The 69,015-nt window shown below is 47.8% G+C and overlaps 5 protein-coding genes and 1 long non-coding RNA gene across 12 annotated transcripts in view; 2 read left to right on the top strand and 4 right to left on the bottom strand.

The window, feature by feature from the left end:
- Positions 1-1,234, bottom strand: part of LOC120655064 (death-inducer obliterator 1-like) — a 6,135-nt gene extending 4,901 nt beyond the window's left edge. The window contains exon 1 of one of the 2 annotated variants that reach the window (XM_039932790.1): positions 971-1,234. The gene's annotated coding sequence lies outside the window, so the exon portion shown is untranslated. Of the gene's footprint in view, positions 1-965 lie in introns of both variants that reach the window. The other variant, XM_039932789.1, reaches the window with a different exon arrangement.
- A 20,105-nt stretch (positions 1,235-21,339) lies between these two features.
- LOC120655062 (palmitoyl-acyl carrier protein thioesterase, chloroplastic-like) lies at positions 21,340-23,960 on the top strand. Of its 2 annotated transcripts, XR_005667288.1 has the most exons (7): positions 21,341-21,608; positions 21,710-21,843; positions 22,731-22,844; positions 23,046-23,188; positions 23,397-23,437; positions 23,513-23,640; positions 23,730-23,960. XR_005667288.1 is itself a non-coding variant. In XM_039932788.1 (6 exons), exons 1-6 carry the CDS (start codon positions 21,489-21,491, stop codon positions 23,582-23,584), a joined length of 624 nt encoding a protein of 207 aa, XP_039788722.1. In that variant the 5' UTR covers positions 21,340-21,488; the 3' UTR covers positions 23,585-23,960. The 2 variants fall into 2 exon arrangements, 1 of the variants encoding a protein (XP_039788722.1); XM_039932788.1 differs by having other exon boundaries at positions 21,340-21,608; positions 23,513-23,960.
- Positions 23,961-38,171: 14,211 nt separating this feature from the next.
- On the bottom strand, positions 38,172-45,992 carry LOC120655060 (ABC transporter G family member 39-like). 3 transcript variants are annotated; one of them, XM_039932786.1, is made up of 23 exons: positions 45,342-45,992; positions 45,062-45,182; positions 44,851-44,939; positions 44,653-44,737; positions 44,360-44,519; positions 44,199-44,275; positions 44,058-44,108; positions 43,890-43,980; positions 43,494-43,795; positions 43,128-43,409; positions 42,578-43,055; positions 42,397-42,500; positions 42,148-42,310; positions 41,940-42,059; positions 41,745-41,854; positions 40,521-40,853; positions 40,120-40,410; positions 39,945-40,028; positions 39,731-39,864; positions 39,416-39,643; positions 39,141-39,312; positions 38,776-39,030; positions 38,172-38,683 (listed from the first exon to the last, which is right to left on the bottom strand). In XM_039932786.1, exons 1-23 carry the CDS (start codon positions 45,677-45,679, stop codon positions 38,420-38,422), a joined length of 4,332 nt encoding a protein of 1,443 aa, XP_039788720.1. In that variant the 5' UTR covers positions 45,680-45,992; the 3' UTR covers positions 38,172-38,419. The 3 variants fall into 3 exon arrangements, with proteins under 3 accessions (XP_039788720.1, XP_039788719.1, XP_039788721.1); XM_039932787.1 differs by having other exon boundaries at positions 38,173-38,683; positions 41,745-41,934; positions 41,981-42,059; XM_039932785.1 differs by having other exon boundaries at positions 42,578-43,409; positions 45,342-45,991.
- LOC120655061 lies at positions 40,702-45,266 on the top strand. 2 transcript variants are annotated; one of them, XR_005667286.1, is made up of 4 exons: positions 40,702-40,830; positions 41,762-44,315; positions 44,393-44,498; positions 44,584-45,266. It is a non-coding gene; the product is annotated as an uncharacterized LOC120655061 (long non-coding RNA). The 2 variants fall into 2 exon arrangements; XR_005667287.1 differs by lacking the exon at positions 40,702-40,830 and having other exon boundaries at positions 43,974-44,135; positions 44,222-44,315.
- Positions 45,993-51,950: 5,958 nt separating the features above from the next.
- Positions 51,951-56,765, bottom strand: LOC120655059 (glycine-rich RNA-binding protein RZ1B-like). Of its 2 annotated transcripts, none has more exons than XM_039932782.1 (9): positions 56,519-56,765; positions 55,310-55,408; positions 54,864-55,234; positions 54,012-54,072; positions 53,864-53,920; positions 52,823-52,891; positions 52,629-52,694; positions 52,470-52,538; positions 51,951-52,307 (listed from the first exon to the last, which is right to left on the bottom strand). In XM_039932782.1, the coding sequence occupies exons 1-9, from the start codon at positions 56,627-56,629 to the stop codon at positions 52,218-52,220; spliced, it is 993 nt and encodes a 330-aa protein (XP_039788716.1). In that variant the 5' UTR covers positions 56,630-56,765; the 3' UTR covers positions 51,951-52,217. The 2 variants fall into 2 exon arrangements, with proteins under 2 accessions (XP_039788716.1, XP_039788717.1); XM_039932783.1 differs by having other exon boundaries at positions 51,955-52,307; positions 53,864-53,917.
- An 869-nt stretch (positions 56,766-57,634) lies between these two features.
- Positions 57,635-61,471, bottom strand: LOC120655058 (ADP,ATP carrier protein 1, chloroplastic-like). The gene is made up of 5 exons (XM_039932781.1): positions 60,655-61,471; positions 59,908-60,174; positions 59,683-59,826; positions 59,246-59,593; positions 57,635-58,394 (listed from the first exon to the last, which is right to left on the bottom strand). The coding sequence occupies exons 1-5, from the start codon at positions 61,396-61,398 to the stop codon at positions 57,915-57,917; spliced, it is 1,983 nt and encodes a 660-aa protein (XP_039788715.1). The 5' UTR covers positions 61,399-61,471; the 3' UTR covers positions 57,635-57,914.
- Between the last annotated feature and the right edge of the window lie 7,544 nt (positions 61,472-69,015).

Genomic DNA, 69,015 nt, shown 5'->3' with positions numbered 1-69,015 from the left:
TTGACTGCCTGAAGTGTGTAAAGTTAAGCAACTAAATGCCGCTTCCCCGCACACGCTGGGGATGAAGATGGGCTTTCCAAATTATTAAATATTAAAATTTTCTTAACTAGACTGCTAAAATATTCCAGAGAAACAAACCTTGTCCAGACACACCCTAAACAAGGAATGACTATGAAAGCACTCTTCTATACAAAAAAACACATATGACATGAACCATAAAAGATGATAGAATGGATCATTGCACTTGCTACAAAAAAAGAAGCAAACAAGCATTGCAATCTAGAAAATGGTAAACCTATTCCATGACACAATCACGATACAAAACTGAGAGATAAAGTGCCAATATGGCAGCATGTATACTACTACTACATAAAACATATCGACGACAGACATTTCGACCTATATACAATGAATAAATAGAGCAAAGTGCTCAATGTTTCAATAGCAACTGAAAATGAAACATGACTCAGTTATTTTCTTAGGATTTTGTGACATAGGACAAGCAGAATGAAGCACACGTAACGGAGTCAGGATGTATCTCTCCACAGCCTACAGTAAAAATTGCATATAGAACACATCCCAAGCAACAACAAACTCGCTGAACCTATCATGTATCCTCCCAATCGAATAATTCGAAAGCATCAACAAAGAGCATCCGAGTCACGATACCTAAACCACTCCACGCAGTGCGCATCGGTATCACGTATCAGACTGCAAAAGGGGCGCCGTAGCGCCCAGCCTATCGCTGAACATAGGCACAGGCCGAAGATGAATTTCCCGATATGGGATAGCCCTAGACCAAATCTCCCCCAAAAATTTCCCCCAAGCCCAATCACAAACACGCAACCAACGAAAAATTCCCCCGCTCCCCGCACCGAACAGCAACCTAGACCGTCACACGGAGACATACACGCAGCACCGATCGCGCGCGAGCCGGATTTCGTCTGGAAGGAGGGGCTTCTCACCGTACCTCGGGGAAGCCGTGGGGCGGTGGCGGCCCGCGGGGCGGGCCCAGCGCTCGGCGGCACCGGGCGGCGCCGAGATCGGGATCGGGGGAGGTGGGAGATTTGGGGGTTTAGGGTTAGCGATGCGAGCACCGAGCAGGCTTGGTTGGTTTATTTTTCCATTTGCTTCTGGGTGCGTGACTGCGTGTGGATGGGACGGCCGGACGGACGAGGCGGGTGTGGTCTGCGCTGCGCCTGTCTATCCTGCTGCGCGCAAACTGCGTGCGGGCACGGAATCGGAGGCGGCCAGGCGGTTTGTCCTTTTTTTGGGCCGTTACTGCGTACTATAGGCTTCGGGCGTGAGTGTTTGGGGCTTTGGGCCTTCAACTGATTGTTTCGGGCTTATGGGCCAAAACCCTACGTGACGTTTTACCATGCACTTTGGTAAAATTTTACTTTGGACAAAACGTATGATGTTGTTTTGTAGGCATACGGTGATACTTAATTGTCACGTGGATGATTGGTCGCATAATCAAGTTTATATTTATAGAACCCAATGTCTACCATTGAGGATGGAAGAATCTAAAAATTGGAAAAAGTGCGGAAGTGGTTTCGTCGAGATAAGAATTTTTTACTCTCTTCCTGGTCTTTCAACAAAAAATCTCTTCCTTGATTGAATTGATGTCATATTGCCGTGTCACCTCTCTTAGGCCATGTTTAGCAGAACTCCAAAATCGGCTCCAACACTGACTTCGGGTGGAGCCCTGCCAAACGGGTAGGCACGCAGCAGCTCCGTCCCAGGAGCAGCACGTGAAGTCGTTTTCGGCTTTCACTTGGGAGGCGAAGCCATGGGAACGTGGCTTCACGGGCTCTTTCTCGCTCTTCCCAACTCTGCCCCTCGGGCGCGGAGTGCACACGGCCACGCGGCCGACGGCCGCTGCAGGGGCGCGGCCCAACGGGGGAGAGGGTGACTGAGCCGCCGGAGAGAGATACGTGGAGGCGGCGGCCGGAGATCGGGCGGAGGAGATGCGGGTCGCCGGCGTGTGGAGGAGGAGGAGAAGGCACGGGTCGCCGCCATCGGGAAGAGGAGATGCGGGCCACCGCCGCCGGGAGGAGAGGAGGAGGAGGCGCGGGGCGCCGCCGCTTGGAGGAGGAGGAGGCGGGGCTGGGCGACAAGGGTTGAGGAAGGAGACGGGGGACGGGGGTGAGGGAGAATGGATAAGAGGAGATGAGGAAAAAAAAGAGAAGGGAAAGAAAAAGAAAGGGGGCGAGAAAAAAAGGGAAAAGAAAGAAAAGGAAAAAATATCAAAAGAGAAAAAAAGGAAATTTAGACATTTTACAATCTCAATTCAACAGGTGAAGCTGATTTGCTAAACGTTTTTCAAAACGACTCCAGCTCCACCAGAGAAGCCGCTCCACTAGAGAAGCCAGAGCTGGAGCTAGTTTTAAAGTAGCCGGAGCCCTGCCAAATGGATCCTTACTCGAAGTGGCGGAGCTCCAGCACCAGCTCCCTTTGCCACCCAAACTTTTTTTCAAAACCTCATATGATGTAGTCAATCCAAATCGAAATGCCTACCTAGTTCAGGAACAAGTGGCCATCCGGAAGCAAACTGTCCCCCACCCTATATTTTGCTTCACGCTCTGCTGGTGCTTACTCGTATGGTAGCTCATTATTAATTGAAAAATGGAACTCCAAATATAATGTTTTCAATTGGAGTAGTTAAGAGGCTTCGTATACGTTATCTAATCAGCACCAAGAGAATGGTTTAACTCGCCACCAAGATTTCACTGGAACGGTCTTAATGTGCGTGTGTGTGTTTTTTTTTTTTGAGACGGGGGCTTTGAGCCCCCTACTTTTCTGACTCCTGATCCGCTGAGGGCTTGTTTAGTTATATGGGATTTAATCAGAAGCTATTCCCATCAATGCGCATGACTGCGTGCCGTTTCATCATAGAAGGCCCACGACGGCCCATTGCCCCCGCCGCCGTCAACCTTCCTCGTCTCCGACGGTGCCTGCCGCCGGAAACGCCGCCCTGCAACCAGCATTGTCGTTGAGCTGTTGCGCCCCCGCCCCGCACTAGTCCTAGCCCACCGGTTGTAAAAGCCGACTGGCGGCGGCCGGCGGCTCCCGCCGCCTCGCCTCGCCGCCCACACAACCCGCCACCGCCGCCGGTCGACCGTACCGCCCCGCCCTCTCTTCTAAGGTCGTCGGCCACCGGAAGCCCCGGCAATCCCCCTCCCCGAATTCTAACCATCGCTGCTCGAGGTAGAAGAAGAACAAGAGCTGGAGCCCACCTGGCAGGGACATCACGCGGCTTCTGCGACTCCTCACCTCGCAGTAGTGCGCATGACTCCTAGTATTGGCGGATTTAGGGAGTGTTTGGATGGCTGCCTCACTTTGCCAGCCACAGCTTAGGCGGCCACGGATGGATGGCTAATGTTTGCTTCAGCATTCAAGTTCGGCTGCCACAACCTTTTCCAGTGAAAAAAAGACGCCAAAGCTTAGGCGGCCGTTTTCATGGCCACAGGTGCATCGCCGCCACACTTCCGTGGCATGGTATGGCCGACATTCAAACACGCCCTTAATTCGGGTTGAGAATAATAGGTACAACAAGAGATTCATGATAGGTATACTAAGAGATCGGGATTTATTCTAGGTTGAAAACTAATTACAACAAATTATACTCAATAAGATATCAGGAATTAGTTGAGTTGATAGGTGTGGAAACAATCCTGGTCTCTTGTTGAGTCTATTTTGTTGCAATTAGCTATGTTGACACCCAAAATCGGCACACTTTAGGTTTTCTGGGCAAACTGGTCAGACATATCATGTAAACCAGTTAAACCGATCTGGGTAATATTATCAAATTGCCAATTTGACTGCACCATTGCGTAGATCTCGTCGAGAAGATCGAAATGCATAAATAGAATATCCAATTTAGAGTCCGGATGAGGAAGTTATGCCTCCAGTAAAACTTGCACCAACCAGTCAGACTAGTTCAGAGGCGGTCAGACCGGTCTAAATAGGCAAATTCGAGCTACAAGTTGTATTTTGACACGAGATATGTATGAGTTTCGACTTCTAATGGGTACAGACATTCCCACTCTATAAATATAAATGGCTATGGCCGATCGAGACACACCTCCTCGCAAAAAAAAAATTGAGACACACCCAATCAAACAAAATACTATGCATCTGTTCTAAAAATTAATTTCTCTTCCAACCTACCTTGTTGTTTATCCTCTGATCTTCATAATCATAGATAGCGTTCTAGCCTTGCTGGTCAACCTATTTCCATGGACCTCCCCCTGCATGGTTGCATGCACGTCTTTCTGTTTGAAAAAACTCAAAAACGATGTACGATTAAAATGGTTGGGGTCCACTCTCAACCTAAAATGTCTTATATTTGTGGACAAATTTTGAATCATAGTCTACTAGAACGCCTTACATTTCAGGACGGAGGGAGTAGGCCACGTTGGCAACGTTCACTCCTTCACGGGATCCCTCCCGGGCGTGAGTTTCGACGATCTTTGCTAGTTTTCTCGTAAATAAACTAGTCATTCTTTGCTACGTAAGTGCATTGGTTATCTCTTTGCCGGTTTGCTCATAAACCTCACTGTCCTTCACCATGTAAGTATGATAGTTATCTCTCGAGATTACCAATTCTGATGATATTCTAGAAAATCGAGTTGATCGGTTTTCTCAACCGGTTTGATCAGCTGGTGTGTCCTCGATGCCCTTCGATTCGTTTGCGATGTATGTTGACTGAAATTAGCGTCAACAAGCTAGTTTCCGACTTGAAATGAATTCCGATCTATCCTTAGTGTACGTATACTAAATATCTTATTATTCATTATACATGGCCCAGAATAAATTCCATATAACCGAACGCAGGAGCGAGGGCCATGTCTTGATGCTACCCAAAGCGTGGGCTACTGGGCTACAACTGATGCTGCTGGGCGGAGCCACATGCTAATGCTCCCATAATTAGAATCTCTAATCAAATATAAAATTATCATATGTTGTTTCTCTAATTAGCTTCCCCCCATGGCTGCTTTGCCCCCCTCATTTGGAATTTGGTGTACAAGTTCTATGTACACAAATGAATTTTGTTCAAGCAAAGTCTGCAATGTTGTGTACGCTTCACATTTGAGTATTTCAGTATTTGACGGCGTCTGGCCAAACGTTTGTTTAAAAGAAAGTCTCGCCAAACCGCGGAGAAGGGCCTTTTCTTCATCCCTAGATTCTCCCTGGACCTGGCCGTTGACTTCAGAGTCTACCGCTGACCTCCGAGGGCAGAGGTGTCATTCGGCAGCAAGCCGAACCTAGTAGCTTTTTAAAAGGGCCGTAGCCCACCTCCGAGGCCAAGCCAGCCACCTCGAAGCGGCCCACCACGCGCGTCCAGCTTCCTCGCCTCGCCGCGCCGCCGCCTCAGGCGCAGCTCTCGCCGTCGCGGCGCGATCGCCGTGTCCAGTAGCGGCGGCGAGAGCACAGAGAGGAGGAGGAAGCGGCACGGCGCCCCGCAAAGGCGCTAGCTCGTGAGGTTTGTCCCGCGTCTCCTCCTCGCGGCGCAGTCGCCCTCTCTGCTGTGCCGGGCCCGGATAGTTCTCGCTGCTCTCAGTGCTCTGTACATGCCCCATGGGGACAACGCCCCCTTTTCCTTTCGGGTTGTGTCGGTTGGATTCTTGGTTTTTAAGTACCAAGAGCCTAGGAACAGCCGATGATCTTGACTGGTTTGGTTTTGCTGGAAAGAGATGGAGGCTCATCCGAGACAATTTTTTTTAGATAATGGAAATCACGTTCCGGCCTCCACAAACGCACACAGCTAGTATTTTGTTCTTATTATATAAAACGTCAGTCTGCGGACTAATACCAAAGAAGCAAATAAAAAAGACTACTAGAAACACAGTCTGTTATTAAACTTCCAACCAAAATTCCACTTCTTCGATCAGTAGTAGGACTGGGGTTTTACCGTCATGCTAAAATTTTCCACTTCAGTGATTAGAAGAGTTTTGCTTGGATAAATCGGTAGACATAGTGGTGCCTTCTCCATATCCCAGCACTCTGTGAAGTTTCGGTTCAAAGAATTCTTCCATCGCCAGTCGATTAATCGAAAAAGTTGCCATCTTTTTGGGAATCTAAAGCTGTTCCCCTCTGAAATCCAGCTTGGTTTCTTCGATTTGACTGGACACGGGAGCTGTGCCTGTGCGGCCAGCGGCCGTATCCTCACATGGCCGCCTCCGTCGCCTCGTCGGCGTTCTTTCCGGCGCCGGCGCCGGCGTCCAAGAACGGTACGGGCGGGTCCTCCAAGGACAGCCTGGATATGCGTGGGGTCGCCGGAAACGCGGGCTTGCTGAGGTCCTCGGCAAGGTTGCGCGCCGCCGTCCCCAAGGTGAGCGGCGGCGGCGGCAAGGCTGCGGTGGCTGACGGTGAGGACGAGGCGGCCCGCCCCTCGGCGCTGAGTGTGAGAACCGGCCAATTTTATTTTAAACGAACAATCGGTCATTATTATCTAGATGAAAGTTAACACGTGCTTGTCGGAGAGCGTGTCACATATTATCCCACATCTAGAGACACGAATAACCGACACGTCATTCATCCAAAATAATATCAAATCCGGTAGTCCCGGTATGTGCTCCAACATACGCCCAGAATCAGCATATGCACATACCGCTTATAATCGAATACATCGCCAATATTCCACAAAGAGCAATTTTACATACTTAATATTACAAGTTCAATATAGGTGGGTTTCAAACTTCACTTACAAGTCTTGGGCTCACAAAAGTCATATTAAATAGAAACATAAAGTTTATTGTATTTACATGCTCTCACGAAGCTTGATTGCGATAAAGACTTACTAAAGTAATGATGCCTTGCTCAAGGACATCATTACAGCCACCACGACCTACTCTTCTCCTCATAAAATTTCGCTTATAATGGAAATGGTTCATGTTACAACTATGAACAGTTATAGTTTATATTACTCTCTTAATCAACTAAAAGTGTTTGGGGTTGGGCAAGATTAATTAATTCTGATAGGCGATAGTGTAGAGAGCAAATGCTTATGCAATAATTACTTAACCTTAAAGTTTTTACTTGATCCATTGCATGATCCTTATATATAGTGTAGAGAGCTAATGCTTATGCAATAATTACTTAACCTTAAAGTTTTTACTTGAGCCATTGCATGATCCTTATATATGTAATCGCGTAAGTCTTGCGAGTACCTTTTGTACTCAGGTTGTGAAGCGTCCCCTCATAAGAGAAGACTTAAATGTGATACAAAACATCAGTCCCAGGAGGCTGATGCCACATTTATTACATCAGATGGTTCAAAACCGTACAAACCTTGGAGGACACTCGATACAGATGATAATAATAATTAACCAAGCTACGACATAACACCAGACCGCAAACCACATGGGGTCTAGCACGGGCTCAGAGTACTGCGACAACGGAGGCATCTCGAACAGGGCCGGTACCACAGGCAAGGTTGGGTGCAGAACGGTAACCCTACTCAGCGTCGTCTGGCACGAAGTCTGGATCTTCTTCTGTAAAAAGAGAGAGTGGGGTGAGTACAAACGTACTCAGCAAGTCCAACCACACCCACGGAGGGGGTTATATCAGAATAATATGCATAGGTAAATCAAGGATAAGGTTATGGTTTAATTTACAGAAAAAACGATATTTTATGCAGGGGTTTATTTTAACAGAAAACCTTTTTGAAAATCAGATTTTTGTAGTAACATGGGGCTCAAGTTTTAATCTGCTACCGGACTCCCCGTCCGTCGTAGCACATGGCACAACTGCCGGACACAATTCCAAAACAACTCACGCTAGCCCATCCCAAGAAACACTAGTTATGTGACCACACCGTAACTCGCCCAATACCGTGGGCACGGCTATTCGAATAGTTTCTTAACTCTACAGAGGTGTGCAACTTTACCCACAAGTAGGATACCACAACTCGAACACCATCGTGTCGGTGTAGATCCCAACATAGCCATTACCCACCATAGCTAAGCCTGACTAGCCATCACGGGATGCACCAAGGGGTCATCGACCGTTCACTTAGGTATAACCGGGCATAAGTCACTCGGGGCTTATCCCTTTTCCTTAGTCACCCGTTGCTCTCAGCTCTCCTAATGGCTACCACACCAACTAGTAGGATTTATGCTACGCCGTTGCCCATTCAACGGTCGAGTGGTTTGCACGAAAGTAGAGTTAGGTGAGATGACACACCAACTCGGTCCTTAGACACGACAAGATGGATATCTCCCTCCTTGCTCTGCCACACAGGCACAAGCACACCAATCGGCAAATCACACAGAAATGCCATCCATTCCGTCTACACTCCTCTTTTGAAAATCCACAATTTATCCCTTCCCACACACACGCATTTTCTTTATAAAGTAAATCATATTATGAGTAAAGTCCTAAGCGTTCTAATATCGATTAACGTCCAAGCAAAATCAGACATTAATCTAGGTGGTCAAGGAATGGTCATCACAAATCAAGGGGTGGCTATCCAACCGTGTTTTCGTGCAAGCAAAACATATGCAATTTTATAAAGCAGGCCATTGGGTTGTGTTTATAAAAACTAGGACAGAAACATGCATCAAAGGATGGGATTGAACTTGCCGTCTTCAAATCCTTCTGGGATGTCCTGTCCTTCGGGCTCGGGGTCGTGGAACGGGTCCTCGTTCTCCTACTCACAGTACTGCTCGTTGACGGGCTCTCCTTCGTTTACTCCGTGGTCTACAGCACACACAAACAAGCATCCAATCAATACAAAGATCTATCGTTGAGCTCGGATCAGGACACATAAAATATGGAGATAAAAGTGGCATTTTTGAGTGGTTTCTTAATGGTAAGGCCAAAACTTGGTTAAGTGAGGCGTGGTAAAGTTCCGGGTTGATTCAGGGTCGTTTGGTACATGAAATGATAGATTTAGTAAAGGTTCGGGATCGGATAAAGGGTCAGGGGCCTAGTTGTAATTATTCTCGGGGAAGGTAGGGGCCTGATTGTAATTTTTGGAAACATCTAGGTTATTCTGGGAAGAGATAGGGGTCTTTCTGGGATTAATTTATAGGGTGGAGGGACTATTCCTTTAATAGAACAAAAGGGAAGGTTTTCTTTGCAAAAAAATCAAAGAGGGGGGGGGGGTGCTCTTAACTAAATAGACAGAAAAGGAGGGGGCTGGGGACAAAGTCGCCCCCTTTCTTCCTCCTCTCGCCAGAAACAGAGGAGGGCCGGGGAAGGGGGGCGGCGCTCCTTGCGCCGGCGGCCCGGGGCGCGGGAGTGGTCGAGGAGGAGGGAAAAGGGAGAGGGGAATGAGGGGGTTTGATTCCCCACCTCGGCTCGGACTGGGGTGGAGTGAGGGGGCGGCTCCGCGAAGATCGACGGCGGTGGTGGCGGTGTGTGTGTGGCGGCGGTGCTGCAGGACCGAGGGAGGAGCTGGGAGCGGCGGTGGGGATGGCTGCGGAGCTCGGGGGCCCTTTTATAGCTGATGTAGGTTGGTTGGGGGGGCCGTGGCCGGTGGCCGCGGCGTGGTCACCCGGCGAGCTCCGCGGGCTCCATTAATGGCGATTGGCGGCTTGATTCGCGGCGTACAGTGGCGACAAGACCGCTCGGCAGCGGCGAGCGGCGCGCCGGCCACTGTGGCACGTGGGGTGGGCCGGGCACCTGTGCGTGTCGCCAAGCGGCGTGAGCGGCGAGGCGGCGGCCTGGTGGTGGCGCAAGCGGCGAGCGGTGCGGCGGCTGGCCCGGCCGCGTGGAGCACGCGTGGTATGGGCGTGCGCGTGAACGGAGAGCGGCCGAGCGGGGCGTGTCGCGGCGCGCGCGGGCGGCAGCGTGGCGTGGCGCGCCGGGGCTCGGTGCGCGCGAGCAAGTCTGGCAGCGCTCGCGTGGCGGGGCAGGCGAACTGGGCCGAGGCGCGTGCGGTGGCGGGCTGAGCAGCGAGCGGCGCGGCGGTGCACGTGGGCACGCACACGGGCGGAGCCGTGGTCAGAGCAGAGCGTCAGCGGCGGGTTTGGCGCGGCTCGGGCGCGGCGAGCGCTTGGCCCAGGGACGGCTCGGCACGGCGCGGTGCACGGCCGGGGAGGCGTGCGCGGGAGGGGGCGGTCGGGAGCGGGGTGCTCGGAGCGGGAGGCGGCCCGGGGCAGGCGCGACGGGGAAGGAAGAGAGGAAAGAGAGAAGGAAGGGAGGAAAAGAAAGAAAAAGGAAAAAAAAGGTGAAGGAAAAAGGAAAAGAAAATAGGAAAAAGAAATGAATAAAAAGAAAATGGGGAGAAAGGGAAGGAGAGAAAGGAAAAGGAGGGGGGCGGTGCGCGCCAGCGGCGACGGCGGCCGCGGTCGGCCACGCGTGGCGTGCGGGCCGTGGGAGGTGGGGCACGCGGTCGGAGGGGAGAGAGGAAAAAGGAGAGGGGAAAGAGGGGGCGGATTCGCGGCGGCCACGTCGCGTTGGATGGGACGTGCATTAAAATCGGGTGTCGGTCAAAAGAAAATTCTGGGGCTCGGGTTCAGGGTTTAAGGGGGGTAGTCGAGCTCAACGACGAAAATCAAATTTAGCGCAAGATTTATTTTAGTAGATTTTCGGGATGTTACAAACCTACCCCACTTAAAATGAATCTCGTCCTCGAGATTCGGCTGGTTCCTAAAGAGATGGGGAAATTCCTTCTTCAGAGCGTCTTCGCGTTCCCCCGTCGCTTCTTCTACTCCGTGTCTGCTCCATTGGACTCTGCATATTCGTACTTCAGAGTTTCTGGTCCTCCTGGTGACAGTGTCGAGAATCTTGACCGGTACTTCTTAATACCGTAGGTCTGGCTGTAGATCTATCATTTCTACTGGCACATGTTCTGCCTCTGGTCTCCTCAAACATCTTCTTAGGTGCGAGACGTGAAATACTGGATGTATATCTAACATTTCTTCTGGTAGCTCCAAACGGTATGCTACTGCTCCGACTTTCTTCAGAACTTGGTATGGTCCAATATACCGAGGGGCTAATTTCCCTTGTACCTGAAATCTTCAGGTTCCTCGAATGGGTGATACTTTGAGATACACGAAATCCCCCGGTTTGAAACAAATTTCCCGTCTTTTCTTGTCAGCATAGCTCTTCTGTCGGGACTGTGCTGCTTTCAGCTTCCCTCTAATCTCGGCTACTCTTTCTTCTGCTTCTTTTGTGAGTGCGGGCCCGACTAGGGCACGTTCTCCAACTTCTGACCACATCAGAGGGGTCCTGCATTTTCTTCCGTAAAGAGCTTCGAATGGCGACATGCCCAAGCTTGCTTGATACCCGTTGTTGTATGAGAACTCGGCATAGGGTAAACTCTGCTCCCAATCTTTGCCATAAGTGAGGACACATGCTCTCAACATATCCTCCAAAATCTGATTCACCCTTTCTGTCTGACCATCAGTCTGCGGGTGATAAGCGGAACTAAAGTCTAGCTTGGTGCCCATGGCTTTATGCAAACTCTTCCAAAATCTTGAGGTGAACTGGGTCCCTCTATCTGAAACAATTCGACTGGGCACACCATGCAATTTCACTATATTTTCCACATAGAGTTTGGCTAGCTTCTCTCCGCCATAGTTGGTCCGTACGGGTATGAAGTGAGCTGATTTAGTAAGTCGGTCCACTATTACCCATATGGAATCGTGTCCTTTCTGGGTTCTGGGCAAGCCTACTACAAAATCCATCCCTATTTCGTCCCATTTCCAAACCGGGATGGGTAGGGGTTGCAGCAATCCTGCTGGCTTTTGGTGTTCAGCTTTGATCCTTTGACAAGTATCGCACCGGGCGACAAATCGTGCAATATCTGCCTTCATCCCGTTCCACCAATATTTCTGTCTTAAGTCCATATACATTTTGGTGGATCCTGGGTGAATGGAGTAGGCCGAGTCGTGGGCTTCATCCATGATTATTTGCCTGAAATCTCCCTTCTGGGGCACACAGATTCTATCTTTAAACCACAATGTTCCCCTATCATCCACTCTAAAGTCCGGTGCCTTATTTTCTCCGGTTTGCCTCCGGATTTCCATCAGTCCCTTGTCCGATCTTTGGGCTTTCCTGATTCTTTCTTCTAGAGTGGATTGAACGTTCAGCACTTGGCTGGAGCCTTGAGGGACAATATGCACATTTAATCGTGCCATTTCCTCTCATAAATGGTCATTCTTGGGCCCGTAGGATTTCCGACTTAGGGCATCGGCTACTACATTTGCTTTACCTGGGTGATAATGAATTTCCAAATTATAATCTTTGACTAATTCCAGCCATCTTCTTTGTCTCAAGTTCAAGTCTGGCTGGGTGAAGATATACTTCAGACTTTTATGGTCGGTAAAGATTTCGCACTTATTTCCAATCAAATAATGCCTCCAGATCTTAAGTGCGTGCACTACGGCTGCAAGCTCCAAATCATGGGTCGGGTAGTTTTGCTCATGAGTCCTGAGCTGACGAGAAGCATATGCAACGACTTTCCCATCTTGCATTAGTACACAACCCAATCCGTGTCGGGACGCATCACAATAGATGACAAAATCCCGATGAATATCCGGCAGGGTTAGCACTGGGGCTGTCGTCAATTTCTGCTTCAACTCCTGGAAGCTCCTTTCACACGACTCCGTCCAGGTGAACTTCTTCTCTTTCTTGAGCAGCTCTGTCATGGGTCGGGCTATCTTAGAAAATCCCTCAATGAATCTCCGATAATACCCAGCTAATCCGAGGAAACTCCTGATCTCACTGACATTGGTTGGTTGCTGCCAGTTGGAGACTGCTTTGACCTTCTCGGGATCCACTGCCACTCCTTCCGCTGTCAGAATATGACCAAGGAAAGCTACTTTCTCCAGCCAGAACTCACACTTGCTGAATTTGGCGTATAGCCTATGCACTCTCAGCTTTTCCAAAACTACCCTCAGGTGCTGCTCGTGCTCCTGAATACTCTTCGAGTAGATAAGTATGTCGTCAATGAAGACTACGACAAACTTATCTAACTCGTCCATAAACACTTTGTTCATGAGATTCATAAAATAGGTAGGTGCATTTGTCAGTCCAAAAGACATCACCGTAAACTCAAACTGTCCGTATCGGGTGACAAAAGCTGTCTTCGGGATGTCGCTCTCCCTAATTTTGAGCTAAAAATATCCGGACCTTAGGTCAATCTTGGAAAAGTACCTGGCTCCTTTTAACTGGTCAAAAAGATCATCGATCCTGGGGAGGGGGTACTTGTTCTTGATAGTGACTTCATTTAGTGCCCGGTAATCCACACATAACCTCAAACTTCCGTCCTTCTTCTTGACGAATAGAACCGGGGCTCCCCAAGGTGACGAACTTGGCCTGATGAAACCAATTCGTTGTAGTTCCTCTAGTTGTTTCTTTAATTCCGCCAACTCAGAGGCTGCCATCCTATAAGGTCTCTTGGCTATAGGGGCAGTTCCAGGGACAAGATCAATAACAAACTCTACATCCCTATCTGGTGGCATACCAGGAAGTTCTTCCGGGAAGACATCCGGATACTCGTTCACTACTGGGACTTCTTCCAAGGACTTGGCTTCCATGCTGAATACCATCGGGTTCGCTCCACTTTTCTGGGTGTGACAGGTCACTCGAACCCCCTCTGGGTTTGTTAGATGAACTATCTTGTCCGTACAACCTATGAGGCCATTGTGTTTGCTCAGCCAATCCATTCCAAGGATCACATCTATCCCTTCTGACTTAAGTACTACTAGATCTGCTAGAAACTCTACCCCACTTAAATTAATCCTCACCCGTAGACAACCCAGTTGACACTTGATGTCTCCTCCGGGCGTCCGGGTTAGTAGGGGTGTTTTTAGTAGTACTGTAGGTATTTTATGTTTCTCCACAAAACTCGAGGATATAAATGAGTGTGATGCTCCAGAATCAAACAGTACTGTTGCAAGAGTTGAGCTGACTAGGTACTCACCGAGTACTACGCCCTGAGCTCCTTGAGCTTCCTGCGCGTCGATGTGGTTGACACGGGCTCGTCCAAAAGACTGCTGGGATTGCCTCTGCTGATTGTTGTTGTTGTTGCTGTTGCCGCGGAGGGGCACTCGGTTGGCACCGGTCAGCACTGGCTTGGGTCCGTTCACTGTGTTGGAGAAAGCTGACATAGCTGGCTTGTTTTTGGCATAAGGGCAGTCGGCGATGAAATGCCCTGTCTCTCGGTAGTTGAAGCAGGCCCTCACATTGCTGTTGTTGTTATTGGTGACCTGGCTTGCATTACTCTGAGGGGCCCTCATGGTGTTCTGGCTTCTGAGCTGGGTGTTAGGGGCCCGTGGTCCTGTTGCTTGCGACTGAGTTCTGTACTGCATTGGGGCTTGGGACCTTGGTGCATTGTAGCTGAAGCTTCTGGCCTTCTGGGAACGATCCTGCTGGCGGGCCTTGCTCTCCAGGAACTTGCGCTTGTTATCCTTTCTTTCATCACTCTTGGCCTTCTCAGTGAGGATTGCTTTGTTCATCAAGGTGTTGAAGTCAGGATAAATCTGAGGGGTGAGCAGGGTCCTGAGTTCTGGGTTTAGTCCCTTCTTGAACATATCCTGCTTCTTCTCGTCGTCGTTCACTTCTTCTGGTGCATAGCGGGCCAGTTCCATAAACTGATGGGTATACTCTTCCACCGACATATTCCCCTGCTGAAGTGCGCGGAATTCATCTGCCTTGCGCTTCATGGTGGCCGAGGGGATGTGATAACAGCGGAACTCCCTCACGAATTCATTCCAGGTGATGGTGGTGGCATCTCTGGCAGCAGCACAGTAATTTTCCCACCAGGCTAAGGCAGTCCCGGTGAGTTGATGTGCTGCTAGGAGGACTTTATCTCGATCCTGGCACCCAAACAGCTCGAGCTTCCTCTGGATCACGCGGAGCCAATCATCTGCATCCAAGGGGTTGCTGGATCCGGCAAAAGTAGGTGGCTTGGCCCTCAGAAAAGCTGTAAGCTTGTCATTGAAGGTCTGCTCTCGTGGCTGCCTGACCACTAGAGCATTGGCCAGTGTCTCCAGTATGAGAGTCTGGTTATGGATTATTTGTGCCAGGTCCATGAAGGGGGGTGGTGGTGGTGGTGGCAGCTGTGCATCATGATTTTCTCCTCTGCCTTGACTCACTTCTTGCTCTTCCTGAGGATGGTTTTGCCCGTTAGGACGCACTCCTGCATCAGCAGCTGCAGGGTCCCTGACACGGGAGGCCCTCGTAACGCTTCGGGAAACCATTTGTAGAACAGGTGGGTTGGGACTAAGATTAGGTGATGTTTAAGTTGTTTAATACGTAAAACAAGGCAGAATCAACCTTCCGCCGAAAAAACACACAACAACAAACACACAACAAGGCAGACAAGCAACTTTTACTAGAACGAGGCAGGGTACAACACGGGGACACGACTAGAACGCGTACTACACGTCCGGGTACAAGTTTAGACTTAGGGATACAACTTAAACCGAAAGGGCTAGAAGGGTACAACAATAGGGTAGGGTCGGGCATTCTACTCGCGGGGTGAGTCTTCTCTTGGGGCGGGGTGTACGAGTAGTCCTTGCTCGCCGTCCTCTAAGTTCCCGTTCTCTTGGGGTTGCGCAACAGCTTCTCCTTCTTCGACAGCAGTAGACCCTTCGGGGTTCTCGGGTGGTGCTTGAGGGCTTCCAAAGAGCGTTCCCCATCCTATGACGGGCGTCCCGAGTAGAACATGGTCTTCTCCGATGGCCGGAACTGGTGTCCCACTCCTAGTCCATTCTTGCATGCGCCGGTCTCGGGCTTGTTTGAGGCTCTCCTGTGCAACTGCTTCACTGCTGATCACGGCTGCGGCTCTTGCCTCGGCTTGGGCTGCTCGGACCTGTTGGAGCCTCACCGCGAGCTTAGCTTGCTCGGCACGATGGGTCTGCTCCCTCAGCAGGTGGGCTTGTTCATCGAAGAGCTGATCCAAAGCGGCTAAGTAGTTAGCCACTTGATATAGAGGGTCCTCTTCATGGCGGCGCCGTTCCAGGCTTCTCATACGAGCTTCCCAAACAGGGGTTCTGATGGCCGGCGGGAAGAACCTCATTGGTGTGGGTGCTAGGTGTTCTTCCAAAATCCGGCACAGGTAGCGGAGTGTCTTTCTGATAGCCAAGGGATAGGTATCTTGGTGCCTAAATCCCGTAGCGGTCACCCGCCATGACTGGATGTCGGGGTAGCGATCACTTCTGGCGATGACTAGGATCATCCTGCAGCGGAGGGTACCATGGTGCTCGTACTCTCTGCTGTAGTACCTTGGGCGTTCCGTGACGCCAAGGCTCTCCAGGGCGTTGATCAACAGGCTGGGGAAGCCAGGCGCAGCTTGGCAGTCGCCCTGGGTCCATCCTTCCTCAGCCATCTGAAAACATAGATAGGGTGAAGATCTTGCACGATTATTTGAAGTACAAATAGGGGTAGATGATTTTTATTTAAGGCATCATGGTGGGGTACAAACTTCATGGGTACATGATTATTAGAGCAAAGGTTCTAGCTTAGAGACTACTCCTATCATGGGGATTCTTCCTCAATCTTAAGGGAGCGCTTCTTCAGTGGAAGATACTGATCCGCCATGTCATCCTCGGTCTGAGTTCCTTTATCCCAGTGGGTCTCTTCGGGTTCTTCTTCTTCAGTCTGAGTGCCAACGTCCCAATGGGTTTCCATGGGTTCCTCTTCTTCGGTCTAGATGCCTACATCCCATTGAGCCTCTTCGGGTTCTTCTTCTTCGTCTTCCTCTATCCATCCACCTATTTCCCAGCGAGCCTCGTACCTCTGCATCCGAGCTTGGAGAGCGGCTAGCGAATTCTCGGCACGCGTGGCCCTTGCCCGCTGCTCTTCCAGTTCTGCCTCTTTCTCATCCATTTGGACTTGGAGGGCGGCTAGGGAATACTCGGCGTGTACGGTCCTTGTCCGTTGTTCATCCAGCTCCTGGGTTGCCTTCTCTGCTCTATGGACTTGTTGCTTTAGCTGTGCTGCTTGCTCGTGGTAGAGCTCATCCAGGCCGGTGAGGTAGATGGACAGGTGAGATACAGTGTCTTCCAGGTCTTCTTCTTCCCTTCCGAGTCCTCTCATCCGGGCGACCCAGGTGCGTCCTCTTCCTTCAGTTGGCGGGAAGAATCCCATAAGAGTCCGCTGAAGGTGATGTTTGTAGATTACTCGGAGTCGACGCAGGGCTTTACGGGCGGCTTTCCGATAGATATCTGGGAAACGAAATCCCGTGGTGGAGATGAACCAAGGGTCCACATCAGGGTAGCGGGTGCTTCTTGCTATGAAGATCATCAGGTCACACCGAAGAGTGCTCTTGGAGTCGTACTCTCGATAGAGAAACTCGGGTGGATCCACAACTCCGATGCGTTCCAGGCTGAGTATCAACAACTTAGGAAGGCCGGGCTCTGCGAAATAGATTCCGCCGATCCATCCATTGTCAGCCATCTGGAACAGGGCAAGAACCAAAGGTAAGTGTTCGTGTGAGGAAAGGATTAATGATAGAAAAGTCCTAAGGTAAAAGGTCCTGAAAACGGGTTTCGCTCCTAGGGTCACGTCCTACGGCCAACCTACGGCTCTGATACCACCTGAAGCGTCCCCTCATAAGAGAAGACTTAAATGTGATACAAAACATCAGTCCCAGGAGGCTGATGCCACATTTATTACATCAGATGGTTCAAAACCGTACAAACCTTGGAGGACACTCGATACAGATGATAATAATAATTAACCAAGCTACGACATAACACCAGACCGCAAACCACATGGGGTCTAGCACGGGCTCAGAGTACTGCGACAACGGAGGCATCTCGAACAGGGCCGGTACCACAGGCAAGGTTGGGTGCAGAACGGTAACCCTACTCAGCGTCGTCTGGCACGAAGTCTGGATCTTCTTTTGTAAAAAGAGAGAGTGGGGTGAGTACAAACGTACTCAGCAAGTCCAACCACACCCACGGAGGGGGTTATATCAGAATAATATGCATAGGTAAATCAAGGATAAGGTTATGGTTTAATTTACAGAAAAAATGATATTTTATGCAGGGGTTTATTTTAACAGAAAACCTTTTTGAAAATCAGATTTTTGTAGTAACACGGGGCTCAAGTTTTAATCTGCTACCGGACTCCCCGTCCGTCGTAGCACACGGCACAACTGCCGGACACAATTCCAAAACAACTCACGCTAGCCCATCCCAAGAAACACTAGTTATGTGACCACACCGTAACTCGCCCAATACCGTGGGCACGGCTATTCGAATAGTTTCTTAACTCTACAGAGGTGTGCAACTTTACCCACAAGTAGGATACCACAACTCGAACACCATCGTGTCGGTGTAGATCCCAACATAGCCATTACTCACCATAGCTAAGCCTGACTAGCCATCACGGGATGCACCAAGGGGTCATCGACCGTTCACTTAGGTATAACCGGGCATAAGTCACTCGGGGCTTATCCCTTTTCCTTAGTCACCCGTTGCTCTCAGCTCTCCTAATGGCTACCACACCAACTAGTGGGATTTATGCTACGCCGTTGCCCATTCAACGGTCGAGTGGTTTGCACAAAAGTAGAGTTAGGTGAGATGACACACCAACTCGGTCCTTAGACACGACAAGATGGATATCTCCCTCCTTGCTCTGCCACACAGGCACAAGCACACCAATCGGCAAATCACACAGAAATGCCGTCCATCCCGTCTATACTCCTCTTTTGAAAATCCACAATTTATCCCTTCCCACACACACGCATTTTCTTTATAAAGTAAATCATATTATGAGTAAAGTCCTAAGCGTTCTAATATCGATTAACGTCCAAGCAAAATCAGACATTAATCTAGGTGGTCAAGGAATGGTCATCACAAATCAAGGGGTGGCTATCCAACCGTGTTTTCGTGCAAGCAAAACATATGCAATTTTATAAAGCAGGCCATTGGGTTGTGTTTATAAAAACTAGGACAGAAACATGCATCAAAGGATGGGATTGAACTTGCTGTCTTCAAATCCTTCTGGGATGTCCTGTCCTTCGGGCTCGGGGTCGTGGAACGGGTCCTCGTTCTCCTGCTCACAGTACTGCTCGTTGACGGGCTCTCCTTCGTTTACTCCGTGGTCTACAGCACACACAAACAAGCATCCAATCAATACAAAGATCTATCGTTGAGCTCGGATCAGGACACATAAAATATGGAGATAAAAGTGGCATTTTTGAGTGGTTTCTTAATGGTAAGGCCAAAACTTGGTTAAGTGAGGCGTGGTAAAGTTCCGGGTTGATTCAGGGTCGTTTGGTACATGAAATGATAGATTTAGTAAAGGTTCGGGATCGGATAAAGGGTCAGGGGCCTAGTTGTAATTATTCTCGGGAAGGTAGGGGCCTGATTGTAATTTTTGGAAACATCTAGGTTATTCTGGGAAGAGATAGGGGTCTTTCTGGGATTAATTTATAGGGTGGAGGGACTATTCCTTTAATAGAACAAAAGGGAAGGTTTTCTTTGCAAAACGATCAAAGAGGGGGGGTGCTCTTAACTAAATAGACAGAAAAGGAGGGGGCTAGGGACAAAGTCGCCCCCTTTCTTCCTCCTCTCGCCAGAAACAGAGGAGGGCCGGGGAAGGGGGGCGGCGCTCCTTGCGCCGGCGGCCCGGGGCGCGGGAGTGGTCGAGGAGGAGGGAAAAGGGAGAGGAGAATGAGGGGGTTTGATTCCCCACCTCGGCTCGGACTGGAGTGGAGTGAGGGGGCGGCTCCGCGAAGATCGACGGCGGCGGTGGGGGTGTGTGTGTGGCGGCGGTGCTGCAGGACCGAGGGAGGAGCTGGGAGCGGCAGTGGGGATGGCTGCGGAGCTCGGCGGCCCTTTTATAGCTGATGTAGGTCGGTTGGGGGGGGGCGTGGCCGGTGGCCGCGGCGTGGTCACCCGGCGAGCTCCGCGGGCTCCATTAATGGCGATTGGCGGCTTGATTCGCGGCGTACAGTGACGACAAGACCGCTCGGCAGCGGCGAGCGGCGCGCCGGCCACTGTGGCACGTGGGGTGGGCCGGGCACCTGTGCGCATCGCCAAGCGGTGGAGCAAGCGGCGAGCGGTGCGGCGCCTGGCCCGGCCGCGTGGAGCACGCGTGGTACGGGCATGCGCGTGAACGGAGAGTGGCCGAGCGGGGCGTGTCGCGGCGCGTGCGGGCGGCAGCGTGGCTTGGCACGCCGGGGCTCGGTGCGCGCGAGCAAGTCTGGCAGCGCTCGCGCGACGGGGCAGGCGAACTGGGCCGAGGCGCGTGCGGTGGCGGCTGAGCAGCGAGCGGCGCGGCGGTGCACGTGGGCACGCACGCGGGCGGAGCCGTGGTCAGAGCAGAGCGTCAGCGGCGGGTTTGGCGCGGCTCGGGCGCGGCGAGCGCTTGGCCCAGGGACGGCTCGGCACGGCGCGGTGCACGGCCGGGGAGGCGTGCGTGGGAGGGGGCGGTCGGGAGCGGGGTGCTCGGAGCGGGAGGCGGCCCGGGGCAGGCGCGACGGGGAAGGAAGAGAGGAAAGAGAGAAGGAAGGGAGGAAAAGAAAGAAAAAGGAAAAAAAGGTGAAGGAAAAAGGAAAAGAAAATAGGAAAAAGAAATGAATAAAAAGAAAATGGGGAGAAAGGGAAGGAGAGAAAGGAAAAGGAGGGGGGGCGGTGCGCGCCAGCGGCGACGGCGGCCGCGGTCTGCCACGCGTGGCGTGCGGGCCGTGGGAGGTGGGGCACGCGGTCGGAGGGGAGAGAGGAAAAAGGAGAGGGGAAAGAGGGGCGGGATTCGCGGCGGCCGCGTCGCGTTGGATGGGACGTGCATTAAAATCGGGTGTCGGTCAAGAGAAAATTCTGGGGCTCGGGTTCAGGGTTTAAGGGGGGTAGTCGAGCTCAACGACGAAAAACAACTTTAGCGCAAGATTTATTTTAGTAGATTTTCGGGATGTTACAGGTTGCTTTCTAAACCTAGTTGCAGGTGAGTCCGAAGTGGTGTTCGGCCACTTCTACCCCGCTGATCCTAATGCGGGGGAAGAGTATGTCGTGGTGGCTATAATAATGTCCTTGAGCAAGACGTCATTAATTTAGTAAGTCTTTATCGTAATCAAGCTTCGTGAGAGCATGTAAATACAATAAACTTTATGTTTCTGTTTAATATGACTTTTGTGAGCCCAAGGCTTGTAAGTGAAGTTTGAAACCCACCTATATTGAACTTGTAATATTAAGTGTGTAAAATTGCTCTTTGTGGAATATTGACGATGTATTCGATTGTAAACGGTATGTGCATATGCTGATTCTTGACGTATGTTGGAGCACATACCGGGACTACCGGATTTGATATTATTTTGAATGAATGATGTGTCGGTTATTCGTGTCTCTAGATGCGGGATAACACATGATACGCTCTCCGGCAAGCACGTGTTAACTCTCATCTGGATGATAATAACCGGCGGTTCGTTTAAAATAGTATCAAATTAGGCGGTTCTTACACTGAGGACGTTCTACAACCAGCTGCCGGATTGGAGCGTGCTGCTCGCGGTCATCACGACCATTTTCTTGGCGGCGGAGCGGCAGTGGACGCTGGTCGACTGGAAGCCCAAGCGGCCGGACATGCTCATCGACACGTTCGGCTTCAGTGTGCAGGTGTTCCGGCAGGACTTCTCCATCCGGTCGTACGAGATCGGGGCCGATCGGACGGCATCGATAGAGACGCTTATGAACCATTTGCAGGTGGGTAACCGTGAAGCACAGGATGCACAACATCTGATTGTGCCGTAGGTGCTCACTATGGATTCTAATTTTGTTGTTTCATTCTGTTTCTGTGTGTGTAGGAGACGGCGCTGAATCATGTCAAGAGCACTGGGCTGCTGGGCGATGGCTTTGGTTCGACTCCGGAGATGAGTAAACGCAACTTGTTCTGGGTTGTCAGTCAAATGCAGGTCCTGGTGGAGCAGTACCCATGCTGGTACAGATTGCAAACTATCCTTTTGCTGTTATTTGAGTTATATTTGAGTCCTCGCGCTGAATTGGCTATAGTTTCTGGGTTTAAATGACTTCTCTTTTTTACAAAAAAAAATGCTAATAATGTGGGCTGTGGAGTTGTCAAGCTAGCCAGCTAGGGGGTCATAAATAACTGTTGTCTCTTGCTTCTTTGACTTTGTGAGCTTGCTGTACCAAGATAGGTTAGAAAGAGAATCCTCTGCTGCAGTTAAGCCACAATATTATTACATCTTTGCAGTGCCTATTGGAATTGTGTGATGGGGAAGTTTATTATTGGTGAGAAATTAGGTGTCAAGTATTCTTGCGAGAAAATTTGAAACTATTTCTTCCTTCAATTTCTGAGCTGTCATGTCCAAATCAGATGGCTTGATGGGGTCAAATGGCATATTCACACTTTGATTATTGCTTAGCGATGCAGAAACTATATCTAATTTTATTTTGACAAGGACATGTGTGATTAATTCATTGCACACTACAAATTTTCCATGTGGAGCTTCTACCTGATTCATTGGGGACTTAAAAGTCGTTGATGATAATTGTGATGGTGATATTTAAAAAAGTAGGTGGTTTGATGTCTATTTAGGAACCTCAGCTTGGAAAGTGTTTGCAATTAAGTACCGCTAAATTAGTTATCATCTATAACGTAGTAATTTTGAACATTGATATATGTACACCATTTCATCATGTAGTTGAACCTTGATATATTTTGAACCCATCTGTTTCATCATGTTACTCGGATATGCAGGAGAGCTGCATATATTTCATCATGTTACTTCTTTGACCTAAGTGGATTTAGGTAATCTAAGGCTCTATTGTTTTTTGAAAATTAAATGTTTTTTAACTCTTATGCAGGGGTGATACAGTGGGCATAGATACATGGTTCTGTGGTCATGGTAAAAACGGAATGCGTAGAGATTGGCATTTACATGATCGTAACACAGGCCAGACTATATTGAGGGCTACAAGGTTTTCATCTTTATACTGCCCTTATTTAAATTAATAACATCACGGCATAGACAATTGCCACTTGGCTGTCCTCCCTATCATATTGCTATTGATTTATGCATGCATTTTAGTTCTTACAGCACAGATCTATATTTAGAATTTTGTCATCTAGTCATTTGCTTTTACTGATATTTTCTCCTAATGCTTTGGCAAAACGTGCAGTAAATGGGTTATGATGCATAAGCATACTAGAAAACTCGCAAGGATTCCTGATGAAGTGAGAACTGAAATAGCACCATACTTTTTTGAGTGCACTGCTATCGCTGATGAAGACAGCCCTAAACTTCCAAAATTGCTGGGGAATGGTGTAGCCAGTGGCGGATCTAGAATTTCTAAGTAGGGTATTCCCCAAAAAAATAGCCAGCTGCATTGGCCTAAATGAAGTATTTTGGTTCAAGCATACTGAGTATACATACCATATTACCTATACATATATACATATATTTAATTTGTTTTTCGGGCAGCAGGGTATTCCTGGGAATACGGGGGCATCAATACCAGGTCCGCCCCTGGGTGTAGCCATGGCTAGCAAATATGTCAGAACAGGTTTGACTGTAAGTATTGCACACGCTATAAATTGATGTCTTTGTTGGTACTCCCTCACACACACAACACCCTCTTACTTGCAGGTGGAGGAAAAAGATGAGATGAAGAAGAAGAACTCAAGAAGAGCACACGAAATGGAGCTGCTTCATCTGTGAGCTGCAGCTGCTCTCTCCTTTTATAGACACAAGTAGTCAAGGTGAGCATTTATAAGGTAAGGCGCTACAGTGTTATGTAGCCTCTACCACTACTAGCTACTGCTGCTACTACTAGTCACTATTGCTACCATGCTGCCAATTGCAGCTGCTACTATACACAATAGTGTTTGCCGCCCAACATTGACGAGGCGGCCTTGACTGAGCAGGAGCAAGAGCCCCTAACAGCGTAGAACCTAGACAAGCTAGAGCATGAGTAATTATCTAACAATTCTTCCCCTAATTGCACTGCTCTTGCTTGATCTCCTCAACTCCAATCTTGGTCCTCAACTCTGTAAGTCGAACGCGCCCAAGTGGCTTGGTGAGGATGTCCCCGAGCTGTCGAGCTGTCTCGACATACTCGAGCTTGATCTGTCCACCGTCGATGCAATCACGGATGAAGTGATACTTGGTGTCGATATGCTTGCTCCGGTCGTGGTGAACGGGGTTCTTTGCTAAGACGATGGCGGACTGGTTGTCCACCATCAGGACGGGTGCCCGAGCTTCTTCTCTGGTGAGCTCTGCCAGCAGCCGCCCCAGCCAAACTCCCTGGCAACATGCCGTCGCCGCCGCAATGTACTCTGCCTCGCAAGTACTCAGCACAACGACCTTTTGTTTCATCGATTGCCAGGAGATCGGGCACGCTCCAAGGAAGAAGAGCACACTAGTCGTGCTCCTTCGTCCATCAACGTCGCCCGCCATGTCGCTGTCGCTGAACCCAATCAGCTCCAGCTCTCCTCTGCTCCTCCTTGGGTAGACGAGCCCGTAGTCGCGCGTCCCTGCCACATAGCGGAGCAGATGCTTGACCGCGGCGAGGTGATCCTCCCGCGGCTCTGCCATGAACCGGTTCGCGTACCCCACGGCGAACCCAATGTCTGGCCGCGTGTGCGTGAGGTAACACAGTGCGCCGATGATGCTCCGGTAGCTCGTGGCGTCCACCAAGGGGGCAGTGCTGTCCTTTGACAGCTTCACCTTCTCCTCCATGGGCGTCTGGCACGCCCTGCACTCGCCCAATCCGCTCCGCTCCAGCAGCTTCCTCGCGTAGGCGCTCTGGCGGAGCGTGATGGCATTCCCGGTCTGCTCCACCTCAATGCCGAGGTAGTAGGTGAGCAGACCGAGGTCTGACATGCGGAACATCGACTTCATCTTCTCCTTGAACGCGTCGATGTTCCGCTGCTCAGCTCCGGTGACGATGAGGTCGTCGACGTACACGCCGACGATCACCAGGCCTCCCTTCGACCGCCGTGTGTAGAGGGCGTGCTCGATGGCGCACTTGGTGAAGCCGAGCGACGCGAGGTTGGCGTCGAGCTTGATGTTCCACGCGCGCGGTGCCTGACGCAGCCCGTACAGGGCCTTGCGGAGGCGGAGCACCCTGTGCTCCTCGCCAGCGATGACAAATCCCGGCGGCTGCTGCACGTACACCTCCTCGGCGAGCTCTCCGTTGAGGAATGCCGATTTCACGTCCAGGTGATGGACCTTCCAGCACCTCACCGCCGCCAGCGCCAACAGCAAGTGCACGGACTCCATGCGCGCCACCGGCGCAAAGACTTCCTCGAAGTCGATGCCCTCGCGCTGCACGAATCCCTTGGCGACGAGCCGCGCCTTGTGCCGCACCACCTCGCCGCGCTCGTTCCGCTTCACCTTGAACACCCACTTGAGCCCAATTGGCCGGCAACCGGCCGGCGGATCCACCAGCTCCCACGTGCGGTTCTCCTCCACCGCCGCCATCTCCTCCAGCATCGCCGTCCGCCAGCGTGCCTCCTGTTCTGCTGTGGCGAAGTTTGGTGGCTCCTCTGCGCTGCCCAGATGCAGCTCGAGGTCGTCCAGCACATGGGCCGCCTGCCCGGGCGGACTCCCTATGCCAACGATGTCATCCACCAGACAGAATCGGAGTGGCTCGCCGGAGTAATCGGCGTCGATGTTCGGGGAGGCGCTCGGCGGAGGCGTGACGAAGCGAATCGACAAAACAGTGCTTGTTGCGGCGGAGATCAGAGTCCCCTGCCCCGCGGTCGAGGGTGTCCCCTGCGCCTCGCTCGAGGGTGCCCCTTGCGCCTTGCTCGAGGGTGCCCCCTGCGCCTTTCTCGAGGGTGTCCCTTCCACCTCGCTCGAGGGTATCCCTTCCGCCTCGCTCAACGGTGTCACCTGTGCCGCTCTTGAGGGTGCCCCCTGCGACTCGCTCGAGGGTGCCCCCTGTGTCGCACTCGAGGGTGTCCCCTGCGACTCGCTCGAGGGTGTTGCTTCCCCTTCGTCGTGAGCTAGCTCCACCGCACCGGAGTACACCATGTACTCGACGGTGAAAGAGCTGCTCCGTCCGCCTGGCGTCACTTCCCCATCGCCGGACTCCCAGCCCCAGCACGCCGCCTCGTCGAAGACGACGTCGCGGGACACGACCACATTGCTGCTGGCCGGGTCGTAGAGCCAATAAGCCTTGCTCCCACGCTCGTACCCTAGAAACACCATGGGAGTGCTCCTGTCTTCGAGCTTGGCAAGGTTGGGCATCGTCTTCTTCACGTGCCCGACGCAGCCGAATGTCCTGAGGAAGGACACGTCCGGCTTCCTCCCATGCCAAGCCTCGAATGGCGTCATGCCCTTCAGGCTCTTGGTGGGCGCGCGGTTCAGGATGAACACCGCCGTGCTCACCTGCCTCGCCCCAGAACGCCGCCGGCATCTTCTTGGCCTTCAGCATGCTCCTAGCCATGCCGACCACCGTCTGATTCCTCCTCTCCACGACGCCGTTCTGCTGCGGCGAGTACGGCGCCGTGAGGTGGCGTTCAACGCCCTGTCCCGCGCAGTAGAGGCCGAACTTGACCAAGGTGAACTCGCCGCCGCGATTCGTCCGCAGCACGCGTAGCTTCTTCCCCATCTCCGTCTCCGCCTGCACCTAGAACTCCTTGATCGCCGCCGGCGCCTCATCCTTGCTCGACAGGAGGTGCAGCCACATGAAGCGAGGAGCAAGAAGTAGAGCCTCCCGCCGTGCGTTGCCGGCGTGATTGGCCCACAGAGGTCGCCATGGACGAGCTGGAGGGTGTCGCCAGCGTGGTAGCTCGCCTTCTTGGGAAATGGCAGCCTCCTCTGCTTCCCGGCAAGGCAGCTGTCGCACAGCTCGCCGGCATGCTCGATCAGTGGCAGCCCTCGCACCATGCCTTGCCGCGCCATCCTGGCCAGAGCATCGAAGCTCAAATGGCCAAAGCGCGCGTGCCAACGCCACGCCGCATCGTCGCACCTTGCCGCCAAGCACACCGGTTGCAATGCGCAGCGCCAAGGTGTAGAGGCGATTCCTGCCGCGCTCGACCTCGGCGATCAGCTTCCACTCGCGGTCCCTGATCCGGAGCATGCCACCGTCGATCAGCACCTGGTAGCCTCGCTCGTCGAGCTGGCCAATGCTGACAATGTTGCTCCGGAGCTTGGGGATGTAGTACACATCCGTCAGCGCCTTGTGCTCGCCATTCTTGCACTGGAACACGACCGTGCCATGCCCCTGGATGTCGACGCCGGAGTTGTCCCCAAACTTCACGGTGCCGACGACTCCGATGTCGAGCTCGGAGAAGGCCGCGCAGTTTCCGGTCATGTGGTTGCTCGCGCCGGTGTCGAGGTACCACTGCTCCTCTGCTCGCCCGAGGTTGACCCGTGCGCGCGTCTCGTCGAGCTCGACGCGCCCGCCGTGGTCCTCTGCCTCGGTGTTGATGGCGCAGACCTGCGCCATGAGCAGCGCAGGCTCTTCCTCGTCATCCTGGGCGAGGTGTGCCCGCTCCTGGCATCGCGGCTCCTTGCAGTCGCGGGCCCAGTGCCCGATCTTGCCACAATTGCAGCAACGATCCTTGTCGGCGGCACGATCTCCGCTGTCCTTCCCGGCGCCCTCCGCCTTCCGCCGTGGCTTGCCGCGCCGCCTGCCACGCGCGCCGCCTCTGCCGCTGCTGCGCGAAACAGAGGAGCCCTCCCCCTGCTTCCTCTCGCGCAGGCGCGCTGCCCACTGCTCCTCCATGAGCAGTAGCTGGCCGCCGGCGGTCGTGCGGGCGGGGGCCTCCGCGCGGTCCTCGACCGCCTTGAGCCGCCCGGTGACTTCCTCGATCGAGAGCGTGCTCATGTCGAGCAGCGTCTCGATCGAGAGCGCAATCTGCGCGAATCGCGGCAGCACGACGCGGAGATACTTTGCCACCGCTTCCTCTTCACCGATGTCGACGCCGACCTGCTCTAACTGGCTCACCAGAGATGTGAGCCGTAGAGTGAAGTCCTCGATGGCCTCGCCATCGCGGAACGCGATAGCCTCGTACTGACAGTAAATATACGCTTTGTTCACCTTTTCAGTTGACATAAAGATGTAGTGCTTATTTACTGTATTTTCACCACCCTCTGACCTTTTGCACTTATTTTCCCACCAGAGTGCTCCAATCTCTATATTTGAGAATCACGAGCTGGCTAGCATTGTCCTTGACTACAAGAGGGAATGCGGCAGAGAGAGTGTGCTGCAGTCACACACCACGGTGTTCACTGATTGCATTGATGGCTCAGGAGAAACAACCTTGCAGTGTGAGCATTTGCTGTGCCTTGAGTCAGGGCATACGGTAGGAACGTTTTTTTTACACCGGATAGCCCCGCGTCGCCCCCGCGTAGGGCGACTCGGGCGGACGCAGAGCCTCCCGCCGCCGCCAGCCCCTTCCCCATCCCCCCCTCGCTGCGCCGCCGCCGGTTGCCGGAAGTCCGTGCGGCCCGCGAGGAGGGCGGCGGCGGGGCAGCCCTTCTCCCTTCACCTGGCGGGCGTGGCCGCAAGGGGTGCTGGGGGCTCGCTGCCGGGCGGGCGGTGACGGCACCGGCAGCTCCGGCGAGGCCGGATCCGGGGCCTCCATGGCCGGATCCGGCGGCCGTGGTGGTGGATCCGTGGGGGAGGCGCGGTCCGCAACGGCGTCGACTGACTCCGGGAGGAGGTGCGGCCGGGCTCCTTCGTCTGCTTTGCTGCGGCGGAGCATGGGGGGCCGGCGCGGTGGGTGTGCCGGTGGCGCCAAGGCGCCGCGGCCGGAGGTGGCCAACCTGGTCTGGCTGGCTGCGCCGTCGAGGTGCGGGCCGGCGACGACTAGGCGCGGCGGTCAGTGGAGCCATGGCGGCGCGGCTGGCTTCGCCAGGCCTCCGATGAGCAGGTCTTACCTGCTCGCAGCACCTTGGGGTTGGCGTCGGCGAGCTGCGGCGTCCGGGTGGCGTCCGGGTGGTGGTTGGCTGCGGTGGTGCAGTGTCTTTGGTACCACGTGCTGCTCTTTCAGAGGGGGTGGCTGCCGACGCAGCTGTACGGCTGCCATTCGCAGCTGGCGTGTTGACACCCCTCTGGAGGCGCAGTCTTGGGGTGGCGCAACTTCGACGACAGTGGTGGATGGCATTTGAGTCTTCGGGGCCTAGCGCTTTGGGCGGGAGGGGAGGTACCTCTGGGCGAAAGCCTCGACGACGGCGACGCCCGTGGGCGCCGTTTCCCCGTTGGGGGCGTCGTGTTTCCTCCCCTCTAGCACCTTTCCTCCAGGGGTGAAAACCCTGTCCAAGTCCTCTTGGACGTGCGACGGTGACGCTTTCTGCGTCATGCCCTTCCTGAAGGCGTCGTACCTGGAAGTCGTTATGGTCTCGACGTTTATTGTCTTTGGTGGTCGCCCTTCACCTCTCGGCGGCTGTCTGGCGGGCGGGGCCTATTCCTGCGACGTGAAGTCGGAGCTGCTACGTCAGGGGATGTAGCTGGGCAACGATAACACGGGCGGGTTGTTCTTCGTCCCTGGGAGTTGCTGCAAGTGTGTTTGGGCGGTCACCAGGGGCGAGGCTTTGGTTCGCGGTAGGAAGTCGGACCTGCTCTGTGCACCGCGTTTGAGCTCGGCAACGATGACCCTCGTGGCCTCGGTCTTTTGCCAGTTTACCCGGTGGTGGTCGTCTAGGGTTTTTGAAAGTGATCGGGTGCTCTAGCCTAAGAGGGGGAGGGGGTGAATTAGACACTAATAAAAACTTTGACCTATGGCTCCAACTAGTTTGTACAAAACTTAAACTAAAACATGATATCTAGATGTGCAACTAGGTTGTTCTAGTGTGAAACCCCTATCCCAGAAGAGTTTAGCAACCTATAGCCTTTCCTATCAAGAAACTATTATATAAAAGTAAAGGCATACAAATGCTAGTATGAAATGCGGAAGCTTAAAGAGCGGGATAGGAGATAGCAAACTCTTGACGCGGGTGTTTATCCCGTGGTTCGGTTAGCCACAAAGGCACACCTACATCCACGTTGTTGTAGCACTCACTAAGAGTATTGCTACTCGGCCACCAAGTCTCTTCCGTGAACACAATCACGGTCACCTTGGCCCCGGGTTCCACTAAGGAGCTTCTCCACAAAGGATGAGGGTCTCCACGTCCCCCGCACAAAGATGTCGTCGCCGCTCCACACCAAGTCGGAGGGTCGATGATGTTGCCGGCGAGCTTCACGCTCCAAGGTGCCGGCGCACCAAGCTCTTGTTTTGGTTCGCTAATGAACCACAGCACAAAGGCTCTAAGCCTTGCAAACTCACTCACTAAGAGCTAATCCTTTACACAACACTCTCAAAGTGTGCTAAGGGCTAAGGATATGATCTTGATGCTTTTGTATGGCTTGGAGATGTTCTTGGGTGTGTGTGGGATGTCCAGCAACTCCAGCAAACTTCAAATGGCCGGGGTGAGGCGTATATATAGGCCACCAAGTCTTGTAGCCGTTGCTCCAACGGTCAGTAGAAAATCTGCGTATCACCGGAAGAACCGATGCCTCTGCCAGGGGTAGCGTCGGTTCTTCCGGTCACTCATAAACCGAAGTAGCCGTTGAAGTCCTGACAGCTGACGCAGTGACCACCGGTTGAACCGATGCTTTGTTCCGATGCATCACCGGTTCATCCGGTGCTTAAGGATCTTTTCCTGGGCGCTGACGTCATTGCACCGATGGTATACTCCGATGCTCCGTCGGTTGAACCGGTGCTGAAGAAACTTCTCCTGGGCTCTTGACACCGTCTCTGGAACATAGGACGCCCAATGCACCGATGCCCCTTTTTGACCTGTCGGTTCATCCGGTGCCCATAAGCTGACTTGGCTTCGATTCCCTTCTGTTATGGCGTTGGTTCTTCCGACAACCATCGGATGCACCGATGCTTCATGCGTCGGTTCTTCCGGTGCTTCAGACTGAAGAGCTTTCAGGGCGCTGCCCTGAGACCCGCGAGGAGCGGCTCCCCCTCGACTCCCGTCCGCTAACCGGGTAGCGGAGGCCCCGTAGGGGTGGCCCTTCGGGCCTTGCTACGCCTATCTTCTCTTTCTCTTTGTCATCACTTGAACCTAAAAGCCTGAGAATGATCATCTTAACAATCATATTAGTCCAAGTGTTGTATTGTCATTCGATCACCAAAATCACTCGAAATAGCATAAATGGTGCCATGTTCGTTACAGTTTTGCTTCGGGAAGTCGGAGCTGTTGGATTATCCAACTCGTCAACGATGACTCAATGCAGTGGTGTGTTGTGGTGTGCCATGGCACTTGGGTGGGTTAGTCATCCAGAGTGGTTTGACTAACCTTTCTTGTAATTAAAACTTCTATTCTTCTTAATTGAGAGGCAGAGCTCCTGCCATTTGCTTCAAAAAAAAAAGTCAGGGCATACCATTGTGAAGGCACAGACTATGTGGAGGCCAAAGAAAACCAATGCCATGGGAACAGTGACTCCAGTCTCGGCTAGCCAATTTTAGCTTCATGGACTTGATCGCCTTGAAACAAGTGCTTTCTCTTCCTTACTGGGAACAGACTGGACAGCAAGTCATGCATAGGTTATATAGGAAGAAATTCGCCAGAAGATGGGAAGAAAAGAAGGTAAAATGACGAAAACTACTTGGTGACTAGTTGTCCCAATACGATGCAGGAGGGGACGCCTCATACCCGGCTGCTGGACTGTGTCTATACTATGAACCCCAGTGTGCAGCAAGTCCGGTCCGAACGCGACTTAAGAGAAACATATTCCTGATGCTGAATCTTTGTAATTGTTGGATACATAATTTGAGTGTTTCCAAGTTTCCTTTGCTGGCGGCTATGGCCTATGGCCTCGTCAAATGTGGGTGGCTGCCCAGCTCGCCATTCTTAAAGTCTGTTGTTGAAGCTTGTGGCTTTGGTGAACGGGAATGGACAGCTTAACGTGCTCTGTAAGGAGTTGTGATGGGTACAGCCGTGCAGGTACCCTTTTCTCTCAGATTGACATATATGCAATGACAAGTTAGTCACTAGTCAGAAACAACGAAAACTTTAGACTTAGTCTCGGTATTACGCCATCTGCTTATATAGAAGTTTTAAGATTGTCCATAATCAGAAAAATTAGTGGCTTCTTCAAGTCCTGGTGTCTCTGTCTTTGCATGTTTCGAGACCTGAATCTGTGCAGTAGTAACAAAGGCTTTTGTGCTGTTCATGAGTCCTGCTACTGAAGTATACAGGGCCACATGGATCTGTACATAGCTCTTCCTTTCCCTACATGTAGTTATTTGCTTCCAGAACTTTACCATAACACTTGCCTGATTGAACAGTACCCAGTGCATGATTGCATAGACAATTCTTGAATTACATGCGTAAACTAAAGACTGGAAAATTGATCAGTTTTACTTTTATAATCTTTCTTAACTGTTCCTGATTCCTACGAGTTTCTTGCAAATTACGGATATGCTCTTGCCGTCGTGATGGATTATCCGATTACAAACTGCACATCAGAGTCATGCCATCAAACCCAATCGTAGCACTTCGATTTGTTCATATCGGTTCCATCACCATCAAGTGCTTTGATTTTTGTTGATTACTCTGAGTCTGAGATGTATTTTAGAACAAAATCATGTTTTTTGTTGATAAACATGCATGTCCACATTGACAGATGGCAGTCTTGGAGCGGATTTCGTGCGGATCTGCTTCGCTGACACCAGTGCAGTGCTCCAGCTTAATAAATCAAAACTAAGGATAGGAGGATACTAAAATAGCCATTGAACCAGGAGGCCGCAGGGTTTATTCATCATTCTCCAGCTCATGATTTGAAAACTTCTAATCAAGCAAAATTACCAGTTTAAAAATGCCTCATTTGTAACAATATAACCCCAATTCTTCTTAAAAATTCTTACATCAATCCCGGTTCGAAACAAGGACAAATCATGGTGTAGACAAGTTGCAAGTAAAGGATTATAGAGGGAGTAGTGCTAGTTCAACTTAGACAAAAAGAAAACATATATAGATGAACTGTAACCAACATTAATTATTTCCCCATGAGAGAGATATGCTGATGCAAGATATATTCTCTGAACGCCGACCATTTCATGACTGAAAATCAGTCATGTTATGCACCCCCCACACGGCAGCTCATCTGATTCGTTCGATATATTTGGCTAGGTTGCTACATGGGTACCTCACACCCATAATATTAGACCACATCATGTCATAGTGCTGGTACTCACTGAGGTTGATGTTTACAGGTAGTGGAGACTGGGGCATAGATGAGTCACTGAAAATAACGTCTGAAAACAATACTCCAACCGCTTATGAAAAATGAAATTTTAGAAAATGCTCATGGAACATGAGCTATGTCTTAGCTTTGAATCATGACACACCTGGTATGATAATGATGAAGTGATAAATCTTAACCTAGTAACCTAAGAACTACAAGTGGTGCAAAATCCTGCACATGCTGAAGACATATGAACTACCTATATATATCAAGCTCCCTACATGGCATTTGTTTCCTTATGTCGTCAGAAACGCTAAATTTGTATAAATTCTTTGCTACGATAAATTTGGCACTACAAACTGCAAAATAACCCACACAGTAGCATGACAGTGCGTACCATGGAAATCCGTAAGCCGATCACACAAATTAAAAGTTGACAGTGCAGATCGTGTTCACACAGTAAATCCCAATCGCATTCATTCACCTGCTTTTGCTATTGATAGTTATATCATTTTGGCATCAAGTCCCTTCTTTGACTCTTTAATAAGCAAATGACAGCTTCTTTTGAAGCCTAAAAGGTCTCAAAGTCTAAAGCCAATGATGTGGTAATGTAAACGGCATGTTAAGGAATACTTTCTTTTCGCTAAATTTGTTCCATCTGTTGCAACTTGCAGGAGCTTCTTAGAAAATGCATACCTGTTCCAGACTTTGCATAGTTTGCACAAATGACACACACATTGACACAGCCTGACCACTTGCAAGAGCTAATGCCCTGTCAAAGGCCAACTTATCCACACCGCTTACACCTCCCTATCTCACAGTGACATATAACTATATAAGGCATCTTCCTAGGCATCTCCTTGCGAAAAATCTGCATGCCCATGGTTTGAAATTGGTGGGGAGCATGATGATTGCGTACCAGCTTATCGCCAAGAGATTACAGAAAAAAAATGAAACAATAATACACTGTCGACTGTCCATGATGTTTTCTGAAAATCAAAAGATTGCACTGCCAATGAATGTTGAAACAACGTGGCAAGGAGCAAGGGGTTAGGTAAGCTACATGCTCTGGCCAGCCTTCTCCTTATATTACCACACTAGAACGGGTGCAAGAACAAGCCACGCCTCCCTTAGCTGCCACCACCTTCTTCCTCACCTCTTTTCAGTAGACTGCAGTGTTCCTTTCTGTCGAAAAGAAGAGGCGGCTGCAACTGCAAGCCTGCAACGATGGATGAGCCTTCGCAGAGCGAGGACCGGAAGCTGTCGGCCATGGAGCATGTCAAGAAGCGCCATGAGGAGAAGGGCTTCCTCTATGCCTGGTCAGTAAGCTTGCCACAAGCTACAAGATCATGACTTGTTCTGCGAAAACTATCCACGTACAACTGCAGGCATTTGCACAGTCCCATGTTTTGCACAAACATCGAAAAAAATCTACACATTAATAAGTAATGAAATTGATTTTTTTTGTTATTTTCATGGCCTGGTTGCAGCGCCTTCATGCTGTGCTGCTGCTTCTGCTGCTACGAGGCCTGCGAGCACTGCCTGGAGTGCTTCTGCTGCTGCGGCAAGAAGGACGAGTAGGATCGGTTCAACCGATTCCGTCGCCGCGCCATGATCGATTTGTTGTAGATATGTTTCAGTTGTGAAGAATTGTGATCAATCTGGAACTGTTGATCCGATTTGTTGTAGATATGTTTCAGTTGTGAAGAATTGTGATCAATCTGGAACTGTTGATCGAAATAAAACATGATGCGATTAGTGTAAAAAGTGTTAACTGTAAGTTAAAACGTAGTGAGCTAGTTACCCCCAGTACCTGTGACTGAGCAAGTTCAGTGAAGCAGCTGTACTCCTTGTGACTGTAAAACTGTCATTAGTTTGCCTTATCAGCACGCTGGTAATATAAAGGTTGCTTGTGTAATTGTTTTCCTTAATGCTTTATGTCATGAACTTACTAGGGGTGTGTTTAGTTGGTGAAAAAGTTTGAGTTTTGGTACTGTAGCACATTTCGTTGTTATTTGACAAATAATGTCCAATTATGAACTAATTAGTATTAAAAGATTCAGCTCGTGGTAATTAGTTAGACTGTGTAAATAGTTATTTTTTCAACTACATTTAGTACTCTATGCATGTGTCCGAAGATTCGATTTGACGGATAGTGTGAGAAATTTTTTGGGAACTAAACGGGGCCTAGCTTGCAGGCATCTGCTAGAGACTAGGGATGCAGAGTTGCAGAGCTCCAGCATTCAGGCTCTATTTAGATCTTTACCCGTAAACCCCGTAAATGAAAAAAAACATTACATCGAATATTTTGACACATGCATGGAGTACTAAATGAAGTCTATTTATAAAAATTTTTGCATGGATGGGCTGTAAATCGCGAGATGAATCTAATGAGCCTACCTAATCCATGACTTGCAACAGTGATGCTACAGTAACCATCCGCTAATTATAGATTAATCATGGATTAATTAGCATCATTAGATTCGTCTCGCGATTTACAACCCATCTGTGAAAAAAATTTTGTAAATAAATTTCATTTAGTACTTCAAATTAGCAAGATTCCGTCGCAAAAAATTGTTGCGCTCTATCTAAACACGGCCTTAGTGGATGGATCACGGTGGTTGGTGTGTTGTGGTCTCTGTTCCTGTCGCTTATGATGTGCTCTTGCTATCTTCCTTGTTCATCAAATTTAAATGCAGTTTTACATCATACATTCCCTCATTTTTTAAAAAAAAATAACTGTTGCATTTTTCCAACTTTTTTTTTAAAAAAATAACTGTTGCATTTTTCCAACATTTTTAAAAAAAAATGCAATTTTACATCCTCTTAAGGAAGAACAGGGAAGGTTAAAGATTAGGTATCGCTGCCTGATGAGATGGCTTTGCCTTTTCAAACTTAGCCACAGCCCGTCCACTGTTCCTGCAACAGCATATACTTGGGATATCAATCAGAACTAGCTGAATCATGCGAGCACTGCCAACACATCAAGCAACTGAAGTAAGCTTGAGTACTAAATGAGGAGCAAGTGAAGTCTATTTCCAAAATTTTACCCCCAAAACTAAAATCGAATATTTGGATATATATATGGAGCACTAAATGAAGTCTATTTTTAATTTTTTTTGCACGAATGGGTTGTAAATCGCGAGACGAATCTAATGAGTCTACTTAATCCATGATTTATAATAGTGATGCTACAGTAACTGTTCGCTAATTATGAATTAAACATAGATTAATTAGACTCATTAGATTCGTTTCGCGATTTACAATCCATCCATGCAAAAAAATTTGTAAATATATTTTATTTAGTACTCCGAAATATAAAGATTCCGTTTCAAAATTTTTACCCCTAAACATCTAAACACACCCTGAATTGAGGAAAAGGGAGCGAAGATGTGACGCCCAACCGATACTCATGGTGTGTTTAGTTCGCGAAATTTTTGGATTTGGCTACTGTAGCACTTTTGTTTTTATTTGATAATTAATATCCAATTATGAACTAATTAGGCTCAAAAATTTATCTCATCATTTCCAACTAAATTGTACAATTAGTTATTTTTTAAAACTACACTTAATACTCCATGCATGTGTCCAAAAATTCGATGTGACGGAGAATCTTGGAAATTTTTTAGAACTAAACAGGGCCTCACAGGAAAAGAAAGATGCCTCATGAGACATCGCAACTTCTGACACATTTCTTCAACTTATTTGCCCTCTCTTTAGTTACCTTTAAAATTCCAAAACTTTATAAGATTCTCCATCACATCGAATCTTTGAACACATGCATGAAGTATTAAATATAACTAAATAAAATAACTAATTACATAATTTATCTGTAATTTGCGAGACGAATCTTTTGAGCTTAGTTAACCTATGATCGGATAATAATTACCAAAATAAAAGTGCTACATTACTTTACAGCTTACTTTTTACACATCTAAACAAGGGCTTGGTCTTTCAACGGTTTCAGATTATTCAGTTCAGTACTGTTAGAGGATAGAACAAGCTACGTAATCAAATCCAATGTCGCCATCTTGTCAAATTTTGGCCAAACACTTGCTGCTACTGTGGTTTGAATCCAACGAGTTCGTCAGTAGAGAGGAGCAAGTTGGTTTTCCCACAATCCCACTCCCTTCTTCAGTAAAGGCTGAAAGGCCGAAAACCCAACGGGCCAGCAGGCAGCAGCCTCGCCAATTCCCAAACCCCTATGGCCTACCCGCCGCCGGAGTCGCGCAAACTCCGAGGCGGCCGGCATCGGACCTCTCGCGCGGGCGGCGGACCATTCTCGCGGCCCGGAGGCTTGATTCGCGCCTCGCATGCGGTGGCGGTTCCGTCTTCGGCCTGCCGGAGTGGGCTGCGGCGGCGGCTGGCGCAATGTGAGCTACTGCTGCAGGTGCGACGCGGTGAGCTGAGGTAATCTCGCGTCCTATACTTCTGTATGAGCAGTTCTATGCTGCAAACTGCGATCCATTTTGATCTAGAACAAGTGTGCGGATGGGGGGAGGAGGTCGATTTGGGATTTATACTTTGATGTGGGTTGGTGATGCCGTTTGGGTAAGGGCTTGCGAGTTGCCAACCGTGCCATCTGCGCCTGCTTGGTCCTCGGCTGTTTTGCTGGTTGGGGCTATGAGTAGTTGGATGCATTCTGGGTTTCTGGATAGGAATTTAGGGAAGATTCATTTGATCTAGGTCCTGGATACCAGTTGGATTCGGATTTGGGCAATCAGTAACCTAGGGTCCTCAGTCAGGTAGTGTTGGAATTCTGGTCATCCACATTGAGAAGGATGCTACCTCGGATGAGTTGGACTCTTTTATATATTCAACGATCAAAGAAACTATCAAATAAAGAAATGGGAAAGAGTGCCACACCATTCCCGTCTTAGCTGGTTATTGGGTTATGTGTCTATGAGACTATGATGCATTGCTTCTGAGTTCTGAATGTTCCTCTTCAAATTAATTTGTACTTCTAATGCTCATGGACTTTCTCAAGTATCCCTGAACTGAAATGGCCTTCTTTGTTATATAGGCACCGCCTTTTTTCTCTCTCTCTTCTCATGTTATTGTACCATTAACTTAATTTTTAATGCAAGTACCAGTTCGACCAAAGGTATATGTTTAAAGGAAAAGTTTACATTGAACTCAATTATGCACAATCTACATACAATTTACACATAGGCCCCTTTCTGTTCAGTACAGAACTCCAGGCCAAACTGATTGAAACGAATAATGATGTCAATTGTTAACTGCCTAGAAACAAAACAAATGCTACATACTCTCTCTCTCTCTCTCTCATAAATTTACATTGCTGCAGTGCTATATACTGAAAATGAGCTGAAGCAACACAAAACATTTTTAGGTCACTTCCCTTATCTTCTCTGGAAATTGAAGACTTTGATGGAGAAGGCAAAGACGAAAGCAAAGAGAACTGTGAATCCAACAACAGCGGTAGCTACATAACCCAATTGATCATGATGGAATCCAAAGAATCTGCTGACAAAATCTTTCACTGTTTCCCCATCATCTTTCAGTGTAACATTTGTGATATCTCCAAATTGTGAGGCCACAAGTCCATATAGTGTCCAAGCCACTGGACATGCCCATGAGTACCATCTCCACCATATTGGTATCTTCTGCAACCCAGCAGTGTATGCTTCAGCATCAACAATATAGAGAAAATTGAGTTGTTGCAATGTAGTACAAGGAGTTACACTTGGAAACTTACCGGTCGAGGGATAAGGAAGCCGGCAAAGATATTCCATATGGCGTAGAATGCAGTTGACACTATGGCAGCAATGTCGCTGTTTGGTGTCATGGCGACTGCCATCATGCCGTAGAACGTGAAGTACATGAAGGTGAAGAACATGAAGAACATATACCAGAAGAACTTCTCAACTGTCCAGTCAAAGCCAATCAAGCTGTAGACAATAAGACCATACACGGCTGTCTGAAGGAAGATATGTGGGATCTCAATAAGAACCTGTTGAAAGGTTAAACAGTTAGAACCTAAAGTTATAACTCAGCACTAGATTCAAGGAGGAACAATGCAATTATTGCGTTTTATTTAAATCTTCAGTTACAACCAATTACCTGTGCAAAAGCATAGGGTAGAGCAGAGTACATGCCAGCCGCCTTTTCTCGGTAGAAAACTGTTCGCTCAACATCCACAATCGGTTGCACAGTTTGACCATTCTGAATTCCAATGAAAAGAACTGCTGCATACATGGATCCCAAAGAATTGAACAGGTCCTGCCTCGTGCCACTGAAAAGTAAGAACAGAAGTACAGTAAGTTTCTTTGTCATAGTATGCCAACATAGATCAGGTCATTCACGTCTCAGTTGGAGTTGTAAGCAAGGGCACTCACATTTTCTTGCCTAAGTTTAAGAAGATGGTTCCGAAGATGAGGGCTATAACTGTTGTGAAGAAGATTCTAGTTGCGGTGTATGATGGATTTCTCCAGTAAGATTTGTGCTGCTTCCACAGGCAAGCCATGCATTGTGTGAGGAAGGACTGTGAGTACTGGGTTGGGAAGTACAAGTCCTTGGATCCAGGTGGAGGTGTGCTTAGTTCACTGATTAGAGCTTTGTTCCTCCTGCAATGGTGCATCCTAATCAGTGACATGAAACACATCATAGATAAAGGACAAACACCATTCTGAGGTTGATGTTACTGAACATACCGGTATAGGTCAGAGTTTCTGTATACTTCGGCAAAGTTGACCCCAAGGATATCTTCTTGAGCTAAGGTGGTCACTTCCAACATCCATGTTGCAGGGTTGTAACCATCCTTGATTTTCTTCACTCCTTGTATTGCCTACACTTGACACACCAAGCAAAGGTTATCATGTGTCATAAGTTAAAAGTTGAATATTTTGTTCAGTGAGTAAAGCTCACCTCAAAGTAGTCAATCAGATGGCACGAGTTGCGTCCCAAGGGGCCAGCATATATTTCTTCCCCTCCCCGTTTCATCAGGAATAGCTGCAGAAGTTCAAGAATGATATATGAGCGTTGCTTCCGGAGTTCAAGATTACCATGGATAGCTCCCAGTTTCATAATTATAACAACTTACCTCATCAAAAGCTTCAAAAATATCAATGCTGGGCTGGTGGATTGTGCAGACAACTGTCCTTCCTGTGTCCACAGTATTCCGGACTGTCCTCATCACAATTGCAGCAGCCCTGGCATCTAGTCCTGAAGTCGGTTCATCCATGAATATGATGGATGGGTTGGCAACGAGCTCAACAGCAATAGTGAGCCTCTTTCGCTGTTCAGTGGATAAACCATTTACTCCTGGCAGTCCCACCAATGCTCCCCTCAGAGGTGTCAACTCCACTAGTTCCATGACTTCTTCCACAAACATCTGCATCCATGAATTGATCCAATTAGCCAAGAATTCTAGTAATAGTTTGCAAAGCAAAATGGTAATGAATTGCTTATGAGCTAGCAAATTGAAGGTTTTTTTTCACCTACCTTTCTTGCTTCTGAGTCTACTTCTGGCGGCAACCGAAGCCATGCTGAGTACAGGAGGGATTCGTAGACAGTGACATGTGGAGAGTGGATATCATTTTGCTCGCAGTAGCCAGCAATCCGAGCAAAGGTCTCTTGCTTCTTTGGGTATCCAGAAATGGAAATGGCTCCCTCAATGTAACCGCCAGTTTTCCTTCCTGCCAGTACATCCATCAGGGTAGTCTTACCCGCTCCACTGACTCCCATCAGTGCCGTCAAGACTCCTGGTCTGAAGGCTCCGCTTACACCCTTCAGCAGCAGTAACCTGTCTTCAGTAATACCTTTTTCTTTCATTTCCTGTCAAAAAGTTAATAGAATTAATACTTACTAGACTGTCAACCCGTGCTCCCGCACGGGCTAATTAGAGTTAGTTTGAAAATAAAGCATACAACTAATAATTATAATTACCTATCTCACGCACTCTTTCATCTATTAAATATTCTAAAATTTACTATAAAATATATATTTATTATTATACAGTTGCAATAGATTTTATTTTGCACCATACCTCCATATGTGTTTGATATATATTTAATTGAACTATTTGTTTGTGAATTAGTATTCTTATCTCTTTCATGATACACGAATACTAGTGACACTTATCATAGGTAGTATTTTTCTATAAATAATATTATAATAATATATTAAATTATTAATGATAACAATAGTAATTTATAATTTTATATTGGTACACTTTAATATTTTATTATAATTATATAATTTAGATTCAAATTTAAGGGTTACTTTGACTTTTAATAATGACATAATTGGATAATTTATATACAAATTTAGGTGGGTTTTTGCATTATTTTTATAATGGCATAGGTGGGTAATTTACAAGAAGATTAGGGGGTTACTTTTGATTTTTTATAATGGCAGAGGTGGGTAATTTAGATACTTGTTTAGTGAGTTACTTTAGTCTATTTTCATAATGGCAGAGGTGGGTAATTTATTAGAAAAGGTAATAGATCCAATGACTATTATGATTAGAGTTGTCAAATTGATGGCTGGATGTTTCTGATTTTTGTGAGAATTTCTATGATTTCTCTTTTTTTATAGTGTCCACTTAGGATTTTAAGTGGCTTCATGTGGAGGCTTTAAAGGAGCCTCCAATTAGTAATAGTAAGATTATTTAGTTGTACCAGTTTCTGTGTTAAATATAAGGCACTTTTTCTGATTTATGCTTACCTGAGGCATGATCACAGAGTATTTGATATTGTCAAAGGTGATTGACAATGGTGTAAATGGAAGTACCATTCCTCTCTTCCTGGTGCCAGTTCCAATGATTTCTCTTCTTCCTGCATTTGTTAGAATTGTTACAAGAATGCAACAATGGCATGTTCGATTTATCAGGTGGTGCACATGAATATCCTTTGGACTAACCATCAGGAGAAATCTGGGAATCTGTTCCAAGCTGCAGCAGCTCGATATTTTCACCAGTACGGTTCACATGCTTCTCCCGCAGTTCCTCTTCAGAAACAACGGTTTGACCTTTCCCAAGTGCTGTGGTTTTGAGAACGGCGTCAGTGCCAGACATGAGATGCTTTGAGTTCTATGAATTAATCTATTTTTGAGCTGAGAAGTTACTCACGGCCAAGCCAGTCGAGGAACAAAACGAAGAGTATGTTGAAGAGCATGATGTACCCAAGCAATGCACCAGCACCGATCCAATACCAGTTTGGGTCGACAAAGATGCCACGTGCCTTCAGAATTTGGACACCAAGTGTCTCGTTACTTCTTGTTGGATCAACAATCTGCATAAAGTTTGACATTGTTTGTCATCTATCTATTTGAACTGCACAATGATCACGCCTAGATTGCTTCAGAGAAGATGCATTACCATCTGCCAGCTGTGGCCCAGGAACTCATTATTAGCTATGGCATTTTGTGCATACATCAGAGGGGAGGACCAGTAGCCCCAAATCCACCATTTCTTGATGTTATCTGTAGATAGAGAGAGAAAACTCAGTTCCAGGCTCTGGATAATATCTAAGCATTGTCCGAATAGAGACTTGACATACCTCTTGCTATCAAAAAGCCACCAAGGATCAGAAGAACAAGCTGAGCGAATGACCCAAAGGTGTCTGCGACAACCATTTCTCTTCCTAATGCAGCAAGAAGCCGGAAAAGACCAGACGCCATCTGGCTGATTAGTACAAGCAGCAGGTAATGGCGGAAGAACCTTTCGATATTTGGATCAAAGCCAATGACATAGTAAGTCATGCCAATCCACACAGCGCATTCCAAGAATGATATTGGGATCTTGAGCACCCATGTAGGCAATGCGTACGCCCAAGATGGATAGAAGAGGAGATCCCTCTGCTTATAGAATATCGGCAGCTTTGCAATGCTCATGGCAAGCTCAGCGAAACCATTAAACAAATGTGTGACTAGGCCAAGGAACATTGCCCCCAGAAATATCACTCCATCTTCAACACTGCGTCGATGCATTGTCGTGCGCAGGAAGACCGTCATTGCAATGGTTCCGAGGATTATTAGCTGTACAAATATGGAACATTCATCAGAAATTATTATCTGAATTGAGAAGATTTCAGGAAGCAGGATACATACCTGGACTACTTTGAAGATGTAAACAAACGAGTTCCTCTTCATCAACAGCCACTCCCTAGAGAAGCATGCCCTGAGAAGCTCCATCTTACTGATACCATACTTGGATGTTGTGAGAGCTGCAGGGTGGTTCCTGGTTCGATCGAATGGCACCTTGAGCTCCGATCCTAGCTTACGCCCAACATGGAATGCTTTGAATGCCTTTGCAAAGTCATTAACCGAGATGTATCGGTATGGCTCATCTCTTCGACACCAATACTGATGCTGATCCTTCCTAGACGTAACCTGTGACATCACAAAAGGAAACACTGTGAGATTGGAGTTCCGGATCACAACGTGCAGCTAGCATGGTTCTTTTGGAATACCCACTTCTTGCAAGAAGTCTGCAACACCTTTTCTCTCAGGACATTTGAAGCACATGGCCTCAAAGAATTCAAGGACATGCTCACGAGGACCCTGGTATACTATTTGGCCCTCAGAGAGGAGAACAATGTCATCAAAGAGCTCATATGTTTCAGGTGCAGGCTGAAGCAATGCGATAAGTGCCGTTCCACCAAGGATGTGGACCGACTGCCGTAGAGAGTTAACGATCTGATATGTTGTGGAGCTGTCCAGACCAGTGGATATTTCATCCATGAATAGTGCCTTAGCTGGCCCAACAAGCATCTCACCTGTGGAAGTTAAACAAGTCAAGAAGTCAGATTTTACGGTCAGGTTCAAAGGGCTTGATGCACATATCATTCTGTAACTTAAGGTTGCACATACCTGTTGTGACACGCTTCTTTTGTCCTCCTGAGATACCTCTGATCATAGAATCCCCAACCATTGTATCTGCACAGATCTCCAGACCCAGAATCTGCAAAGAAATACAAGTACTGTTAGGGGGCAGATCCATTTCTCCTGCTACTTTTCATGTAGTGTATTTTTACTCACTTTGAGGATATAATCTGTGACCACGCTCTCCTGACCTTCCACAGAGATAGCCTGTTTGCACAGAAGAGCACAATAATCGTGAGTACACCTTGTTACTTCCAATATAAATACAGGGTTTAGTTCGAAGTAAATGAATTATACCTTCATGTAAACATCGATATCAGGATCTGGCTTAATGTTGGCTTCTTTCTCCCTTCTTGAGAGTTCCGTGAGCAACTCTGTATAACCCAAAACACTATAAGGTTCACTCTACCAAAGGTAAACAATTATCTTTGTTCGTTTTCAGTGTCCATGTTACGTACCATAACGTGTCCCAACTCCTTGGCATCTTGCAGAGAAGGCAAGTGTTTCCCGGACTGTCATTTCGCCGACGTGAACATCGTGCTGACCAATGTACGCGGATGTCCGCTGAGGGACAAATTCATTCATGTCATGCCCATTGTAAGTTACCCTTCCTGACACCTGGAAATTTCCATTAGAAGTTCATCATCCATCTTAAACTCACAGCTAGTTTTATCTTTAATAGTTTTTTGCCTGAAGTTCAGAGCAACACAGCAACTCAAACTCAGGATAATATGCAAGATGTGGTATATACCTTCAGAGATGAGTCAAGTTTCCCTGACAAAGCCAGAAGTAGACTAGTTTTCCCAGACCCAGGAGGCCCAAGCAACAGAGACATCCTGAACAATTTCCACATGAGCTAGAGAACAAAATTCAAACTTCGCATATTTAAAACTCTTCGACTCCTTACAAAATTCAAACTTTGCATATTTAAAACTCTTCGTCTCCTTACCGACCAGGCCTTATGATTCCACTGATGTCATGAAGGATGGAGATTGGCCTCTTCCCGCTCGAAACGATGCGCAGGGCACTTAGTGCATCCTGTTATGGGATTGGGACGGAGCAGCTCGATGGAGTCAGAAGCTGAAGAAACTTGAAAGCTGTACGTTTTCCACGGCTAGGAAGAATTCATGAAGCTGCCACGGCGGTCTGCAGATGCGTACCATGACTTTGTTGGAGAAGAAGTTGGTGAACGTCGGGACGCCCCTATTGCCGACGTAAGCCTCTGCGTCGATGTTGAGGTGCTCAAACCGCACTTCTATTGTCGGATTGTCAATCCCAACTCTGCAAAAACCAACACAGATCGTGAATATGCGCTGGATAATGAAATGGTCTCTGATGCTTGCGCAGAATATTTTCCAAGTGCTTCTGGAAGTTTTTTTTTTTCCTGAAGGGATCAAGGTTTCAGAAATGGTAGCTGAGTGAGTCGTCGCCAGTGCTCACCGCTCCATGCGGTCGCGGAACTTGAGGAGGAAGCGCTCGTTGTCCTCCTCGGCGGTGCGGATGAGGCGCTCGATGAGGTTCTTGCGCTCCCGCATGCCGAGCCCCTCGGTGTCGACCTCCTCGACGCCGGCGCCAGCGGCCCCGGTCGTGAGGATGATGCCCTTGCGCATGCGGTCGTAGGTGGGCAGCTTCTCGATGGCCGCCCACCGCAGCGCCTCCTCGTCGTCCTCCTCCCGCGCCGACCGCCCGAACGCGTCGCTCCGGCCGGACGCCCGCCACGACGACGCCGTCCGCCGCATGCTCCCGCCGGCGACGCTCCCCATCCGCGCTAAGTCCATGCCCCCTCCTACTTCCTTCCTGCTCTATCGACCTCGACTCAATGACCCAGCTCTTCCTCCGTTCTTGTGCTGCCGGTCCCGTCCTTCCTTCTTGCTTCGATCCTTTCTTAATTCTTGCAGCTTGCTGTGACGATCTCGTGGAGAAGAAGAAGAGCGAGTGCTGTGAGGAACGAGGAGACGGCGGCGAGGTATAAATACGTGCGAGTCTAATCCCCTGGTCCAGCGAGGTGCTAATGAATCTCCGGTGGCGGGCGCGGCGGTGACTTCATTTCGCGGGAAATCATTCGGCCGTTGGAGTGGAGGAGGTGGATTAATCTCCTCTTCTTTTTTTCTTTTTCATATTTCGAGTCCAGCGTAAATAGTTTGACCACAGTTTGGATGGGCTTGGACCGTCCATCCGCGGATCTACGGCTGCGGAGCTCGCACGGCGCGGTGGGACGGGACCGGAACGATGGAGCTGGTTACGAACGGCAGGGGGTTCCGTGCTCGGGGTCAAACACCAGATCTTTGTCGCTGCAAAGTCTGCAGGGCCAAGGAGAATTTGAAGACGGAAGCTTTTTTCGTTTCTCCCCCTTTCTTTTCCCTTCCTGTTTTTGGCGTGCCTCTACGTGCACAATTTGAAGATGGAACCTTTTTTCCCCTACTTGTTTGTATTATATTACAAAATAATCCGACATTATTTAGTTCCAGAAGGCCGCGTTGCAAATTTCAAAATTTGCAAGTATCCCTTTTCTTCCTCCCGGCGGATCTAGAAAAGGTTGTTTCATATTATTTTTTACATGTAGCTACCCCTCTCAAATTTCAATGATTACAAATTTAAAGGAGCTTAAAAAAGCTCTATACTTCTAGAACGAGTAGGAGAGGCTCGAGCTCTGACCCGATGCTAGATCCGTCCCTGTCTCTCAAGATGAAGCCTGTTGACGAGTCGTCTGACTCCATCACGTACGAGTAGGACGCCGGCGCCCGGCGGGTGTCGAAACGCACGCACAAGCACTGCTTCGTCGTCAGGGAGAAAAGGAGAGAGAATGGGAAGAAAACCCGCCCGCGGTGTACTCGGGTGCCATAGCCACGTAAGGGGTACGTGCGTGCAATGCAACTTCTTCCTCGCCATTGTGCTCGTCTCTGTTCTCGGCTCACTGCGTCACGCTGCCGTCACGTGGAGGGTAATTAATCGGTCCACTAACAACCGTCCCCACCCCTCCCGTGCTACTGCTACTGCCTGGGTGACGAAGCAAGTCAAAGTGACCGACCGGAAGAGGTCAAGATGGGCCTGCGCCATTGATCGACTTTTTTTTTTTTTGTGAAACGATGAGGATTTCATTAGATTTGGATAACAGTACATCCCCTCCCCAGATACAACAACAACCTGGAAACAAAAGAAAAAAGCAAAAAAGTACAAGGGCTTCTTTGCAAATCATTGTTGCTTCCAGGTTCTTCTCGGTTCACCGCGAGGTCGCATCGAACTGCCGCTCGCCGCCACCGAACTGCAGCTCGCCGCCGACCGCCGCTTCCTCCTGCTGCCACCACCAAAGCGAACCAACACATGTAGAGCCGCAAGAGCCGACGACCCAGATGCACTGAGCCGTAACCAATCCGCTGAAAGACCATCGGCATCCGCTCCGGTGAGAACCGCAAGAGCAACAGTCCGCCACCGCCGGCGAGGCCAGCGGCCGGAATCCAGATCCCGCAGACGGGGAGTACTGGAAGCTCCCACCCCTTCGCAGAGATGAAGCACAAGCCGGCGCCGGCGACGAAGCCACCCGCCCGGAGAACAGAGATGACGCCGCCGCCGCCCAAAGACATCCCGGCGACCCACCTCAAGCCAAACCCCAAGCAGGGGATGGGATCCACTCCCGACCAAGGATTACCTTACCGGCGATACAATATTTATCAGTGACCTCCGGTAACGATAATCGATTGATAATCAGTGAATAATCGCCAAAATCGATTGGTAAGAGGAATCAAATTCAAAAAATAAAAATCAGTTGATAATCGATGCAAACCGAACGATTTATCGCTTCGCCAACTGAAAATATGTTTTGGCAGTGGAAAAAAAATAGAAAAGTTTGATAGTATTTAATTTTTTAGGTTATGTATAATATTCTATTAGATAAATTACACATAAATGCACAATTTTACATATGGAATTGCCTAAGAAATAAACATGTTTACATATTTTACCCATAAAATTGCATGAAGCACATGAATTTGCACATATATATACAAACCATGATGTGCATAGTCCATATAAACAAACGAGTGCATAGTCCATACAAACCTCATAGTTCACACAAAGAAAAAAATGCATAGTTCATACAAACCTCATAGTGCATAGAAACAAAAGAGTACATAGTCTGTACAAGCCACATACAAACTAGCAAGCTCATAGTCTATACATGAAGGCATTTGGCATATCAATTTAATCATTCTTCGTTCTCTTCTTGCTGGTACGTGTGATATCCATAATAATATTCCTAAATATTTAAATGAACTCAAATAAGAGGGGAACACATATCGACGCCACGATCACAGCTCCCTCGCTCCCAGCTGCAGCATCATCGATAATCACCGCATATCTATTGATTATCGGCCTTAATCGCACGACAACAAGTGGATGGTAACGGATCGTTAGATAAAATTATTTTTTCCCTCACCAAATAATTATTGCTTTCATCATGTGACAGCATTCTGGAATCAAGAGAAGCTCTAGTTTTTTATAAAAATAAGTTATCTATTTTTTATGAATTTTTTTAATTTTTTAAATTTTGCATTGAAATCCATCGAAATTCCAGTCGGTTTTTATTTTCAGCTAGTATCGATAACGATAAATTTTACCGATAATCACGATTATCGACCGATTTTGAATTCCCTGCTCCCGACTCCCCCATTATTAGAGCAAAAGCAACGCACCTGGCCTCCTCCGCAGCAGGGAAGTCGACGAGCTCAACGTCCCCGCCATGAATGAGTCCCGGCGAGCAAAATCCCCAATCTGGCATCGACGCCGAAGGGGAACACCTCCTCCCTCGACCATCGCCAGAGCCGACACCGTCATCGCCGCCGCCGACGCTGAAGAAGGGGAGGGGAGCCAAAATCCTAGACGGCGAAAGAGCATTCGCCGCCGGGAAAGGGGAGCACGAAGACCTAGCCCTAGATCTACTGCTATACAGCTCCACCCGCCGAGGGGCCGGGCTCCCCTCTCGAGTCCGTCGCCGGAGGAGAGGGGGCCGGCGGAGCGGAGGAAGAAGGAGTCGCCCTCGAAATCGCCCAAGCAAAACTGTAGCAAGGGGAAAATTCGAGTGACTCTCAGCTCGACCACCATTGATCGACTTGGATGCGGGTGGGGTGCGGCAGGCCAGCGGCCCGTACGTGAAGCCAACCAAGGCTGGCGGCGGATTCAGCAGCAGCAGCATGTCAAACCTGGCCTGCTCTCCTCCTCCTGCTGGCTGGCTGCTGCATCACAACCAGGGTTCAACTTTTCGGTCGAATTTCGCTGAAATTTAGGTGTTTTTTTCGTTTTCGCTAGTTACCGGGAAGAGAAATTTCGGTATTTTTCGCTATTTTTCATTTTCAAATTTAAAAATTCAAAAATATTTATAAAAAATTCGAAAAAAATATGATAAAAAACTAGGTGTTCTTCTGAGCAAATAGGACTAGAACACACTCAAATCTAAGATCATTTGCTAGGCTAAAATTAATATTTGAAACCGTAATTTGAATGACTCGTCATTTCATGTGCAAAAATTTGTTTTCTCCCCTCGACTTCAACTAGACTTTGGTTATCATGATGTTGGTGAGGTACCTATTCAATTTCATATGCACATAAATGCTTCTTCTTTATTTGTCAGGAATTTGCTTGTGGTTTGGACATGACATGGGCAGGTGTGCAATACACACGCACGTTTACTCTTTAATTATGTCGCTTCTGCTAGCTATACGCAGAAACCATGAGAAGTTGTAGTAATGTAGAATTAACTCTGACGATGAATCCGTACGTATCATGCATGTGAATTGTTTTTTTCCTGTAATAATATCTATATGCATGCTTTTCCTTAAAGTTAGCGACAAAATTTGTGAGAGACCGTAATTATTTTAGGATGGCAAGTAGTAGGAGTAAAACAGATTGGAGTATTTGAGAACTTGAAAATTTTAACCAGCTATTAATATGTTTTTCATGACCGAACTGACACTTTAAAATAAAAAATTGTCTGGAGATTTGACTGCTAGGCTTGTGCTATATAGGTTGCTTGCCTTGTACGCACGAATAAAGTATCTTTGTCCTATCAAGGATGGTAAACTACCGAGACAGATTAGATTCGTTTTCTTATTTTACAATGTATGCGCAGTCAACAGAATAATTTCTAACATTGTTACACAAATTAAGCTTCCTTGTCAGATGATGAATATATATAACAATTGGTGTACTATGTTGTATTTAAATGCAGAGAATATGCTACATGGACTTAGTATGGACTATGCCTTTGCCTCTGTTGTATCTTTGGATTGTAATAATTCTAATATACTTTGGATGTATTATGTTGTAATAATTTATAGGCATATCCGCAATAACAAGAATAATAAAAGTCCAGTTGAGGCCTAAGAGAGAAAATGGAAGTTGTCACATGAAATGAAAGACTTTTAATTGGTAGTTTTTGAAATAATTAAATAACTTTCAAACCATTGCTCAAATGAAAAAGTTCGTAAAACAAAAGTTGTAGATCTCGAAAAACTGAACAAAGTTGGTATTCAAAAGTTTTTCATTTGACCTCGGGAACAGTAGGAAAAACACAAATTACATAATTTTCCGGTCGAAAATCACCGAATTTCGGTCGAAATCACCGAAATTTCGGTCGGAATTCATCGAAATTTCGTTTTTTGAATTTGAGGTCCCTTTCCGTTCGGAATTAGCGAATTTCGGCGAAATTTCGGCCGAAATTTCGTTTCCGGCAAACGGCGGGATTCGGAAAAAAACAAAAAGGTAAACCCTGATCACAACACTCCGCTGCTCTGTTTTTCATTTCATTCTGGTTTAGATGCAAAATTCAAAATTCTAAAACTATCACATGTGCGGCACATGTATGTAGTATTAAATCTAAACAAAATAAAAAACTAATTGCATAGTTTGTTTGTAAATTACGAGACGAATTTAATAAGTCTAATCAGACTATGATTAGACACTAAATTGATACAGTAATTGCTACAGTAAACATATGTTGATGGCGGATTAAATAGTTTTAATAAATTCGTCTCGTAATTTACAAGCGAGTTCTATAATTAATTTTATGATTAGTCTATGTTTAATATTCTAAATGTGAAAAAAAATTCAAAAACTTTACACATGCATCTAAACAAGGCTCAGATCTGCTCAAAGTCCACTGCTGCCTTATAGCTTGTAGGGGAAGCCTGCACTGCAACTGCATGCACGCATGGATGTAGTACTAGTAGCTGATGTCCTTTGCTGTCTAAAAGCAGCTGCCCATCGTTGAGAGCGACGACCTTGACGCGGCCGGGTTTGGCGGTGGCCGGCCGGTGACCCGACGCGCCGGGGCGCACGGGCGACCAAGTTCTTTAATTTGTCGCAGTTGCCGGCGGTTTCGATGCCCCTCGCCGCCATTTTCATCCTGGGATAACATACATGCCGGCCGGCGGCGGCAAGAGCAAGATGGTCAGATGGTTGTACCAACTGCCAGCCGCAGAACTCTCGCCATTGCTGCTGGAGGAGGCCTAATCAGGCCGGCTGAAAAATTCGACCTGGCTCTACAGGACCTACAGCCAGCCACTACAGCATTTGCATCCAGGCAATAGCAAATTACAGCTAGCTTACATGCTTGCTGCAGCCGAACATCGCTTTTCAGCTCACAGCTGCAGAGCAGCTAAAGTAGCAGAAGCAAACAGTTGCAGAGCACCTAAAATGAGAAATATATGCATTGGATATTTGGCACTCCTCCACAGCTTTCTTTCAGGATTTACGTCTATACGAAGAGCACTAAGTTCTTCACTCAATTCTTCCAATCTCAGCTTCACCTTCACCAATAAAATACAGAAACGCCACGGTACAGTTTCTTTTGTCTGTCGATGCAGATAACGACGTCCACGTTAAAGGGAAACGCTATGCACACAGCTCAGGCATACGGGTACCGTGGCCACAGACATGATCGTACGCCAGTAGTGCGTCCCAGCCAAACAGAAGGCAATCAGTAGCGAAAACAGCAAGCTTAACCACAACCCTCACAATCGGTTCATCAGAAAAGATACCGTCGACTGACAGTCTGGGAGCATTTCAAAGGTCAAGCTTGCACAACTGAACTTGTTGACATATCACGGGCTGAGCTTACCGTATCAGCAACTGTCAGCCGGCCAATAAATTCAGCTTGAAAGATAAGTCTGGACCACAATAGCAGCAAATGAGCAGCCACACGTCTACTGATCCTTACATAACATTGCTCGATACTTTCCTCTTACAGTTCTATTACATAGCAACAAGCTAAAAGTCTAATAAATTAGTTACTGAGAAACCATACAGTTGGCGGCGCCCAGAAGTTCAAACCACGCCATTCTCATAAATCGAGCCATCTCTGGTTGTAGCATCTTCGCCCATGTCAAGCTCGACCATCGCAGCATTGACAAGAGACTGATATGAAACAGAGGTGTTAGTATATCACTTTGAACCGCACCAAAATGGTCAGTGATGCATTATTTTCTGGGAACAAGGCCAAGTGCTACAGATGGTGATTTCATGGTGACATGAATACGTATAAGGAAATAAAAGAAAAACAATGTTTGAGAAAACAACCTGAAGCCTCTGTTCAGCAGTCTTGACTCTGTCATTGTAGTCTTGAAGTTGAAGAAAATGTTTGTACAACTGCATATAATGATTTCATCAGACAAATAACTGCAGTTCTACACTTACAGATTTTCATAGATAAGCAGCCAACAAGTGAAGAGCACATACGTCTGTAACAGCTAATTGTCGTTCTGAAGACACTTTGCGTGCAGCAACCAGTTCATCCTCTAATTTCTGCAGTTTTACAAGAAAAATGTTTCATGACTTATCATAAGAACTTGTACTAAAGATGGCCAAGCAGTGGCTCTCAACTAACATCTGGGCAAATGATGACAATAAAATCCATAAAAAATCCATAAAACCTGAGCTTTCTTCTGCAAGTCTGCAATGTGCTGTTCTTTTGCTGCAATTTTATCTTTCATCTGGTGAACCTGCAAAACTACAGCATTCAAACTCGTTTCACAATATAAATGCAAGACTAAATTGTTGAACTGAAGTAATGATGGACTTCATGGGTCATCTCAAGAGTGACTAAGAATGCACAAAACAAAATATCTGAGTATGTCACTCTACCATGAATCCTACACCCACTGTGCTTTGCCATCCAAAGGATACCATGATAATTGTAAATCAAACTGTGAATAGGCAACTGATTTGGATTTTTTTCTTAGTAAACAAGTTCATGTGTTCCATGAACAATGCTTGGTTAGTCATCTGACAGAGTTCCAGAAAAACAGTGTATCTTTACCTATTTCTAAAGCATGTAATGCTTCCATCAGAAATTTTGGTATGGTCCAACATGTATCACCAGGATCCAAAGCATATATAATGAGAATCGAGCAACACTATATTGTAATCTAAACGGACTCAAATATATTGAGAATGTGAAAACACAACAAAATCCATGTCAAAGAAAACACATCGCATAAAAAAAAATCAGACAGTATTTACAACATACGGGGTCTTCGACCGTGGAAACGCACGGACATATTTGCTAATCAAATGAAAACAAGCTAAATACTATCAATTCTGTCAACCAAAATCTAAAAGCTAAAGATAAATATTAAATGGTCTGCAGCATTAAATAAGTATCTATATTTTGGCAATGAGATAAGAGTTTTAAAATTCTTCAAGGGTTCAAACATCCTTGCATCTACATCCACAAGTTTTGGTGAACTCTCAAAACTTCCATATTTAGTTTTAACATGGTTTTCATATTTAGCTCGAATTCATCTTTTATTTTTCCCAAAAGAATGTGGAAAAGTTAGCTTGAATGGACAGATTCTGAAGAAGAAAGAAATTCATCACATTTTGCCAATCACCCTCAGATATGATAGGGTAAAAAGTGGTTTGATAGTGGCCAGATCAAACTAATAAAGCACAAGCTCTTTAAGAAGGACTACCTCATTTTCAAGGTCCTCACGCATCTGAACGGCCTTGTCCAAGTGATTCTTTTCCTGCTACCAAAACAAGGAGGAATTAAGATCAACAGTCGGGAAAGCCTGTTTATAAACAGCCATTCAGAAGAGCACAGAATAAAGATGTGTTTACATCATTTTGAAGACCATCACTGGAACTCGATAAATCTCTGCTATCACGACCTTTTGGACGGCTGCATAGAATATACTAGAAAGTAAATGCCTCCGTCTTCAAAATATAGGTTATCTAAGAAATACTTTCAATATGGCACAGCGTTGTATTATAATAACTGGACGTGTAAGCAAATTTTTGTTGAACAAAATAATGCTGTAAAAAATCTTCACAGTTAGGTTATAAATCATGCAGCCTGCCAGTCAACAAAAACTATATTAAAAACAGAAGTATGCAACAGATTAGGAAGAGGCTCCTTGAGGGTCAAAATGCAATGAACCCAGTTACTTATAATGATGCTGTATACAAGTGCATGTCTGAAAAGCCACTAGTCAGCATACAAGTATTTTGCACATTAGGGCAAAATAATATTTCATTCATCAAAACTCCTCAGCATTCTAAATGTACAGGCAGGAGATCCATTACATTAACTTAAAATAATTTGAGTGCATAGAGAGTCAGAGAAATTAATCCATGGTAACATATTGATATCATCGAAATTTGATGTTCAAAATTTTCTAAAGTGAAAATAATATTTTCTTATTAATCTAACTAGACAGCATGGCTACAGGCATATTCATCATGGATCATGTTCCAAAGTACTCAAATGCAAAACCCAGGTTAAGGACCAAGAGATGTTGCAGCATATTAATTTTAGATGCCTCAAGAACAACAATTGAACACACTGTAAGCACTTTCCTAAAAGATATATATATCATACATGACGTTTTCATTAAATCGTTTAACAGACATCATTCTTATCAATATAGATATAAACATAACTCCAAAGGAAAAGTAAAATCAAAATGGCACCTGAATCTTTTTCTTGACCCGTGTTCCTTGTCTCTGTCATTTTCTGAATCCATGTTATGCATTTCTGGCGCACGATCATGCTCTCTAGGACGCCTCTCGTCTACTTCATGATCACGATCCATGGGATAATCAATATCTCGATTGAAGCCACCATGCTCATAATCTCTGTCTCTGTCATGCTCACGAGATCGATCACTATCCCTGTCATGGTAGGGATCTCTTTCGCGATCATAGCTCCGTTCCCTATCCCTTCTGTCCCAGTATGGATCTCTACCATACCTTCTAGGATCTCGTCTAAAACCCTCACGACCAAAATCTCGGGGACCTCTTGTACGCACTTCATTTACTCTAACAATGCGATTGCCTATTTTCTGTTGCAAACAAAAACAAGCGTTAAATTCAAGATAAAAGAAAGGTGCTAAGTAAGTTCCAAACAAGACGGATACCTTGCCATCCATGCCTGCAATTGCTTCCTCAGCAGCTTTGGGGTGAGTGAAAGTAACAAAACCATAGCACTTGCCTTTGACAGCATGATCATTTATCACCTGCAATGCACGAATTAATCAGAAAAAATGTTGTATAATAATCTCACAACACCTCAAAAACAGCTGGTTACATCAGAAGGAACCGCCTCAAGAAAAAGCCATAGCGTGGACTGCTAATGCACCTAGGCCATTTTAGCTTTTCTAGGTACGTAGATTATGCCATGCACCTAGATATACGCTGTCTAAATACATAGTAAAAACTATATATCTAGAAAAGCGAAAATGACCAATAATTTGGAACAGAGGGAGTACTAGCAAACAAGCAAAACAAAATCAAATTATATTGCTTTTGTCTTTCTGTATGTGGTTCACATTGGCAATTCACTCCACATTTGCAACCCATCTACTCCAGATAAAGGCCCAATAATGATGATGCCATCTTCATACCTCTCAGTTGAAAAGAAGCAAAGACAGTCAAGAATAAACCATAATGACCTCGACTTCATGACTTGACCTTTGGGATCCACTCGGAGCAGTTTGGACTTTGGAATCCCCAATTCTCCAAGGAATGGAGTCAACTCATAACAAAGGGGAAATAAGCATCCAAACGAAAAACAAAGGTCCGGGGTGTAAATACCACAACCACTAACCATTCTACCCCCCCCCCCCCCCCAATTCATCCTGGCTTTAAATGAGTTTAGCCACAAAAACTGAGAAGCCGGACACTTACTCCTCCGTTTTCCTTTGGTTCTCATTTTTCTTAAAAGAGAACATGCACTGCACCAGCTCCCGAGATCCCTCACTCCAGAATGAATAGAATGACAACTCTCTTACCGCCTACATAATGCACTAATATCTGCAAATAATTGTCATCCCACAAAATACTAAAGAAACACAAAAACAAAAGCGAAAGGAATCTTTCCCGAGAAAGACTACCCCAATCACCCAGCTGAAAAGTCTGAAAATTTTCACCAGAGCAGTGGCAAAAGAAACCCTTATTAAGAATAAAATCAACCCGCTTTTCCACCATGCTCCAAAAACATATCACCGTGCGCCGCAGGCCTCACTCCACCGAAGTAACCCATCAGCGCCTCCGCAATCCCTCCAGAGAACAAGCGTGGGAGCTAACCAGAAGGGGAGGAAAGGGGGGAGGAGCGGGGCGGGGCGGACCTTGATGGAGACGATGGTGCCGTAGTACTGGAAGGCGTCGCGGAGCATGTCCTCGTTGGCCTCGTAGGGCAGGCCGCCGACGTATACCGAGGTGACCTCGTCCACCGCCATCTCCCCGCTCGCTGCCGGCGGGGACGGGGGCGCTAGGGTTTTGGGTTTCCCCCCCTCTCGCTCGCTCGCGCCGCGACGACGACGACCGGATGGGGTGTGGAGGGAGACGGGAGAAGGCAGGAGAGCAGGAGGCTGTCGGATCTGATCTGGAGAACTCACGGATCGGCGCGGCCCCTCGCCGTCCGTGGGCAGCCGATCTCCGCCGTCCGTTGCGCTCACGAGGGACGGAGGGAGCAATGGCTTGGGCTGAGCTGAATGCACGCGTGCACAAACGATTAGCATAGAGTGGGCTGGGCTGGGCTGGGCTGTGCTCACGCAGTCACGCTTACAGTTCTCTCAGTCTTGGGTGGGCTCAGTTTTGATATGACCCAGATAAGATCAAGATGTCCCCTAGATTTCACATTTCCACCCCAGTTGATGAAGATTATTCCAACCAAAAAAATTGACGCAGGTGGTCATGAATAATTGCATAGCTGATGGCTCTGCGCTACAGGAATTTCGCATTGGTAAATGACTACAGAATTCGACTCCTGCCTCCGAAGCCATACAGGAGGAATTCAGGAAGGAACGAAATGTTGCAAGGGATAGGCAATTAGGCATTCAAAGAAGCACTCGCCAACTGCAAGTCTGCAACACGTGTCTCCCTAAAAGAATGTGATTGTGCAAAACAGCTACTGTACTTGTTAGTTGGATTAGAAAACCCTTGCACCAGTCTTATCTTATTAAAAAGAGTATCCTCTGACACCACCACCCCAGGGAATTGGTCGGGCATCCCGCTATCGTAAACTGTTCTCCCCTTTGACGATGAAACAATTAGCTTGTCGTTAAGTAAACAACATATATTTAAGGACAAGAATTGAGGTAGTCCTAAACAACATTCCCGTGATATAAAAACGACTGACTGAACCACGGTAAGTAGAGTTGGTCGAATGGACTATGAAGGGTAACCCATCAGTGCCAAAACCAGGGCCAAATATGTACTCGCAATCAGGGCCTAGCAATATGTAGAAGACTATAATGAAACCAGATTTCCCAAAATTGTAATAGCCAACAAGAACAGTTTATATCTATGGAATGAAACAACAAACAGCTAAGGAATTCTCAAGGGGTCATAAAAAAATATGCTACAACAACAGAAGAATAGGCCGCCTTATTTTCATATCATTCTGCCGCCTTATTTTCATATCATTCTACCGCCTTTTTCAGCAGCTCTGGATGACGGGCCAAGGAAACGTTTGGTTCCTCCGAAGACTTGTACTAACTAAATTTCTGAGCGGAAAAAAACTTATTGAGACTGTTGGCCGGATTTCTCAGGGGTGGAACTCTCGGGTTCTTGAGACTGCTGGCCGGATTTCTCAATGGTGGAAATCTCGGGTTCTTCAGACTGCTGGACAGATTTCTCAGGGGTGGAACTCTCGGGTTCTTGAGACTGCTTGATGGCTGAGCCGTTTGCTGAGATCTCGCTAGCTAGAGTTTCTTGAAGAGAACCATTTCCAGCCCCGATTACTGTAGCAGTTGTTTCAACTGCGTTTGCTTTCAACAGCTTTTCTCTCTCAAGCTCTTGCTTTGCCAGGGGAGAGAACTGCGAGTCGAGGGACCTTACAGCACCCAACCATGCAAGAACAATGACCAGGAGTATTCCGCCAAGGTAGGGCGTTGAATTTGCAAGAGATCCAAATGACAGGATCATGAACTGCTGAATCAAAGCACCTCCAGATTTCCCCAGGGGGTTGCAGACCACGTCAATAGCTGCTTTACCTTTAACCTGTCATCAGGACAGGAAAACACTGAGAACAGAAATAACAAATGAACATGGAGGCAGCATGAAGTGAGCAAAGATATATGTTTCCAGAAACAGCGCAAACTCTTGATGAAATCATTGAATCTTATGTATGCATGTGACATGTTTACATGAATTTTGGTAGTAAATACAGAATTAACGATTATGACTCTTTTATTTTGACATAACATGGGAGGTTGAATGGTTATTGCAGAGTTTTAGCGACGCAGGTACCATTCGAGAAGACAATAAAGAAGCACGATCTCTCTCGTGCAGTGCTAAATGTAAATATGAAAGAAAGTAAACAAGAAGTCAGTAAAAAGTAAGAATCTCATGTGCACATGTGTCTTTGCTTCTACAAGTCATGGTATATGCTGATTGCAGCTTCTCCTCTGATGACAGTAAGCAATCAGGTAAAAAGTACCGATACTAGAATCTTCTACTGAGTAAGCAGAACTAGTGAACGACAGGGTGTATTTGATGTGTCGAACAACCAGCTAATCACATAGAATACTGACAATTTATTGTGTTAATTGCAAGGTTTTAAAAAACGCTAGACGGTAGGCGAACGCTTGCCTATGGTTTAGAGTTTTTTGTGATTAAACGTAGATTGAACATGATTAAACGTGTGTTGTGATTAAACGACACTGTGATTAAACGCAACGCTTGGCCACCGTTCAGCGTTTAATCAAGATTAAACGACGTTTAAAAACATTTTTTTAAAACACTGGTTAATTGGAGCAATCATATGGATGCAAGTATGGTTACCCATGGCATGATATGAATTCGATACCAATCTACACAAAGTACTGTAATAGATAACTTTGTGGACTAACCTTCATATCCTCATCCAAAGGAATGTATGCCATCTCTTTGCAAGGATCAAATAAACTGTACTTTGCACTCTTACTGAAAATGTTCTGCATTGCTCCAACATAGACTGCCGCAAGCAAAGGTGTCATTCCAAACTTGGTCATGAGAGGAGTCAATGGCTCACCAAACAAAATCAGTGAGAAGAATCCAACTCCTGTGAGAAGCAACACTGCAGGTGTGATCGTAGCTGCAACTCCCCACCCAAACTTTCTAAGAATTACTCTCCCTAACAACATCATCGTAAATGTAGCTATGCCAGTAGCAGTTGAGAAATCGCCCATGAATGAAGAATATTCGTTAGGGCTCGGGAACTGCAACACAACAACAGAAATTTAATTAACAACTATATTGCGTATTTGTTGCTGACATATTAGAATGGATGCTACATAGAGAATCATACCTGTGCCTTCAATTTTGATTTCCATGTCACCTCAACAAGGTTAATGCTTATTCCATAAGCAACGACCAACGTAGCAAGATCCCTGACATACCGAGATGACAGAAGCACCTTCATGCTCTCACCCATGCTGAGCTTTGGCTTGTCCTGAAATGTTATGTTCACAGAATCATTAAAGAGAGCTCCACAAACTCAAGCAGAAGAACATTAGAAGATCTGTGAGGCAACCTTCTTTTTCCGCTCCACCACTGGCATAGATGAGCTATCAATAACAAACTTGTTCACTCCCCAATAGATACCAGTGATGACAAGGCCCAGTATAACCACTATGCTCATCATGGCCTTCAACGAAATTGCCCATCCATCCACCCCGGGGCCCAAATTCTTCCTCATGTTTGAGAAGTATTTCACCGTGCGGCCGGAGAAAATGAGCGCCACATTTGCTCCGAGCCCGAACAACGGGTAAAACTCTTTGGCCTCTTCAACTGTGGTAATCTGCATTAATTTAAAGCACCTGAGGATTTGTACATAAACAGACAGGACACAGGAAAACTATCTACTGCCCTGGTTTTGTAAGAAAAAATCAATGAATTCCCGTGAATACCAACCATACCCCACAAACCATTCCAAAGATTTTAGGAAGGGAATATCCAGAGAGGTCACAACAGAGCAGCCACCAATAACTACTTATAATTTTAAAATATTCAACCACGAATCACTAACACTTCAAGAGAGATTTTGCCATAGGTGAAAATTACTAGTAAATTGCTACTGTGACAGAGAGGACACAGTAACAGAATTGGGTGTACCTGATTCCAAAGATTATGGAAAGCGAATACCAGAGTCCAGAACAGAGCAATGATTTTAAAATATTCAGCCATGGACCACTACTAACTCAGGAGAGAATTCGCAATAGGTGGACCATTAATAAATTAACTGCGACAGAGAGGGAACAGTAATAGAATTGGGGTGTACCTGGTTGGCGAACCCCCAGAAGAGCACGGATATGACGACGCTGCCCCAGAGCTCGGCCATGACGTAGAAGAGGCAGAAGCTCCAGACGCGGAGGATGGCGACGGGCCCGAGGAAGCTGGGTCCGAGCGCGGCGAGGAGGCGGTCGGCGAGCGCGGTGGGGTGGATAGCGTCGCGCATGGGGTAGAGCACGTAGGCGAAGGCCCCGAAGAAGGCGATGAAGGGGAAGATGACGGCGTAGAAGAGCGCCTCCTTGGAGAGGACGTCGGCGAGCTTGGTGTAGAGGAGCATGAAGCCGACGGCCATGGGCAGGTTGACCCACGTCTTGAGGAAGGGGATGATCTCGGCGCTGCTGCCCTTGGCGGTGACGACGAGCACGTCCTTGGTGTCCCGCAGGATGGTGTAGTTGAAGAGGATGCAGAAGAACATGAGCCCCAGGGGCACGATCTTCTTCAGCGTCTTCGTCTCGACGCCGAGGAACTTGGGCGAGGACGCGTCGTCCCCCGGCGCCGGGGACGCGGCCGCTGCCGCTGCCGCGGCGGCGGAGGCGCGGAGGGGCGGGAGGGGAGGGCGGAGAGGGAGCGCGGCGGGGAGGCGCAGCGGGGTGGGCCGCGGGAGGTGGCGCGGGAGGCTGAGGCGGAGGGGCGCGGGCGCGAGGGGGTGGCGGTGGCGGAGGAGGTGGCTGCGCGCGGCGGCGGAGGGGAGCGGGAGGCGGAGGCGGTGGCTTGCGACGAGGCCGGACTCCATGGTGGCGGGGTGGAGGCGCGGAAATATCTCGGGGATGGAGGGGAAGGGGGGAGGAGATAAGGTCAGGCGCCCGGCAAGCAGGGGGTTTGGGAAGGGGAGGCTGCTTTCTTATGCTGGGGGCCGGGCGCTGGCGCTGGGAGCCTGGGATGAGTGGCCGGGTTAACGACGGATTAGCGGGGTTAATGAACGAAGGGGAGTGATTTAAGTGAAGGTGAACGAACGAGCTGACGGGTGGGGCCGGGGGAGGGGCGGATACTGGTTAGTGTGTAAACTGAGTGAGGATATTCTCCTAGTCAATTGAGTGGTTTCGAAATCACTGAAAAATGAATTGGCTTCTAAATTCCACTACAGTGTGCACGCTGTGGCAGCGTTTGGACCCAAGTGTTAATAGGTGAAAGTGCTAGATTTTAGCGCTAGTGTATCTAAATAGAAGTGATAATATAATAGAGTGGACTAAATTTAAGTCTAGATTCAAAAACTTTAGCAAAGATACGAATACTAATAGATGCTAAATTTAGCACTCAACATTAGCATCTTCAAACAGACCTTAAGACTCGCATAATTCAACTAAATTTTTTTTCAGCTGTCATTATTAAATGCTTAAACACTTACAGTTGTTTTCGTTGTACTCCATATGCCTTTTGACGGGTACAAGCAAAAGCTTAAAACCCATACACTAGTCGTGGGAGATGAGTATAAGCAATGTTGTTAATCATAAGTACCTTGCAAAAAAAAACCCACATCTATCTTTTTGTCCCCTTATTATGAAACCAACCAAATACACCACAACATTGTGGCTTCAAAATTGAAATAATTAACTTACGTTTTACAAAGTATATATCATAAATCAGTCTATCATAAACACCATACATTTAAAATAGGCAGGGTATATCTGTAGGTGAAGGGAGCATGCTTCTAAAAGGAAGCCCGTGGGTTTAGTTGTTGGTGGGCAAAAGGAGAAGCTGCCTATAGCAAAAGCAACGGTGATTGTGTAGAGAAGACGAGTCACAGAAGTGGCGTTGTGCGTAGATCTCTTTAGCTTACCGCATCTACTGGCTTTGGTCCTTGAAAGCTCAAGCTAACGAGAAAACGTGAAGCCATAGGTTACTCTAACACGAAAGTGACACGGTTGAAGAAATCAACAGTGACTGCTACTGGCTCCTGTCTCCGTCTGGCTTCAATAGTAACATAATGGTAGATTGCTCCGTAACATGCATGGTTAGAGAGAGAGAGCTTGTAAAAATCGGCAGTGTCCTAACCAAACTTGTAAGTATTTGAATTGAACACTCCTCTGTTTCCCTTTATATGGCGTCCCGACAAAAAACTTTGGGATGCTTCCGTTGGACCGGTACAAATGTCAGTACTCGTGAACGGAGGTCATGCGATTCGAACATTGTGTGTAGGCCTGATCATCTGTCGGGTCGGGTCGGGTTTCGGGTCAAAAAAAATATTGGCCCATGCCCGGCTCATGATATGGTCGGGTTAGGTCGAGTTTGGATTGGGTCGGGTTGGCCCGCAATTTTGTGTGTAATTTTCGGGTTGAATCGGTTTTTTTTTGAGTTTCGGGTAAAAAATTTCAGCCCATACTCGACCCGTCACTTGCTCGGGTCGGGTCAGGTCTTATTTCGAGTGGATCGGGTCGGGTGACCCGTGATCAGGCCTAATTGGGTGCAGTGATGCTTAGAGCTTGTTTGGATAGGGGCGGATTCGAGCGAAATGAAGATGATTCGATCTTAAATGAACTAATTTCCCCTTCAATCAGCAGCCAAAGTTTTGCTTCAAAAAAAAGAAAACACAAAACTTTGAGCTGGCCGAAGTGAACAAAGCAGCAGCCAAGCAGCAGAGCACAGCACCCCAGCATGGCAGCGCCGGTGCACGTCTCGTGCTGCTGCGCGCTACAGACGATGATGTGTTGTTGGTGCCTGGAAGGATCAGACCGGACGACGGCACGCGCCCAGACCCACGCTGCTCGGGCGTCGCGTGTCGGGGGCACGCCGCGCGCTTCCCTGCTCGCCAGCGCGCCGGGAATCAACGGCGAGGTGTGGCGTTCTGGACGTACGGGCGGCCGGGACCCGGGTCGAGGTCAGGATGGATGGACGGCCAGGAACGCGCCACCGCTCGGCCCCCACCGCACACCGCAGAGCGTTTCACGTGCCGGTGCCCTTTCGACGGCCGGCTGGGCTCCACGTGCGCGGCAAAATGGACGCTCCAGAACGCTCCGCCCCAATTTTCAAAAAAAAAAAAAAGAACGCTCCGCCCCTGGGCCCGGGCCCCTGGCGCTGCCTACTCACGGGCTAGATAGAGAGTGATGGCTGATTAGCTTGCTGCAGTACCGGTAAATTCGAGGGCCCTGTGCGAAACAATGGACTGGGCCCTAGTAGCCTAGTGCAGGATCGCGAATACCAAACGATAGCAGCCGGCAAGCGCGATAAGCGTGATGTGCTGTGTGAAAGTACAAATGTTAGAAGTCACATGTGTGACTGGCAGTTAAATCATCACAAAAGGTCTAATAACTATTTTTTTATTTCAGAATAATTTCTTTTATTGCTGGAACAATTGTTATTGTTTGAGCAACAAAAATTTTTTCCAAAAAAAGTTTGTTTTAGCAACAAAGCATTGAGGGTCCTGGTTTATTAGGCCGATTTTAAATTCAAAATATGGAATTCTGGAGAGGTTGTGGTGCTGTGTTAGGTCCACTCGAGATCACACACCTGACCCCGAGTAGCACCCATGTAAAAGGAAGTGATAAGTGATACGGCTACAATGATTTATCTTTTAGGAGCAATTTGGGCCATATTTTGCTACAAATTAGATCAATAATTAACTAAATTAAAGTATTTACATGACTACATCTAATATATATCTAATATTTTGGAGGCCCTTCAAATTCGGGGGCCCTGTGCGGTCGCACGGCCCGCACGTGCTTAGATACGGGCCTGCTTGCTGGGACACGATCGGCACCGGCGCATGTTCTGATCCGCGGGCAGCGGCCATCAGAGAAGCCCCGCCCGTGCTGGTAATCACTAATCATCGATCCCGGCCGTGTCAAACGGACCGCGAGGATGGGAAGGAAGGAAGGAATTGAACGGATGAGATGCGAGCTTGCACTTGCACAACATGGTTGGAGTGGAGTGTGGGTTTAGGAGGAGTTGTTTGTTAGGCCCCGCGCCCTTTTACCGTGTGTTTGGTTGGGGGTTGGAGCGAGTGGGGTTGGGTTGGACCCGTCCCTACGGCTGTTTGGATGGAATTCGAGGTGGGTTGGGTTGGACCCAGAAGCGAATATTCGGTTGAGATGCGGGTCGGCGACGTCCGCTGAAATCTGGCGAACGGAGCGAACCCTTTTTCTTCGTCTGGAGCGCCGTGAGCGTCGGCAGGCAGCGGTGGGCGAGCTCGAGCCCCGAGCAGGAGCGGCGCGGTGGGCGAGCTCGAGCCTCGGGGCAGGAGCGGCGCGGTGGCGAGCGCGAGCCGCGAGCAGGAGCGGCGCGGTGGCGAGCGCGAGCCTCCCTCACTCTTCCTCCCCGGTGCGGGCGAGGAGGTCCGGCGGCCCCGCGTCGGGGGCGGCGGCGGCGCGCGGGCCCGCATCGGGGGCGGCGGGGGCGGAGCCGCGTCGGTGCGGCCATGGGAGGCGCGGGCGAGGAGGTCCGGCGGCGCGCGGGCCCGCGTCGTGGGCTGCGGGGGCAGCGGGGGCGGAGCCGCGTCGGGGCCGCGCGGGCCCACGTCGGGGGCGGCGGGAGGAGGTCCGGCGGGCCCGCGTCGGGGGCGGCGGCGGGGGGAGGTAGCGGCGGCGGCGCGCGGGCCCGCGTCGGGGGCTGCGGGGGCGGAGCCGCGTCGGGGGGCCGGGCGCAGGCGGCCGGCTTTGGCGGGGGCCGTGCAGCTCGGCCGGCGGCGGGGGGGGGGGGGGGGGGGGGGGGGGGGCGGGCGCAGGCCGCTGGAGGGGGGCCGGCCTGGGGCAGGGGGCCGAGCGCGCGGCGGCCGGCGGCAGCTCGGCCCCGTGGCTCGCGCGCTTCCTGGAGGAAGAAGAAAGGAGGAAACGGAGAGAATGGAGAATGACACGTGGGACCCACTAACGAAGTGAATCTCACATCCATTTCATATCCCAATTCCTCCAACCAAACAAAAATTAGGGTTGGAGCCAATCCATTCCAACAAAGACAACCAAACATGAGGAGGGTTGAAGTCATCCCTAAAATCTGGGTTGGAGTGGCTCCAACCCCCCAACCCGCAACCAAACACACGGATAGGCTGTACGCGCGTGACCGTCACGGCCTCACTGGCCTCCTGGGCTTCGGCCTGCAAATATTTCACTGCCATCGCTCTCGGACAGGTATCTCCCTCGCTTTCCCTCTTCGACGATGCATGTACTGCGCATCCGTTGTCACGTGGTTGGGTCGTGCTCCACATGCAGTGGCATAGCATAGCTCAGTCCAAATTCATAGCGGGGGACAACTTCCTCGTTCCGCCGGTGGATGCAGCGACGGTGCCAGTTGCAGTTAGAGTAGCCCTGTTAATGGTTGGAATCCGCACCATATCCAATCCCACCCAAAATTAACATATTTAGATACCCAACCTCACCCAACCCAATTAGTTAATTTCTCAAATCTAACCAACCCGCCCCATTATAAGCGGGTAACCCATAAAAACCCATAGATTCTACTATGCAGAGGAATTTAGTGGTTCTACACTTAATGTGGGGACCACATATATGTCTAGCCACACTACTTTGCACAGAGTATCTGTCAGTATCATCTCTAAAAATTTCAGTCAATTTCGATAAAATTTTATAGTGTGAATGCGAGGTTTTAATTCCAGGGTCCGAGTCTTGATGTGGAGCCCACGTGTAGTTCTAGCCACGCTACTTTGCACAGAGTAGCTGCCAGTCATACTGAGTCATCTCCAACAAATTTCAGTCAATTTCGATAAAATTTTATAGTGTGAACGCGAGATTTTAATTATAGGGTCCGGCTCTTGATGTGGAGCCCATGTGTAGTTCTAACCACGCTGCTTTGCACAGAGTAGCTGCCAGTCGTACTGAGTCATCTCCAACAAATTTCAGTCAATTTCGATAAAATTTTATAGTGTGAACGCGAGGTTTTAATTCTAGGGTCCGGCTCTTGATGTGGAGCCCACGTGTAGTTCTAGCCACGCTGCTTTGCACAGAGTAGCTGCCAGTCGTACTGAGTCATCTCCAACAAATTTCAGTCAATTTCGATAAAATTTTATAGTGTGAACGCGAGGTTTTAATTCCAGGGTCCGACTCTTCATGTGGGGCCCACAGGTAGTTCTAGCCACACTGCTTTGCACAAAATAGCTGCCAGTCGTACTGAGTCATCTCCAACAAAATTCAGTCAGTTTCGATAAAATTTTCTGATATAAACACGTGGTTTTAATTTCAGAGTCCAGCTCTCACGTGGGACCCACATTTATATATAGTTATACTATTTTGTAAAAAGTATCCATTTCAACCCACCCCAACCTGCCTCAACCCGCATTTATATAGAACCCGTCCCGACCCACCCCATTAACTAATACAACCCATTTTAAATCATCCAAACACACTCCATTTCAAAACCCACCCCATAAAACCCATTTCAACCCAACCCATTAGCAGGCCTAAGTTAGAGATCAGAAAACACGTGATCAGGTTCCTTGGACAAAGATTAATTACGAAAGCTTCAAGAGAATTTGAAGGTCTAACCTTGGAAGTGAACGAATAATCTGAGGACACAATGTATATATTTTAACAATTCATCACGCCACCAACAAATCCACTATACATCAGATGCTAAGGACTACCCGAAAAAAAAACTAGGACGGATCATGCTGCACTTGAAATGATTGCCGTTCAGCCGCTGTCCCTTGTTGTGTCGATGCCGCAGCGCCATGCCCGTGGCTCGGCGGCGGCGCTCCCTCGCCCAACGCCAAGAACGCAACTACGCAAGTAGGGATAGCAACAGATCGGGTAAAGTCTGGATAGAGCAAATACTCGCCCGCAACAATACCTAAAACTATAAAGCATACTCGTACCCGTGAAGTCTAGCTATAAATTTTATACTCGTAATCCATACCCACTGAATATGGGTCGGGTTTCGGATACCCATCGAGTATTTTAATAATAGCATAAATAACCTATCATTGATCGTACTGAATAGCATATTTTGAATTTATCATCCATATAAGTGAACACAAAGCATTAGTAGAACTAAACGGATCTTGCACCATTTTTTCTTATTTTCAACATCTATTTTGTAGTTGTATGTAAGTACATGCGTTCAATTATAGTTATGTATTTCATATAAAAAAATGTAACAATGATCATATGCTTCACTATAAATAATAACCAAAATGTCAATGTCATTTTCACATCTATTAGTTCACACAATCTCACTATTCGTCTATTTAATTCATACAATCACAAGAAAAGGAGATATAAGATTTGTGAATGATATGAGCTCACTAGATTATTTTTTATATTTCGGGTACATGTTGAGTACCCGCGGGTAAAAATTTTTACCCGTACTCTACTCACGGATAAAATTTTATACCCATATTCATACCGCGGGTAAAATTTCATACCCATACTCTCATTTATTGGGTCAGGCACCCGTACCGGCCGGTAAAATTGCCATCCCTATATGCAAGGCGTGGCGTGGGGATGAAGAATAGCAGTTGCAGCTCAATTCCCTGAGAGAAAATACGGGCTTGATGTTGGGTTGTTGTCTCTGCTTTTTTTTAGGGGGTGGACGAGTGGTTGTTGTCTCTGCTGGGAGGGCCTAGTACACACTGCAGCCCCTTTCTTTACTTGACCCCCTTTCATTTTCAGCCCAATTGGCCCAGTTCGCAATGTCCATCAGGAAAGAAGTTGCTTGCACTTGCAGGAGTTTTTTTTTAATTTTTCAAAAATATATACCTCAAGATTTTTTTTGCAGACCTGGCCTCCTGTCGCCAGTTCAACTGGCGGTAAGAGCATACCGCAAGATGAACCGGTGGTAGGTGCATTGTACCGATGTTATCGCCGGTTCATCCGGCGGAATTTTTATGACCTGGGCAGCTCACTTTCAAAAAATCATAACTAATTTATATGAATTTGGATGAAGATAAATTTTACATAAAAATTGTAGATCTCGACGAGATCTACAACTTTGTAGTTCAAACTTTTTTCATTTGGAGCAATTTTGGTGCTCAAATAATCGATAAATGCTTCAGATCTAAAATTTAATTTTGGATATGAAGCTTGTGACAATTATTTGAGTACTAAGATGGCTTCCAATGAAATAATTTTGAACTACAAAATTGTAGATCTTGTTGAGTTCTACAATTTTTATATAAATTTTATCTCCATACGAGTTCATATAAATTAATTATGATATTTTGAAGGAATATCCACCAGGCCTCCTGTCGTCCAGTATTCAGACCAAAATTAAAATTTTAGATCTGAAATTTGTGTCGATCATTTGAGCACCTAGATGGCTCCAAATGAAAAATGTTTGAACTACAAAGTTGTAGATCTCATCGAGATCTACAATTTTCATATAAAGTTTATCTCCATCCAAATTAATATAAATTAGTTATGATTTTTTGAAAGTGAGCTGCCCAAGTCACAAAAATTCTGCCGGATGA

The sequence above is a fragment of the Panicum virgatum genome, chromosome 1N (genome assembly GCF_016808335.1).
Source record: "Panicum virgatum strain AP13 chromosome 1N, P.virgatum_v5, whole genome shotgun sequence".
Classification (NCBI taxonomy): Eukaryota; Viridiplantae; Streptophyta; class Magnoliopsida; order Poales; family Poaceae; genus Panicum; species Panicum virgatum.
The sequence above is the reverse complement of the archived record's forward strand: the minus strand, read 5'-3'. Positions and strand labels throughout refer to the sequence as shown.

Bases quoted from the DNA above. Each gene is read 5' to 3' on its own strand.
- LOC120655060 (XM_039932785.1), bottom strand. From the start codon at position 45,679: ATGGACTTAGCGCGGATGGGGAGCGTCGCCGGCGGGAGCATGCGGCGG. The intron at 44,738-44,850 runs GTAAGGAGACGA...GAAATTGTTCAG, and splicing joins GGAATCATAAGGCCTGGTCG to GATGTCTCTGTTGCTTGGGC. The intron at 44,520-44,652 runs GTATATACCACA...GGAAATTTCCAG, and splicing joins AACTTGACTCATCTCTGAAG to GTGTCAGGAAGGGTAACTTA.
- LOC120655059 (XM_039932782.1), bottom strand. From the start codon at position 56,629: ATGGCGGTGGACGAGGTCACCTCGGTATACGTCGGCGGCCTGCCCTAC. The intron at 53,921-54,011 runs GTAAACACATCT...TTGTTTTGGTAG, and splicing joins GTGATGGTCTTCAAAATGAT to CAGGAAAAGAATCACTTGGA. The intron at 52,892-53,863 runs GTAGTCCTTCTT...GTAGTTTTGCAG, and splicing joins GTGAGGACCTTGAAAATGAG to GTTCACCAGATGAAAGATAA.
- LOC120655058 (XM_039932781.1), bottom strand. From the start codon at position 61,398: ATGGAGTCCGGCCTCGTCGCAAGCCACCGCCTCCGCCTCCCGCTCCCC. The intron at 59,594-59,682 runs GTATGATTCTCT...GTTGTGTTGCAG, and splicing joins AATCAAAATTGAAGGCACAG to TTCCCGAGCCCTAACGAATA. The intron at 58,395-59,245 runs GTTAGTCCACAA...TCCTGATGACAG, and splicing joins CTTTGGATGAGGATATGAAG to GTTAAAGGTAAAGCAGCTAT.
- LOC120655062 (XM_039932788.1), top strand. From the start codon at position 21,489: ATGCTCATCGACACGTTCGGCTTCAGTGTGCAGGTGTTCCGGCAGGAC. The intron at 23,189-23,396 runs GTGTAGCCAGTG...GTCCGCCCCTGG, and splicing joins TCCAAAATTGCTGGGGAATG to GTGTAGCCATGGCTAGCAAA. The intron at 23,438-23,512 runs GTAAGTATTGCA...TCTTACTTGCAG, and splicing joins ATGTCAGAACAGGTTTGACT to GTGGAGGAAAAAGATGAGAT.